We start from the raw sequence: 72089 nt of genomic DNA, 5'->3' as shown, positions 1-72089 counted from the left end.
TCAGAATTTCCAGACCAGCCTTGCCAACATGGTGAAACCCCATTTCAACTAAAAATACAAAAATTAGCCGGGCAACGTGGTAGGCACCTGTAGTCCCAGCTATTCAGGAGGCTGAGGCAGGAGAATCACTTGAACTTGGGAGGCGGAGGTTGCAGTGAGCCAAGATCATGCCACTGTACTCTAGCCTGGGTGACAGAGCAAGACCTTGTCTCAAAAAAAAAGAAAATGAAAGAAAAGAAAAGGAATCATACAATCTACAGTCTGTCCTCATTTGTGATTGACTTCTTTTACTCAACTTAACACTTGTGAGATGCATCCTTCTGATCTTTTTATCAGAATCTGTGCCTATCTATTACACTCCAGTGTATGGGTGGACCACTATTTGTCCTCTATCTTGTGAATGGGCATATGGTTTGTTTCCACTGTTTGGTTAGCATGAATAAAGCTGCTATGAACATCCATGTATAAAAGTTTTTGTGGGGGCCGGGCTCAGTGGCTCACACCTGTAATCCCAGCACTTTGGGAGGCTGAGGTGGGAGGATCACCTGAGGTCAGAAGTTCAAGACAAGCCAAGCCAACATGGTGAAACTCTGTCTCTACAAAAAATACAAAAATGAACCAGGCAGGGTAATGCATGCCTGTAATTCCAACTACTCAGGAGGCTGAGGTGGGAGAATCGCTTGAACCCGGGAGGTGAAGGTTGCAGTGTGCTGAGATTGCACCACTGCACTCCAGCCTGGGCTACAGAGTGAGACTCTGTCTCAAAAAAAACCAAACAAACAAAAACGTCTTTGTGGGGATCCTGGGTAAATACCAGAGAGCGGAATTGTTGAGTCACCTGGTGAGTGTCCGTTTAACCCCATAAGAAGCTACCAGACTGTCATCCACCAACAGTGTGTACATCACTCCACATCCTGGCCAGCACTTGGTATCGCCCGTCTTTTTGATTATAACTATTCTGGTGGATGTGTGGTGACATCTGCCTGGGGTTTTAATTTGCATTTCCCTAATGACTAATGATGTTGTGTGCATACGCATGCATGAGTAAGCTTCAAAGAGATGAAGGGAAAGCCCGGGGGTCAGAGAAGACATTGCTGAGAGTCAGGAGGTGAGCATGTGAGATGGCACTGCAGAGGTTTTTAGGGTGTGGGAGTGAGGGGGTGGATTGGAGGGGCATACTGGGCATACCACAGGGTGGGAGATGAGACCTCAGGTCTTTGCAAGACGGTGACTAGGAATTGGGGCTCCCTGTATAAAGCAGGGATCCTGGTAGGACCACATCTAGGGACAGGGTACTAGGAAGACTCTCCGCTAGCCCAAGGTGAGCACAGGGGAGCTCATATATATATATATATATATTTTTTTTTTTTTTTTTTTCCGAGACGGAGTCTCGCTCTGTCACCAAGCTGGAGTGTGGCAACAATCTGGGCTCACTGCAACTTCTGACTCTGGGTTCAAGCGATTCTCCTGCCTCAGCCTCCCGAGTAGCTGGGACTACAGACATGTGCCACCATGCCCGGCTCATTTTTTTGTATTTTTAGTAGAAAGGGGTTTCACCATATTGGCCAGGATGGTCTCAAACTCCAGACCTCGTGATTCGCCCGCCTCAGCCTCCCAAAGTGCTGGGATTACAGGTGTGCACCACTGTACCCAGCCATCTCTTTTCTGAACATTGAAAACACATACATATACGTAATAGCCAGCTTGCTCCAGGACGTGGGAAACAGACATTAATTTACACTGTTGGGCCAGGTGCAGTGGCTCACGTCTACAATCCCAACACTTTAGGAGGCCAAGGCAGGCAGATCACTCGAGCCCAGCAGTTCAAGACCAGCCTGGGCAACTTGGCAAAACCCCATTTCTGCCGGGCGTGGTGGCTCACTCCTGTAATCCCAGCACTTTGGGAGGTCGAGGCAGGTGGATCACTTGAGGTCAGGAGTTTGAGACCAGCCTGGGCAACATGGTAAAATCCCACCTCTGCTAAAAGTACAAAAATTAGCTGGGAGGCTGAGGCAGGAGGATCGCTTGAACCTGAGAGGCAGAAGTTGCAGTGAGCTGAGATCATGCCACTGCAGTCCAGCCTGGGTGACAGAGTGAGACTCTGTCTCAAAAAAAAAAAAAAAAAATCTGTCAAAAATACAAATATTAGCCAAGTGTGGTGGCAGGTGCCAATAGTCACAGCTACTCGGGAGGCTGAGACAGGTTGGAGGATCATTTGAGCCTGGAAGGTTGAGGCTGCAGTGAGCTATGATTGCACCACTGCACTCCAGCCTGGGTGATAGAGCAAGATCCTGCCTCAAAAAAACCCAAAATTTACTCTGTTGTGGGTATACACATTGTTAAAAAATGTGGGGAGGCCAAAATTATATGAATATTTTAATATTATCATTTTAATATTATATACTAATACTTTAATATATGCCATTATTTATATATTAATTAGTAATGTAGTATTAATATGAAATCTAATATGCACTTGTTAAATCATATTTAGTATTACTAATATTCATATTTATTTTTATTTTTATTTTATATTTTGTAGAGACGGGATCTCCCTATGCAGCCCAGGCTGGTCTTGAGCTCTTGGCCTCAAGCAATCCTCCTGCCTCAGCCTCCCAAATGGCTATGATTAAATATTAATATTATTAATTTTGTTAAAATAAATAAAAAATAAAATAAAAGTATTAGTTTTATTATTTCACATTAGTAATAAAATAATTCATTTTATTTTAAATTTAAATTTATTTAAAATAAAATTCATTTACTTTTTTGTTGTTGTTGCTTTTTAGAGACGGGGTCTCACGTTGTAGCTTAGGCTGGTCTTGAACTCCTGAGCTCAAGTGATCTCCCTCAGCCTCCCAAAGTGCTAGGATTATAGGCATGAGCCACTATGCCCTGCCTAAAATTATTTTAAAATCAACATGCATACTTATATTTATTTGGATTTTTTTGGAAGTATGTAGCAGGAACTAAAGGTAGTCTATGCAAAATGATGCTGATGTTGATGGTAAGAAGGAAAGAATGGGCCGCAGCTCTGATGATACAAGGTCAAGCATCAAATGGGTCTCTCATCAGAAAACCAGGCATCATAAAAGCATTTGAGGCCGGGCGCGGTGGCTCAAGCCTGTAATCCCAGCACTTTGGGAGGCCGAGACAGGCGGATCACGAAGTCAGGAGATCGAGACCATCCTGGCGAATACAGTGAAACCCCGTCTCTACTAAAACACTACAAAAAAAACTAGCCGGGTGAGGTGGCGGGCGCCTGTAGTCCCAGCTACTCAGGAGGCTGAGGCAGGAGAATGGCGTAAACCCGGGAGGTGGAGCTTGCAGTGAGCTGAGATCCGGCCACTGCACTCCAGCCTGGGCGACAGAGCGAGACTCCATCTCAAAAAAAAAAAAAAAAAAAAAAAAAAAAAAAAGCATTTGAATGCAGTAGCTCCTCCATGTCTATGTGTCGATCTCTAATCCTCTCATTCTGCATCCATCCCTTGGTTCATCCTCAAATATTCATTGAGCTCCTACCACGTGATGGCAGAATATATAGCACTGTGGTTAACCATGTGAGAGGCAGACCTGGGTTCAAGTCTCGTTTCTGCTTCTTCCTGACTCCGTGCTCTTGTACAAGGTCTTTATTTATATTATTATTGTTATTATTTGCAAGGTCTAGCTCTGCTGCCCAGCCTGGAGTGCAGTGGCATGATCACAGCTTACTGCAGCCTCGAACTCCTGCGTTCAAGTATTCCCCCTATGTCAGCCCCCGCAAGTAACTGGGAGTACAGGCCTGCGCTGGCATACCTGACTAATGTTTAAAATTTTCTGACCGGGCGCAGTGGCTCACGCCTGTAATCCCAGCACTTTGGGAGGCTGAGGCAGGTGGATCACCTGAGGTCAGGAGTTTGAGACCAGCCTGGCCAACATGGTGAAACCCCCATCTCTACTAAAAATACAAAAATGTAGCCGGGTGTGGTGGCGGGTGCCTGTAATCCCAGCTGCTCGGGAGGCTGAGACAGGAGAATCACTTGAACCCGGGAGGCGGAGGTTGCAGTGAGCCCAGATCGCACCACTGCACTCCAGCCTGACAGAGCAAGACTCTGTCTCAAAAAAAAAAAAAAAAAAAAAAATTCTTAGATATGGCATCTCACCCCGTTGCTGAGGCTGGAGTTTGTTGGCATGGTCAGAGCTCACGTGCAGCTGGGGTCCAGTGATCCTCCCACCTCAGTCTCCGGAGTAGCTGGGACTATAGAAGCATGCCACCACACCTGGTCCTGTACAAGGTCTTTAATCTCTCTGAGTCCCAGTTTTCTTATCTGTAAAATGAGGATAATCATGGCACTTGAATTCTAGGGCTGGTGTAAGGAAATGAGATAATACATGCCTAGTGCCTGGCACAGCTAAACACTCAATATGTGTTTGTTATTATTTTCTTGAACAGTGCCGGGCACTCAGTATGTTGGGAATGAAATGAAAACAATCCCTGCTGTGGTGCTTTCAATCAAGAAACCAATCTGGGAGAAACCAAAGAAGCTTTTAGTGCCAATTCCAAAAGAAAGTAAAGGTTCTGAAATAGCTGGTTTGGGTGAGATGCCCTCCCCAGTCCAATCAATTCTGCTGGGAAGAGGGTGAGAGGAGGGGAGGAGTGATGGCATGGTACCAACACAGCTTCCATAACCTTTCCTTTGGATGGAGAATAATTCCCAAGGAGAGGGGTGAAGGTAATTGTGAGTTCAGTTAGATAGGGTGGTCATATCCTCCCTTAAAGGGAAACAAACTTGCTAAATATAGGAAGAGCAAACTACCCGACAGTGCACAAAACTCATCCCGGGCTCGTGGTTAGAGCATCCTGCAACAAGGAGATAGAAAAGCAGAAGGGGCCGGGTGTGGTGGTTCACGCCTGTAATCCCAGCATTCTGGGAGGCTGAGGTGGTCACATCACCTGAGGTCAGGAGTTCGAGACCAGCCTGGCTAACATGGCGAAACCCCGTCTCTAACAAAGATACAAAAATTAGCCGGGCGTGGTGGTGCACACCTGTAATCCCAGCTACTCGGGAGGCTGAGGGGAGAGAATGGCTTGAACCCAGGAGGCGGAGGTTGTAGTGAGCTGAGAACGCATCACTGCACTCCAGCCTGGGTGACAGCAAGACTCCCTCTCAAGAGAGAAGGGAAGGGAAGAGAAGGGAAGTGGAAGGGAAGGGGAAGGGAAGGGGAAAGGAGCGGGGGGAGAGAGAAAGCGAGGGGAAGGCGGGGAGGGGAGGGGAGGGGAGGGACAAGTTGCCAAATTCGCACAAGCTCAGAAACCCATAATTAGTACCCTTGGACTGACCTATGCTCATTATGATAATAAAAGAAAATCACTCCTGGGTAGAGATTTAAGATGCTAATGAGACATGCAATATACATATTAGCATGTGTGACAATAGTGCCTAAAACACACTTAACACCAACACCCCTTCCCACTCTTTCATGAATAATCATGTAAGGCTCCCATAAAGGGAGATTCCCCAGTGTCAGTCATCTCTGTCTCACTTTTGAGCAGCACATCCTAATCAGCTGTCAGAATGTACATTCACGCTGCAATAAACTTTCTTTTTTTTTTTTTGAGACGGAGTCTCGCTCTGTCGCCCAGGCTAGAGTGCAGTGGCCGGATCTCAGCTCACTGCAAGCTCCGCCTCCCGGGTTCACGCCATTCTCCTGCCTCAGCCTCCTGAGCAGCTGGGACTACAGGCGCCCGCCACCTCGCCCGGCTAGTTTTTTTGTATTTTTTAGTAGAGACGGGGTTTCACCGTGTTAGCCAGGATGGTCTCGATCTCCTGACCTCGTGATCCGCCCGTCTCGGCCTCCCAAAGTGCTGGGATTGCAGGCTTGAGCCACCACGCCCGGCTGCAATAAACTTTCTTGCTAACTTTTTTTTTTTTTTCAAGATGGGGTCTCACTCTATCACCCAGGCTGGAGTGCAGTGGTGCCATCTCAGTTCACTGCAGCTCAGACCTCTCCAGGCTCAGGTGATCCTCTCACCTCAGCTTCCCAAGTAGCTGAGACCGCAGGCGTGCACCACCACACCTGACTAATTTTTGCATTTTTTTGTAGAGACAGGGATCTCGCTATGTTGCCCAGGCTGTTCTCAAATTCCTGGGCTAAAGTGATCTACCCGACTCAGCCTCCCAAAGTGCTGGCATTACAGGCATGAGCCACCAGGCCTGGCCTCTTGCTTACATTTACTTTGGACTTGCTCTCAGATTCTTTTGTGTGGCAAAGTGTAAAACCTGGACTGGCTTACCAGCCACAATTGGATTTTAGACAAGTAAACACTCCAAAAGATGGTCACTACAATAACAATTATCTCAGCACTTTGTTTCTAACCTTAACTCTAACCTAGACAGACAATTGCACAAATGTTCAGAACAGCCTGTATCAGTTACCTAATGCCATGGTAATGCTGCCTAACAAATGGATACAAAAAACATCAGTGGCATGCAACATTAAGTGTATTGCTCATATATCTGGGGCACCCTCACCAATGGGGTGGAAAGGAGGTGATGAAAACATTCAGCCAGAACATCTGCTTCTCTTCCTCCTCCTTCCCTTTCCGTTCTTCCTTTATCAACTCTAGCATTTACTGAACAATTCTTATGTTCCGGACACTGCTCAAAAAGCTTCACAGGTAACGAGATAAGTATCACTAACATATCCACTTAGCAAATGAGAAAACTGAGGCACACAGAAGTTAAATAACTGGCCTGAAAGCCCATAGCTAGTAAGGGGTAGAATCAAAGAGTCCTTGCTTCTAAACCCTGAGTCCAGAGGGCAACAAACTTTTTACATAAAGGATCAGAAAATAAATATTTTAGGCTCTGTGGGCCGTGTGGATTTGGCCCATGGGCTGTAGTTTGCTGACCCTTGCCTTAATCCAACAGCCTGAGAACTTTCAAAGGAAAGCTGACCGAGCTTTACCTTTCCATGAGATTTCCAACAAACCCCTAAATCCAGTAAATTAGTAATTCACCGTGAATGAATTAGGCTGATCGCTGCATAATTCATGATTATCAAAATGATGTTTTAATGTCAGTCATCGTCTTAAGGTATTTTTTAAGACTCCTAGGCACTGTCCTATTGCAGAGTAAAATTTTTTTATACCTTTATTTATTTATTTATTTTTGAGACAGGGTCTCCCTCTGTCACCCAGGCTGGAGTGCAGTGGCACAATCACAGTTCACTGCAACCTCAACCTCCCAAGCTCTTCCAATCCTCCCACCTCAGCCTCCCTAGTAGCTGGGACTACAGGAGTGCACCACTGTGCTTGGCTAATTTTTTATTTAATTTTGTATTTATTTTTTGTCTCACCATGTTGCTCAGGCAGGTCTTATACGCCTGGGCTAAAGTGATCCTCCTGCCTTGGCCTCCCAAAGTGCTAGGATTAGAGGCATGAGCCACCACACCTGGCTACAGGAAAAATTCTGCTTCGGTGGAAATTAGACAGTGTCTAGAGCAGGGATTGGCAAATCACAGCCCAGAAAACCAAATCCAACCACTCCTATTTGCTTATATTTTCTACAGCTGTTTTCATGCTACAACGGAAGAGTGGGGTAGTTGCCACGTAGACCATATGTCTAGCAAAGTCGAAGATATTTACTACCTGGCCCTTTACAGAAAAAGCCTGGCAACCCATAGGGTAAAGAATACTCTTCTGAGTTATCTGATTCTAGCCTTTCCTTGCCTTTGACCTATTTTACAATTCTGTAAGTTCTCGATAACTGATAGCCATGCAAAATAATCCTCGTTTTGTAGACTAGAAAAAGCTGTAATGTCCACCGGAAGTTCAACCTACTTCCCTCCACCGCTATGGAAGAGCTCAATTTGCACAATCATTTCCATGTTTCTGATCCATAACTGTGTCTTTCATTTGAATGCTCCTTTGAATGAGTTGTAACATTGGTTCCGTCATTCACGAGGAAGATAAAATCTTTAACACATACTCACTTCACACATGTATGAAAGTCATGATTTTTCTTCTTTCTTTAATTATTCTTGAACAATATGGTTTCATAAGAGTTCAGAGAGCTGCTCTCCAATGGACGTAACAAAATAGCTACATCATTCTACTAGATCTTGTAATAGTAGCCCTGAGCTATAGATTTTGTCCCAGAAACTTTAGAAAAAGTTTGGCTGACTTAATGGCATTTTGGGAAGCTGAAAAATCAACTGTTGCATATTAAACTGGAAATCCAAAACCAGGTGTGGTGGTTCACACCTGTAATCCCAGTGTTTTGGGAGGCCAAGGCAGGAGGATCTCTTAAGGCCAGGAGTTCAAGACCAACCTGAGCAACATAGCAAGACCCCATCTCTACAAAAACAAATTAAAAATTAGTCAGTCATGGTGGTGTACGCCTATAGTTCTAGCTACTTGGGAGGATCTCTTGAGCCCAGTAATTCGAGGCTGCAGTGAGTGAAGATCATGCCTCTTCACACTAGCCTGGGTGACAGGGTCACACCTTCTCTCTAAAAAATAAAGTAAACTGGAAATCCAAATAACTACATAATGAGGAGATAAAACATAAAACACTCTTAGAAGTTATGAGTATATGATATGGCTTGAATGTGTCCCCAAATTTTATGTATTTGAAACTTAATCCCCAAATGTATATGTTAATTCAAAACAGGGCTTTGGGAAGGTATTTAGGATCAGATAAGGCCATCAGGGTGAAGCCCTCATGATGGGACTGGTGGCTTTACAAGAAAAGGAAAAGAGATCTGAGCTTACATGAACTCTCTTGCCCCCTCACTACAGGATGCCCTCTGCCATGTTATGACACAGCAAGAAGGCCCTCACCAGATGTCAGTTCTTCAGTCTCGGCCTTCCCGGCCTCCAGAACTGTAAGAAATACATTTCTTTTCTTTCTTTATTTTATTTTCTTTTTTGGCAGAGTCTTGCTGTGTTGCCCAGGCTGGAGTGCAATGGCACAATCTCAACTCACTGCAGCTTCTACTTCCTGAGTTTAAGTGATTCTCATGTCTCGGCCTCCCACGTAACTGGGCTTACAAGCATGTGCCAACATGTCCAGCTATTTTTTTTTTTTTTTGTATTTTAAGTAGAGGCAGGTTTTGCCATGTTGGCCAGGCCGGTCTCAAACTCCTGGCCTCAAGCGATTCACCTGCCTCAGCCTCCCAAAGTGCTGGGATTACAGGCATGAGTCACTGTGCCTGACAACATTTATTTTCTTTATAAACTACCCAGTTTGTGATATTTGCTTATAGTAATGCAAAATAGACTAAGTATATAAGTGATCGTTGATGCCAAAAGGATGGTTGAGATCCCCCAGGAAGTGTGGGGGGAAATATGAGAAGAGGAAAGGGCGGATAAATGGGGAGGGACAGGATAGAGGAGCAACTGAGGACAGCTAAAGTTAGACTGGACAGAGCAGCATTGTGGGCTGCAACAGCCTGGGCCAAAGGAACTCCAAGGCAGATGTATCAACACCACCAAGTTGCTCATAAAAGTCAAGGAAGAGCTGAAAAGTGGCCATTGGCTTGAACAAATAACAGGTCATTAGTGGCCTTGGCAAGAACAATTTGATAGGAATGGTGGATTGAAAGGCAAACAACAGTGGGTTTGGAGTGAATGGAGAGAAGGAAGTGGAATTACAGTTGGCTGAATAAATGAAGAATAATGCCTGATTGCTGCAGAGTTGTTATGACAACCAAATAAGATAATGATGGTGAATGCTCTTTAAGGAATTTTTTATTGAGGTATAATTTATATACAGTAAAATCTACTTTTTATTAGTATACAGTTCTGTAGGTTCAGACAAACCTACACAGTCGTGTAGCCACGCAAAAATCAAGATATAGTACAGTTCCATCACCCACAGACAGTTCTCTTTTGGTCCTTTGTAATTAATCTCTTCCTGCAGCCTTAGCCCATAGCAATCATTGATCCATTTTCTGTCCCTATAGACTTGCCTTCTCTACAAGGTCACATAAATGAAAGTGTACACTACATAGACACTTGAGTCTGGCTTCTTTTACTCAGAGTAATACACTTGATATTCACCTACTGGCATTTTTTTATTGCTGAATAATATTCCATTGTATGTGAATATTCCATCACTTTTTTTTTATAAAAGTGAAATGTTGTATAAAATTGTAAGGATTTATTATTCTTGGAAAAGATATATACATGCAGGAAGGAAAGACTGCCTTAGTTTGGGCTCCCTCAGAAGCTGACCTTGAGACATGATTCAAGTGAAAATTGTTTATTTTAGAGTCAGTTCCAGGAGACCCAGTATGGGAAAAGAAAGTGACACAGGGAAGGAAAACAACAAGCGTCAAGCAAGTTACCACTGTGGGCAAGTGATGCTCAATCTGCTGGGGACTTTTAGGAGACAACATAGAATACAGATCTCAGAATTGCCCAGTTGAGGAGTGAGGGAGCTGGGATATTTATCCTCCACCTTCCTACCAGTCACTGATTGACAGCCACTCATGGAGGACATTAAATCTCTACCATTTCTGACCCAACTGTGTAGATCATAATGTGTACCCCAAAGACCAGAGACGGTCCTCAAACAAAGGAATGCAGGTGCTGGCCACTGGAAATTAGGCCAGGGTGTGCTGACCGAGGATGAGTGGGGAAGGCCAAGGGCTGACCATTCCTTCTATAGAGTGGATACATAATCAGATCATAAACTATCTCCTAATTTTCATCTCTTTCTTAAGCTGTAAACATCAAGTATTTTTACAGCTCTTCAAGATGCACTGCATGGAGACCTTCTAAATCATCTCTATGTCCTCTAATTGGGCTTGTCACTCACAGCTAATATTGCTCTATTTATAGTTAATCTCTCCATATAGCGCCTTATGACTTATTTTTGGATTTGTGAGTCAGGCATGCATACTCCAATATGCATGCTCACGCTGCTGTTTATCTGTCTCTACAGAAAAACAGGATGTTGTGTTCCTTTTTTCCCTGCCTCACCATACCCACTCCTGATCCTTGTCTGACAGCCTTTGGCATATATTAACTTTCATAAATACCTTCTGTTGACTTCATAGTTTTCCAAATATTCAAAAATACTTTATTTCACTTAATCTGCAGGATAACACTAGGAGGCAAGCAGAGATCTCTTGCCTCTAACGCATTTTACACATGAGAAAACTGAGGCTTATGTCAATTAAAAATTAATTTAAGCTATTTCATTTAAGTTAAAAATTAGTTTCCACTGCATCACATGGGATGCTTCTAATTGTGAATAACTAAAATCCCAAACGGAATTAAACATTAAAGAAAATTACTGGCTCACATGAAAAATATAATAAATAAAAAGTAGCATGTGCTTCCAAAAGAGGTTTGATGCGTTGGCTCGCAAGATGGCTGCCATGAGGCACTCCTACAACTTCACGCCCCATGTTCACAACCGGAGATGGATATAGATTACCTCCATTCTGAGATTCACTCCGATTGGCCCAATCCATATCACATGACCATCTCTGAGCCAATTACTATAGCCAGGTAGATGGGGTATGCTGATTGGCTAAACTGGGTCACGTGGTCTACCCAGAAGCTAAGGAAAAACTCACTTCCCTAGAAATAGATGGAGTCCCAAGTGAAAAGCAGCAAGAAAGGGAAAATATTGGAAGACATGCATGGAAAGTGGGTTATTTAGGAATGTTGTCATCTGCAGGTTACCAATAAACTGAGTAAGAGTGGCTTAAATAGGACTTTATTTTTCTCACAAAGCAAAAGTATGGAGGTAGATGATAGCCATTTGTTTAAAAGCCATTCTCAGGCCTCTGTCTGTGGCTTGCCTGTAATCCCAGCACTTTGGGAGGCCAAGGCCGTTGGATCACTTGAGGTCAGGAGTTCGAAGCCAGCCTGGCCAACATGGTGAAACCCTGTCTCCACCAAAAATACACAAATTAGCCAGGCGTGGTGGCGGGTGCCTGTAATCCCAGCTCCTCAGGAGGCTGAGGCAGGAGAATCACTTGAACCTGGGAGGCGAAGGGTGCAGTGAGCCAAGATCATGCCACTGTACTCCAGCCTGGGCGACAGAGCCAGACTGTCTCAAAAAAATAAATAAATGAATTAAAAAGCCATTCTTCTCTCCTTTCACCCACCATCCTCACTATATTGCGTTTCCTCCTTAAATTTAATCACTTCATAGTCTGAAAGGTGGCTGCTACAGCTGGATAGGAGGAGTAAGTTCTAGTGTTCTATACCACCGTAGGATGACTATAGCTAACAATAATATACAGTTTCCAATAGCTAGAAGGAGGATAGTGACCGTTCCCAACACAAAGAAATGATAAATATTTGAAATGATCAGTATACTGATTATCCCTGATCTAATCACTATACATTGTATGTATCATGTACAACTATTTGTCAATTAAAAATAAAATTTTAAAAAAAATTTTTGTTATTTTTATTTATTTATTTTATTTTATTTTATTTTTTTTTTTTTTGAGACGGAGTCTCACTGTGTCGCCCAGGCTGGAGTGCAGTGGCCGGATCTCAGCCCACTGCAAGCTCCGCCTCCCGGGTTTACGCCATTCTCCTGCCTCAGCCTCCCGAGTAGCTGGGACTACAGGCGCCCGCCACCTCGCCCAGCTAGTTTTTTGTATTTTTTAGTAGAGACGGGGTTTCACTGGGTTAGCCAGGATGGTCTCAATCTCCTGACCTCGTGATCCGCCCATGTCAGCCTCCCAAAGTGCTGGGATTACAGGCTTGAGCCACCGCGCCCGGCCATTATTTTTACTTTTTGAGACACAGTCTCACTCTGTCACCCAGACTGGAGTGCAGTGGCGCAATCTCGGCTCACTGCAACCTCCGCCTCCTGGGTTCATGTGATCCTCCTGCCTCAGACTCCTGAGTAGCTGGGATTACAGGTGTGCACCACCACACCCACCTAATTTTTTGTATTTTTAGTAGAGACAGGGTTTTACCATGTTGGCCAGACTGGTCTCGAGCTCCTGACCTCAAGTGATCTGCCCACCTCCGCCTCCCAAAGTGCTGGGATTACAGGCGGGCTGCCCGGTCAATTTTGTATTATTTATTTACTTTTTTTCTTCTTCTTTTTTTTTAATGAGACAGTGTCTCACTCCGTCACCTAGGCTGGAGTGAAGTGGCATGATCTCAGCTCACTGCAGCCTCGACCTCCTCGGCTCAAGTGATTCTCCCACCTCAGGCTCCTAAGTAGCTGGCACTACAAGTACCCCCCATCAGGCCTGGGTAATTTTTTTTTTTTTTGGTAGAGATGGGGGTTTCACCGTATTGGCCAGGCTGGTACCGAACTCCTGGCCTCAAGCAATCCACCAGCCTTGGCATCCCAAAATGCTGGGATTACAGGCCTGAGCCACTGCATCCAGCCTGCTTTTGCCTTTTAACAAGGAATAAATCTGCGTCTTCAAGAACCCTCTAGAAGACTTCCTTATCACAGGCCAAGTTCTCCCAGTGTAGAGTCTGAAATAAGCATCCTGATGCAAAGGGTTTATTGAGAAGGTTTGCTCCAGGAGAAACCAGGAAGGGAATAAAAGAAGCAGAACAAGGAAAGGGAAGAAGCCAAGACATGGAGGGGACGTCCCAGCCGATCCCCTCCCCCACAGAGAGCTCCAGAGCTTAAATTCCATCTTGGAGACTGTCCCATTGTGTCTCGCAATCAGAGAAGTAGAGCCACTGTGAGTGTGATCTAGAACAGGGAATTTATTATGGGATTTGACCTTGTGTAGTAGTGAGTTAGTGGAGCAGACTGTGGCCCTTTGTCTGGTACTGGGTCTGCAATCACTCTAGGTCAGCCAGCCCATCGTTCAGGAGAGAACACTAGCTGTGCACAAGAGCAGGGAGGAGCAGAACCCACGAGGGACTTGCGTCTGTCTCGCACCACCTGCAACCTCAATGTCATGAATGACCTGCAAGTGAAGCTGTCATCCTTCACCTTGGAACTGTGTGTTCACTTGGCCCAGTTCTCAGGGAAGATGAAAGAGATTTGGCAAGAGCTGGAGAAGAGCCAACAGACCTGCAGCAATGTATGTGTGTGTTGCCGCCATGCCTGACACCTCTAGGGAGACAAAAATTAGGGTCATTGCTTTACATCCATCTTTCAAATCTTATGCAGGTTATTCTTCTAGCCAACTCTAACCCAGAACTTTACAAAGAAGAGAGTAGGGGGAAATGTTCTTCCAGCTTAGCTAAATTGACATTATCCAAAGCCAAATATCCCACCTGGAGAAAAAGGAGTTAGCTACTGGCTATAGGTGCCGCCAGGGAAGATGCAAATACATAGACATTCCCCAGTCTCTGTGCAGGCAAGAAGGTCCTCGTGTCCAAAGGCAACCCTGTGATGGCCACAGAAGCTGGACATCAGCAGCAAAACACATAGAACTGGTAAAGGGATCAGAGGGGATCTGGGCAGGGCATGACAATGGCCGCTACATTTACTCTACATCTCAATGGCCAGAGTCCATATCACGTCCCTGCCCTGACTCATACAGGTCAAGGTTCCAGTCTACCCCAGAGGGTAACCAACCCACATCCACCAGTAGCATGAGAGCCAGGGCAAGGACAAAGTCATGTAATCCCCTTCCAGGGTCCTTACCACTGTTTTCAGTATTGACTGTTTTCAGAACATAATTTATCAAGATTAGATGTCTAGAAAATCTTGTTTAAAATGTGTTGGCCAGGCACAGTGGCTCACACCTGTAATCCCAGCACTTTGGGAGGCCAAGGCGGGCTAGTCACCTGAGGTCGGGAGTTCGAGACCAGCCTGGCCAACATAGTGAAACCCCATCTCTACTAAAAATACAAAAATTAGCCAGGTGTGGTGTTGCTCGCCTGTAATCTCAGCTGCTTGGGAAGCTGAGGCAGGGGAATCACTTGAACCCGGGAGGCGGAGGTAGCAGTGAGTGGAGATTGCGTCACTGCACTCGAGCCTGGTGATAGAGCGAGACTCCATCTCAAAAAAAAAAAATGTATATACACACACACACACACGTGTATATGTGTATATACGTGTGTATATATACGTATATACACATACACACACACACATATGTGTATATACGTATATATACACATATACATGTGTGTATATATACATATACGTATATATACACACATGTATATACACATATACGTGTGTGTATATATACGTGTATATATATATAGAGAGAGAGAGAGATTCATTGTGTTAACATGCAATGGGTTTTCATTATTTTAAGCGAATTAAAAACAAATATTTTAAATTCTCTCAAATGTTAATTTTTTTTTATTGTGTTTTAGAGACAGAGTCTTGCCCTGGCACCCAGGCTGGAGTGCAGTGGTGCCATCATAGTTCACTGAGGCCACGAACTCCCAGGCTCAAGCGATCCTTCTGCTTCAGCCTCCTGAGTAGCTAGGACTACAGGCGAGTACCACCATACACGGTAGCTTTTTTTTTTTTGTAGAGATGGGGCCTTGTATTGCCCAACCTGGTCTCAAACTCCTGACCTCAAGCAATCTTCCTGCCTCAGCCTCCCAAAGTGCTGGGATTACAAGTATGAACCACTGCACTTGGCTACGTGTTAATTTTTAAAACAAGAAATATTGATAGTTATAACCCACATAGACAGAAACTCTGTAGGGGCCTCAGTAATTTTAAGAGTACAAAGGGGTTCTGAGACCAAAGAGCTCGAGAACCACTGCTCTAAATAATTATGTTTTTTTAAGTCTTAAAGCTTGGCCCTTTCCTCTTCAAAGACGTAACAAGAACAAAGACATATTTTGACCTGTCTGTGTATGCTACCCAGGATCATTCATACCTCAAATCCCCCTCAAACACGATACAATTAATGAATTGGGGCCAGGCACAGTGGCTCGCACCTGTAATCCTAGCACTTTGGGAGGCCAAGGCAGGCGGATCACTTGAGGTCAGGAGTTCAAAACCAGCCTGGCCAACATGGAGAAACCCCGTCTTTACTAAAAATATATTTAAAAAGTTAGCTGGGCATGGTGGTGGGTGTCTGTAATCCCAGCTACTTGGGAGGCTGAGGCAGGAGAATTGCTAGGACCCAGGAGGCGGAGGTTGCAGTGAGCCAAGATTGCACCATTGCACTCCAGCCTGGGCAAAAAGAGCAAAACTTCATCTCAAAAATAATAATGAGCTGAATACAAACCACAGAGTGGCTTTGTCCGCAAGGCCAGTTGTTAAGAACTATTCAGCTGTTACTTGCATAATTGATTGTTAGAAGCAACTGAACCTATGAGAGAGGTCCTATCTTAACCAGAATAGCTGGCTTGGTCTCTACTCTTTCAAAAATACTTACCACTGGGAAAGTTGGACCCCGTCATCTCACTGTAGGATATCCCGCTTGAAATTCTTGCTGGGTCAAAATAATAGCTTTCCTGTGTAAACTGGGCCCATCCAAGTTCCCTGTTGGCTAACACCATAAGCCATGACCTTCAGCCAATGGTTGGTAATGTCAGGAAGTTAAAGCACAGTCCAATGAGTCCAAGAGATCTTTGTGTAGACTCAAAATTTCATTCATATAAACTCATGAGCTCTTCTTCTAGGAGGAACAGAAAGGATTCTAAATGAATTTAGGCTCCAAAGATCTGCTCTCCAATTCCAAGTATCATCAACTAGCAGCAGGACACGATCATGTAATCTCATCAAAAAAGGGGTCCCTATGGTTCCCTGAAACTGTAGAATTCACTGAATGTACGATTCTAGGACCTGTGATCCACATGTATTCATTTGTTGGGGCCTCCAAAATACCATAAATTGGGTGGCTTACACAACAAGAATTAATTTTCCCACAGTGTTGGAGGCTGGAAGTTCAAGATCAACGTATCAGCAAGATTGGTTCCTTCTCAGACCTCTCTCCTCGAATTGCATAAATAATTTGTTTTGTTTTAAGTTTTAAAACTTGACTTTTTTCCCTTCAAGGGCCTAGAAAACACATAGACATATTGTGACTTGTGTGTGTGTGCTAGGTAGGATCATTCATACTCCAAATCTCTCTCACATTACAGATTAATATGTTGGATGCGAATGGTATGTATTGACCAACAGCCCCAGCCGAGGTCCAGTTGACAGTCAACACCAACCACCAGACATGGGAATGAGCAATCTTTAGATGATTTCAGCCTCCAGTTGTTGAGTCACCTCAACCTCCACCTTGAGTGTTGAGTCACCTCAACCTTGAATGTTCCCAGTAAAGACCCAGGCATTACACAGCAAAATGAAGGCATCTTTTTCTGCATCCATTCTGAATTCCTGACCCATAGAATCTGATAGCACATAAACTGGTTTCTATTTTATGCCCTAACTTGGGGCATGGTTGGGTTTTGTTTTTTGGGTTTGGGGTTGGTTTTTCTTTTGTTTTGTTTCATTTGAGACATGGTATTGCTCTGTCAACCAGGCTGGAGTGCAGCGGCATGAGGGTAGCTCACTTGAGCCTCAGACTCCTGGGCTCAAGCAATCCTCCCACCTCAGCCTCCCGAGTAGCTGGGACCACAGGCACACACCACCATGCCTGCCCCCAAAAATGTTCTCATATCGTTGCCCTTCCCTGTATCCCCACCTTTGGCTATACAACTTTGCAATACTCTTATTATGAGCAGAACATATGGTCTCACCTCTTGACTTTGGATTTCGTTATAAGACTTGCTTTGGACAATAATTTTAAAAACCACAAAACTGACAGTGTGTCATTTTTGAGCCTAGGTATATTAGTCAGAGAAACAGAACCAGTAGTATAGTAGTATATGAGACAGAGACAGGGAGAGAGCCAGAGGGAAAGATAGATTTATTAGGAGGTATTGGCTCACATGATTACGGAGGCTGAGAAGTCCTACAATCTGCTATCTCCAAGCTGGAGATCCAGAAAAGTCAGTGGTGTCATTCAGTTTGAGTCTCAAAGGCCTGAGAACCAGTGTAACCCATGATATAAATTCTAGTCTAGGGGCCAGAGAAGATGAGATGAGATGTCCCAGCTCAAGCAGTAAAGCAGTAAAAGAGGCAAAATTCTCCTTCTTCCATCATTTGTTCTACTCAGGCCCTCAACAGATTGGATGATGTCCACTCAATTGGGAATGATGGCAGCCTGCTTTACTGAGTCCAGTGATTCAAAGGCTAATGATACAGGAGTTAAAAAGAAATTATTTAGGCAGACAGTGAGGGTAAGAGAGTCCTCGGCAGAATTTCCCTTTTAACAAAAAGCCCCCAAATAATTTCTTTTCTAACAAAGAGCAGCCTGAAAAATTGAGCTGCAAACATAGATAACCAAGCTGGAAGCTTGCACAGGTGAATGCCAGCAGCTGTGCCAATAGAAAAGGACTGCCTGGAAGCCAGGTATGTTCAACATGGAGGCTCCATCTTCCCTTTTCTTTGTCACTACATGTGCAGTAGAAAAACAGTCAACATGGTGCCGGTCAGGTAGAGAACCCATCTGCATAATAAAAGATTAGGGTGGGGAGGCCAGCTTCTTTGTGCACTATGCAAACGGCACCCCTAGTCCTAACCAGTTCTTCATGTGCTATGCAAATGGCATACATGGTCTGACCAATCCTTCATGCCCTATGTAAATCAGACATGACTTCCTCAAGCTCATCTATTAAACAGCCTGTACTTTGCCACAAACAGGAAGCCCTGATTGGGAGCCCCTCTCTCTCTACAGGAGAGAGAGCTTTTCTCTTTCTTTCACCTATTAAACCTCTGCTATTAACCTCACTCCTTGTGTGTCCACATCCTTGATTTCCTTGGTGTGAGGCAATGAACCTTGGGTATTACCCCAGACGAACAATGCCACTTCACTAATACTCTCAATCAGGCCAGGCATAGTGGCCCATGCCTGTAATCCCAACACTTTGGGAGGCTGAGGCATGAAGATCACTTGAACCAAAAAGTTTAAGACGAGACTGGGCAACATGGCAAGACCCCATCCCTACAAAAAATAAACACAAATTAGCCAGGCACAGTAGCACACACCTGTGGTCCCAGTTATTTGGGAGACTGAGGTGGGAGGATCGTTTAAACCCAGAAGGTCAAGGCTATAGTGAGTTATGATTATACAATTGCACTCCAGCCTGGGCAACAGAGTGAGACCCTGTCTCAAAAGAAAACAAAGGATAATGGCATTTTTTTTTTCTTGAGACAGAGTGTCTCTCTTATTGCCCAGGCTGGAGTGCAATGGCACAATCTCAGCTCACTGCAACCTCCGCCTCCCGGGTTCAAGCAATTCTCCCACCTCAGCCCCCTGAGTAGCTGGGATTACAGGCATGCACAACCACGCCCATCTAATTTTGTATTTTTAGTAGAGATGAGGTTTCTCCATCTTGGTCAGGCTGGTCTTGAACTCCCAACCTCAGGTGATCCACCCACCTCGGCCTCCCAAAGTGCTGGTATTACAGGCGTGAACCACCACACCCAGCAGACTAATCCTATTAATCAGAAGCATTGTCACAGACACACTCAGAAATAATGTTTAATCTGGGTACCCCTTTGCCCAGTTAAGTTGACATAAAATTAACCATCACCCTGGGATTCGAGAAGCCTTGAATGTTACCACTTGCCCCTGCCATCATCATGAGGAGGACATGCCCAGACTAGCCCATTGGTCCTAGGAGGAGAATGAGACACATGTAGAACAAAACTCAGTTGCCCCAGCTGAGATCAGACAACACATAGAAGTAAATGAAAGTACATGATTGTTGTTTTAAGCCCCTGAGTTTGGGGATGGTTTGTTACACAGCGTTTTTGTGGCAATAACTAACTGATACAGCAAGTAAGGCAGTGTTGGGACTCACAAACAATACCCCAAAATAATGGCCTCAGAAGCAAATGTTTTTCTCTGGTCTTCTCCTGACCACCTGTCTCTCAGTCCCATGTTCCCATGTTCCCTGAGGCTAGCCATAGAAACTAGAATCCCCCTTCCCCAAGGTGGGTCTTAGAACCACAACCCCTTTTTCCCCAAAGCTAACCGTAAGACCTAAAAATATGACTCTTTTTCTCTGCCTTTTTGTGTAAAAACTGGCCATAAAGAAATTATGCAACCCACCCTGTTTGACTGTAGGTCATAAGACACCCATTCCAGAGAGGGTCCTACCCCATAGCCAGGATGCTGGGCAGGAAAGCCCCAAAACTAGGGCTTAGCCTGGGAGGGTTCTTGGATTCAGCCTGGAAAGGATACAGGGATGAGCCAGAGGTGTTAGTCACTTTTACTGAAGCAGCAGTGCACAGCAGCTGTGGAGAGCTCCTTGTGGAAGAGGGTCACCCCATAGGCAGTGTGCCCAAAGTAGCAGCATAGAGGCAGTGCTGCAGGCATATTTATAACCCACTTTTAATTATGTGCAAATTAAGGAGTGGATGATGCAAAAATTTCTAGAAAAGTGATGGTAAATTCCAGATCATCGGATCATTGCTAAGGATAGGGATGGTAACGTCTAGGTGTTACCATGGCAATGGTAAGTTGACACGGCCCACTAGTGGGCGTGTCTCATGGAGAGGTGCTTTTGCCTCTTCCCTGTTTTAGCTAGTCTTCAATCTGGTCCAGCGTTCAAGTCCCACCTCCAGAGTTGAGTCGTGCCTCCTACCTTACCCAGAAGGAAGTCATGCTGCACAGAAAAGCCAAGAAGAATCTAGATAGACAGACCTTGCCAGATTTCTCCACTCAGTCTATTACCATTAGATCAAACCCTGTATGTCCAATCATTATTTCTGCACAGCTGTCCATACTCTGTGGAACCTCAGCATAAAAATAGACAGTTTCCATTGTATCTCTGGGTTTTCATTCTGAAGGCACCCGTGTCATGTAAAACTATGATCAAAGAAATGTGTATGCCTTTTCTCCTATTAACCTGCCTTCGGTGAGTTGATTTTTCAGTGAAACTTCAAAGGGTGAAGGGGAAGTTTTCCTTGGCCCCTGTAGCAGACATCACATGCATTGCTTCTGAACACATTCCAGTGGTGATAATCGTGGACTCACACCTTGTAACCATAATAAGCCCATTGCCTCATGAACACAGCAAGTGAATATGCCAAGACACTGGATTGCAGCATGGAAAGAGGTTTAACTCCAGGGCAGTTGAATGAGGAGTTGGGAGGGAACCTCAAATCCATCTCCCCAAGGAGTTTGGGGCTAGGGCTTTTTTTGGTTTTGTTTTGTTTGTTTTATTTTTTGTTTTTTTGCTTTTGTTTTTGTTTTTTGTTTTTTGTTTTTTTGTGATGGAGTCTCGCTCTGTCACCCAGGCTGGAGTGCAATGGCACGATCTCGGCTCACTACAGCCTCCACCTCCCAGGTTCAAGCAATTCTCCTGCCTCAGCCTCCCGAGTAGCTGGGATTACAGGCACGCGCCACTATGCCTGGCTAACTTTTGTATTTTTAGTAGAGACAGGGTTTCGCCATGTTGGCCAGGCTGGTCTCAAACTCCTAACCTCAGGTGATCCACCCACCTCGGCCTCCCAAAGTGCTGGGATTACAGGCGTGACCCACCGCGCCCAACCAGGGCTAGAGTTTTTATGCATGTTGGAGGGGGCCTGAAGTGTGGAAATCATTCATTGGTTGAAGAATGCAGCATGAAGTCATGTGACTGGAAGATGAAGACACTGTTGTCTTCTGCTGATCCTATTCCTTTGTGAGGGTCTTCAAACGGGTTGGCATCAGCTGTTTTGCTGGAAATCTCAATGAACAATGGAAGCCAGCGTGGTGGCTCACACCTATAATCCTAGCACTTTGGGAGACTGAGGCGAGTGGGTCACTTGAGGTCAGGAGTTCAAGAGTAGGCTGGCCAACATGGTGAAACCCCATCTCTACTAAAAATACAAAAATTAGTCAGGTGTGGTGGCGGCTGCCTGTAATCCCAGCTACTCGAGAGACTGAGGCAGGAGAATCACTTGAACCCAGGAGATGGAGGTTGCAATGGGCCAAGATGCGCCACTGCACTCCAGCCTGGGCGACAGAGCGAGACTCCATCTCAACAAATAAATAAATAAATAAAAATAAAAGAACAATGGAGACGCAAATGGTCAGTGTCTAGTTTAGCAACAAGGAAGTGGGCCAAAATGCAGCCTGATTCATATTTTATTACAACTATATTTCCATCCAGAACCTGGCATGCAATCCTTATCAACCCTAAAGAGAGGCGCATGGTTTCATTCTGGCCCCAAAGGGCTGGAAAATATAGTTGAGTAACCAGATGCCCAGTTTAACTATATTCTAGGGGAAAGGAAGATGGGATTTTGGAAGACAGCAATTGGTGCCAAGGGTAACTACAATACTTTTAACAGCCCATGATTCCCTCAAAAACAAAACATCTTAGACATTGTGTCAATGTCTAATGTAATTAAAAACATTAATAGTTTTTGTTGCAAGTAGCAACTCTGGTTGCAAAAGTGGAATTTATTGGAAGGATATTGGAGGTCCAAGAATTGACAAGAGTGGAAAACCAGTCTGGGGATGCAGGCAGAAGTGAAAAGTACTCCCACAATGCCAACAAGGAGACACACTACTGTCTTTTTAAAATTTTGTATAAATTGGCCATGCGTGGTGGCTCACGCCTATAATCCCAGCACTTTGGGAGGCCAAGGAAGGCGGATCATGAGGTCAGGAGTTCAAGACCATCCTAGCCAATATGGTGAAACCCTGTCTCTACTAAAAATACAAAAATTAGCTGGGCAAAGTGGCGGGCGCCTGTAATCCCAGCTACTGGGAGGTTGAGGCAGGAGAATCACTTGAACCTGGGAGGCGGAGGTTGCAGTGAGCTGAGATCGCACCACTGCACTCCAGCCTGGGAGATAGAGCGAGATTCCTTGAACCCGGGAGGCAGAAGTTGCAGTGAGCCAAGATCAAGCCACTGCACTCTAGCCTGGCAAATAGAGTGAGATGCCGTCTCAAAATAATAAATAAATAAATAAATAAATAAATAAATAAATAAATAAATAGGCCGGGCATAGTGGCTCATGCCTGTAATCCCAGCACTTTGGGAGGCCAAGGCAGGTGGATCATGAGGTCAAGAGATCAAGACCATCCTGGCCAACATGGTGAAACCCTGTCTTTACTAAAAATACAAAAATTAGCCGGGCGTGGTAGCAGGCGCCTATAGTCCCAGCTACTCAGGAGGCTGAGGCAACCCGGGAGGCAAAGGTTGTGGTGAGCCGAGATCACGCCATTGCACTCCAGCCTGGGCAACAAAAGCGAAACTGCATCTCAAAATGAAATAAAATAAAATAAAATAAAATAAAATAAAATAAAAATAAATAAATTTATGGGGTACAAGTGCAATTTTGTTACATGCATAGATTGCATAGCAGTGGAGAGCTTTTAGGGTAACCATCACCTCAATAACATACTTTGCACCCATTGATTTTTCATCATCCACCACCCTCCCACCCCTTCTGAGTCTCCCTTGCCCGTCATTCCACTCTCTAAGTCCATATGTTGGCATTATTTAGCACCTACTTATGAGTGAGAATGTGTGGTATTTGTGTTTCTGTGTCTGACTTGTTTCACTTAACATCATGGCCTCTGGTTCCATCTATGTTCCTGCAAAAGACATGATTCCATTATTTTTTTTAATCATCATATAGTATTCTATGGTATATATGTGCCATATTTTCATTATCGAATTATCCATCGATGGATACTTATGTTGATTCCTCATCTTTGCTATTGTGAATAGTGCTTCAATAAACATACGGGTGCAGGTACCCTTTTAATATAATGATTTATTTTCCTTTGGGTAGATACTCAGTAGTGAGATTGCGGGATCAAATGGTAGTTCTATTTTTAGTTCTTTGAGAAATCTCCATATTGTTTTCCATATGGATCTATCTATATGTGCCTTTAGTTTTGTTATTTATTTAAAAGGAACTGTCATAAGCAACAGAGAGATCAACTCTCCTTAAGAAATAATTTTTTTTTTTCTCTGAGATGGAGTCTTGCTCTGTCGCCCATGCTGGAGTGCAGTGGCGCGATCTCGGCTCACTGCAACCTCCGCCTCCCGGGTTCAAGTGATTCTCCTGCCTTAGTCTCCCTAGTAGCTGGGACTACAGGCGTGCGCCACCATGCCCAGCTAATTTTTGTATTTTTAGTAGAGACGGGGTTTCGCTATGTTGGTCAGGCTGGTCTCGAACTCCTGACCTCGTGATCTACCCACCTCAGCCTCCCAAAGTGCTGGGATTATAGGCATCAGCCACCACTGCTGGACAACAAATAATTTATTCAGGAATAGCAGGGGATTACAATCTGAGATCCGCATGCTATGACCCACCGTAGGAGCATCCAAAGAGGTTAGGGCAGGGGAAAGCTTTCGAAAGAAAAAAAGAGCCAAGTGCGGTAGCTCAGGCCTTCAATCACAACGACTAGGGAGGCTGAGGTGGGAGGATCGCTTAAGCCCAGGAGGTCGAGGCTGCAGAGAGCTATGATCACGCCATGCACTCCAGTCAAGGTGACAGAAACCCTGTCTCTTTAAAAAATAAAAATTAAAATAAAATTTAATTTAATTTAAAAGAAAGAAAAATAGGAAAGGCCCGCATAAGCTGTTTTGAAACAAAGACCATTGGTTACGGGAGCTTGTTGCGGGAGTTTGTTAGTTCATTGGTGGACACGGAAACACTTGTCACTCAGGCAGGTGTCCTTGCACAAGTAGCTTATCTGGGCTGGGCACGGTAGCTCACGCCTGTAATCCCAGCACTTTGGGAGGTCGAGGCGGGCAGATCACGAGGTCAGGAGATCGAGACCATCCTGGCTAACACTGTGAAACCCCGTCTCTACTAAAAATACAAAAATTAGCTGGGTGTGGTGGCGGGCACCTGTAGTTCCAGCTACTCGGGAGGCTGAGGCAGGAGAATTGCTTGAACCTAGGAGGCGGCAGTTGCAGTGAGCCGAAATTGTACCTCTGCTCTCCAACCTGGGTGACAGAGTGAGACTCCATCTCAAAATTTTATTTATTTATTTATTTATTTATTTATTTATTTATTTATTTAGAAATGCAAGTAGCTTATCTGGAATACCACAGCTCTGAAAAATTCTTTGGATAATCCTTAGCCTGGGCATACGTGCTCCAGGCTGCCTCTTCATGGACTCCTGGCTCCATTGTATTAGGATTTGATGTAAGTAACTCCATTTTGATGCTGATCACTTCTGCAAAACCACACTCAGCCAAGCGTTCTGCAACTTGTACATTTTCACATAGTAATATATAGTGGGGATCTTTCCAGAATATGGAAAGATATTCTATGTAGATACTCTATGCAGGTCTATGTCTTTCTTCTTCTTCTTTTTTTTTTTTTTTTTTTTTGAGATGGAGTCTCGCTCTGTCGCCCAGGCTGGAGTGCAGTGGCCAGGATGGAGTGCAAGCTCTGCCTCCCGGGTTCACGCCATTCTCCTGCCTCAGCCTCACGAGTAGCTGGGACTACAGGCGCCCGCCACCTCGCCCGGCTAGTTTTTTGTATTTTTTAGTAGAGACGGGGTTTCACCGTGTTAGCCAGGATGGTCTCGATCTCCTGACCTCGTGATCTACCCGTCTTGGCCTCCTGAAGTGCTGGGATTACAGGCTTGAGCCACCGCGCCCGACCGTTTCTTCTTAATAACTGCATTAGTGTTGCAATACTAACACTGTGCGTTAATTTGTTCAAATCAAACCCCAAATAAGGAACAGTTTCCAGTTTTGGGCTATTTCCAATAAGGCTACAGAAAATATCTTCAACCTGGCCAGGTGTGGTAGCACATGCCTGTAATCCTAGCACTTTGGGAGGCCGGGGCAGATGATCACCTGAGGTCAGGAGTTCGAGACCATCCTGGCCAACATTACGAAAACCTGTCTCTACTAAAAAGACAAAAATTAGCCGGGCACATTGGCACACACCAGTAATCCCAGCTACTCGGGAGGCTGAGGCAGGAGGACTGCTTGAACCCAGGAAGTGGAGGTTGCAGTGAGCCAAGACTGTGCCAATGCACTCCAGCCTGGGTGACAGAGCAAGACTCCATCTCAAAAAAAAGAACAGAAGAGAAAAAAGAAAATATCTTCAACTCTATATCTTGGCAAACTCTATCTGGAGAGTAAATAACCTAGCAATAAGATTTCCAGGCCAAAGCCTATTAGTAGCTATCTCCAATTTGTCTCCAGGAAGATTGCATTAATTTATACTATGATGAATAATGTAGGAGCACATATATTTCTATATATGCTCAGTGAAGTAAGTCACAAAAAGACAAATGTTGTATTATTCCATGAGGTCTTAAAGTAGTCAAATTCATTGAGACAGAAAATGGGATAGTGGTTGCCAGGGGCTGGGAATAAGACGGATGCAGGCATGAGTATTTAATGGGGACAGAATTTCAGTTTTGCAAGAAGAAATGAGTTGTTTCAGTTTGTTGTTTGTTCGGTTTTTTTTTTTTTTCTTTGTTTTCTTTTTCTCCCTTTTTTCTTTTTTTTCTTTTTGAGATGGAGTCTCTCTCTGTCGCCAGGTTGGAGTGCAGTGTCACAATCACAGCTCACTGCAACCTCCACCTCCCGGGTTCAAGCCATTCTCCTGCCTCAGCCTCCCGAGTAGCAGGGACTACAGGCGCCCGCCACCACGCCCGGCTAATTTTTGTATTTTCAGTAGAGACAGGGTTTCATCATGTTGGCCAGGCTGGTCTCGAACTCCTGACCTCAGGTGATCCACTCGCCTCAGCCTCCCAAAGTGCTGGGATTACAGGTGTGAGCCACCGCACCTGGTGAGTTGTTTCAGTTTTACAAGAAGAAAAGAGCTCTAGAGACAGATGGCGTTGATGATCGCACAACAATGAGAATGTACTTAATGCCACTGAACTGTCCACTTTAAAATGCTGAGGGTGGTAAATTTTATTTATGTGTATTTTTAGCATAGTTTTGTTTGTTTTGTTTGTTTTTGTTTGTTTTTTGGTTTTTTTAATCCTAAATGGGTAGGCCGGGCATGGTGGCTTGTACCTGTAGTCTCAGGCTACTCAGGAGGACGAGGTCAGGAGCTGAAGACCAGCCTGGGCAACATAGTGAGACACTATCTTTATAAATTAATTTAAAAACAAAAATCAGCCAGGCATGGTGGTTTGTGTCTGTAGTCTCAGCTACTCGGGAAGCTGTAGCGGGAGGATCCCTTGAGACCAGGGGTGTGAGGCTGCAGTGAGCTATGATCGCACCACCGCATCCAGCCTGGATGAAAGAGCAAGACCCTGTCTCTAACACAATATTAAACAAAATTAAAATTATTTTTAATTGGGCAAAAAAGGCCGGGTGCCTGTAATCCCAGCACTTTGGGAGGCCGAGGCAAGTGGATCACCTAAGGTTGGGAGTTGGAGAGCAGCCAGGCCAACAGAGTGAAGCCCCATCTCTACAAAAATACAAAAATTAGCCAGCATGGTGGGGGGCACCTGTAATCTCAGCTACTCGGGAGGCTGAGGTGGGAGAATCGCTTGAACCCGGGAGGCAGAGGTTGCAGTGAGCCGAGATCGCGCCACTGCACTCCAGCCTAGGCAACAGAGCAAGATTCCATCTCAAAAAATAATAATAATAAAATAAATAAATACGGCAAAAAAAAAAAACAATTCAAGCATCTCTAACAACTACCTCTGTAGAGCCCTTTGCTCTAAACATATTGCTTTCTTAATGTTTCCTGGGTAATTTCAGCATGTTATTCCAAATAACATTCAGAAAGTTATTAATAGACTCCGTCCTGATGCCCTGCACTCCCTCCTAACTCCATCAGGACAGTCGTCTCCTAATTCTAGTGCCTAGTAGTCTATTCTGCCTGGAGAGGTCCCACAGCACCCACAGGGCATCACTGAGAATCACAGAGTTAGGTATCTTTCCAGCGGCAGATCACCACAGAATTTTGGCATCATACATATTAAGAAATTAAAGAGCAAAAGTGCCTGGTTTAGAAACCTGTGATCCGCACAGAAATGCATGTTTCCTCTAAAAGGCCCTTAATTCAGCCAGGCACAGTGGCTCACACCTGTAATCCCAGCACTTTGGGAGGCCGAGGCGGGTGGATCACCTGAGGTCAGGAGTTCGAGACCAGCTCGGCCAACATGGTGAAACCCCGTCTGCATTAAAAATACAAAAATTAGCCAGGTGTGGTGGCACATGCCTGTTATCCTAGCTACTCAGGAGGCTGAGGTAGGAGGATCGCTTGAACCTGGGAAGCAGAGGTTGCAGTGAACCGAGATGGCGCCACTGTACTCCAGCTTGGGCAAAAGAGTGCGACTGTGTCTCAAAAAACAAAAACAACAAAAGGCCCACAATTCAAACATCTGGCGTCCATTTAGGAAGCCAGTTGGTCATAGCCGGGAAGGTTTTCTCCCATTCGATTGTAGGGTCTCGCCAAGTGCACATCCCCCACAAGGACACAGCCATAAAGAATACACGAACAAAGTAAAAGAGAATCCTGGGAAAACCTTTCATTTTTAACAATATTTATTTCATTATAGAAGTAACACATACTCATCGGTTAAAAACTTGAAGATGGGCAGGGCTTGGTGGCTCACGCCTGTAATCCCAGCACTTCAGGGGGCCGAGGCAGGTGGAACACATGAGGTCAGGAGTTCAAGACCAGTCTGGCCAACAGTGAAACCCCGTGTCTACTAAAAATACAGATATTAGCCCAGTGTGGTGGCACACACCTGTAGTCCCAGCTACTCAGGAGGGTGAGGTGGGAGAATCGCTTGAACCCAGGAGGCAGAGGTTGCAGTGAGCCGAGATCGAGTCATTGCTCTCCAACCTGGGCAACAGAACGAGACTCCATCTCAAAACAAGGAACAACTTGAAGACGTAGACAAATAAAATCACCCATTGCGGTAAATAGATAGTTTGGGGGTTTTTTTGGTTTTGTTGTTGTTGTTGTTGTTGTTGTTTCAGAGACAGGGTCTTGCTCTGTCACCCAGGCTGGAGTGCGATGGCTCACTCTTGGCTCACTGCAACCCCCACCTCCTGGGCTCAAGAAATCGTCCCACTTCAGCCCCCCAAGTAGCTGGGATTACAGGTGCACGCTACCATGCCTGGCTAATTTTTTTTTTTTTTTTTGAGGTGGAGTCTCGCTCTGTCACCCAGGCTGGAGTGCAGCAGCACGATCTCGGCTCACTGCAAGCTCCGCCTCCCGGGTTCACACCATTCTCCTGCCTCAGCCTCCTGAGTAGCTGGGACTACAGGCGCCCGCCACCACGCCTGGCTAATTTTTTGTATTTTTAGTAGAGACGAGGTTTCACCGTGTTAACCAGGATGGTCTTGATCTCCTGACCTCGTGATCCACCCGCCTCGGCCTCCCAAAGTGCTGGGATTACAGGCTTGAGCCACCGCGCCCGGACTTTTTTTTTTTTTTCTTTTCTTGTCCTACGGAACTAAACTCCAAACAAAGTGAAATAAAGTTGGAGAGAACTTTAACCTCGCTGCCATGGAAACCACATTTCTCACTCATGGGGCAAGGAGGCTTTATGTGAGGATTTCCTGAATTGATAAGGTATCTGGACATTGGCAATTCCAGGTATGTGATTGACAAGCAGGAAATCATAAGGATTGACTAGCCGAGGAAGGGAAGCTTGGGATAAAAAAATTGCTTCTTTGAGGACAGGCATTTTCTACCCCTTCATTCTAAACCAGGGTTCCTGGCTGGGCCCAGTGGCTCACGCCTGTAGTCCCAGCACTTTGGGAGGCTGAGGCAGGTGGACCACCTGGGGTCAGGAGTTCAAGACCACCCTGGCCAACATGGCAAAACCCTGTCTCTACTGAAAATACAAAAAATTAGCCAGGCGTGGTGGCAGGTGCCTATAATTTCAGCTACTTGGGAGGCTGAGGCAGGAGAATTGCTTGAACCCAGGAGGCGGAGGTTGTAGTGTGCCAAGATCGAGTCATTGCACTCCAGCCTGGGCAACAGAGCGAGACTCCATCTCAAAAAATGAAGAAACAAACAAACAAAAAAAGATTCTCATGAGGAGCACGCATCCTAGATCCCTCGCATGTGAAGTTCACAACAGGATTCATGCTCCTATGAGAATCTAATGCTGCCGCTGATCTGACAGGAGGCAGAGCTCAGGAGGCTTAATAAAGGCATAAATACAGATGAAGCTTCGCTCATTGGCCTGCCCCTCACCTCCTGCTGTGTGGCCCGGTTTCCAACAGGCCACTGGTACTGGATTGGGAACCCCTGGTGTACCGGTGGCAGTGACCACCTCTCAGCCATAGTGTGACCCCACAGAATTTGTGCTGTTTCCTCTAAATACAACAATTAGAACTCCCCAGGGGAAACGTTCTTGGGTAATGTCCTGAACCCCAATAAGGGCCTTGGCCTCCCGGTCCCCCCGCCTCACACTTCCCCATCTTCTGGTTGATCTCACGTGTCCCAAATGGCTCCCCTCTTCGGATTGCCCTGCAAGGCACTCTGTCCTCCTCTCCCTGGGATTTGTGAGTAATAAAACTGCTTCTGTTATCTGTTATTTCACATGTTTTGTTGAGTTGCCTTTTTTTTTTTTTTTGGAGACTGAGTCTCACTCCATCATCCAGGCTGGAGTGCAGTGGCGCGACCTCGGCTCACGGCAACCTCCGCCTCCTGGCTTCAAGCGATTCTCGTGCTTCAGCCTCCTGAGTAGCTGAGATTATAGGTGCGCACCACCACGACGCCTGGGGGGCAAGATCATTCGAGAAACTTTACATCTTGTAGGACTGGCCATGACTGCAGGAGGGTTTCCTTCCGCCAGTTTAGTTACACAGCAGGAGGTGCTTGGTGTGTCTCCCCAATGCAGTCTTACCCTGTGTCATCTGAGCCCCAAAGCAATGTGCCCTGGGCCTTTAGTCTCTCCAAGTCTTAAGAAAGCAGCTTTCTCGGCCGGGCGTGGTGGCTCACGCCTGTAATCCCAGCACTTTGGGAGACTGAGGCGGGTGGATCATTTGAGGTCAGGAGTTTGAGACCACCCTGGCCAACATGGTGAAATCTCTGTCTCAATAAAAATACAAAACTTAGCAGGGATGATAATCCCAGCTACTCAGGAGGCTGAGGTGTGAGGATCGCTTGAGTCTAGGAGGTTGAGGCTGCCATGAGCCAGACCACACCACTGCACTCCAGCCTGGGAAACAGAGGGAGACACTGTTCAAGGCCTATCTTTTTTTTTTTTTTTTTTTGAGATGGAGTCTTGCTCTATCACCCAGGCTGGAGTTCAGTGGCAACCTCTGCCTCCCAGGTTCAAGCCATCCTCCCATCTCAGTCTCCCAAGTAGCTGGGACTACAGGTGACACCACCACGCCCCACTAATTTTTTTTTTCTTTTAATTTGTAGAGACAAGGTCTCACTATGTTACCCAGGCTGGTCTCATGCTCCTGGATTCAAGTGATTCAGCCTGCCTTGGCCTCCCAAAGTGCTGGATTGCAGGCGTGAGCCAGCACACCCTCCCCTGCTTTAGTTCTTAAAAGAGACTCTCACACATTGGCTTCAGGCTCAGCTGGATCCAGGTCCTTGAACAGTCTCAGGAATCTAGAACCTGTCTCTTTCATTTATATATTTATTAGAGACAGGGTCTCACTCTGTCACCCAGGCTGGAGTGCAGTGGCACAATCATGGTTCACTGCAACCTCGGTCTCCTGGGCTCAAGTGATCCTCCTACTTCAGCCTCCCAAGTAGCTGGAACCACAGGTGTGTGCCACCATGCCTGGCTTAATTTTTTATTTACTTATTTATTTACTTATTGTGAGACAGTCTCGCTCTGTTGTTGCCCAGGCTGGAATGCAGTGGCGTGATCTCGGCTGACTGCAACCTCCGCCTCCCGGATGCAAGGGATTCTCCAGCCTCAGCCTCCCAAGTAGCTGGAATTACAGGTGCGCACCACCACACCCGGCTAATTTTTGTATATTTTTAGTAGAGACGGGGTTTCACCATGTTGGCCAGGCTGGTCTTGAACTCCTGACCTCAGGTGATCCACCCACCTCAGCCTCAAAAAGTGCTGGGATTACAGGTAGCAGCCATCACGCCCAGCCTATTTTTTAATTTTTCAGACAGTCTCACTCTGTCACCCAGGCTGGAGTGCAGTGGAACAATCTTGTCTCACTGCAACCTCCACCTCCCAGGTTCAAGTGATTGTCCTGCCTCAGGCTCCTAAGTAGCTAAGACTACAGGCATATGCCACCATGCCCAGCTAATTTTTTTACATTTTTAGGGAGACACGGTTTCACCATATTGATTAGGCTGGTCTCAAACTCCTGACCTCAAATGATCCACCCACCTCAGTCCCCCAAAGTGCTGGGATTACAGGCATGAACCACTGTGTCTGGCCAATTTTTTATTTTTTGGAGACACAGTCTCACTATGTTGCCCATTAATCTCGAACTCCTGGCCTCAGGCGATCCTCCCGCCTTGGCTTCCCAAAGTGCTGGGATTACAGGCATAAAACACTCCGCCCAACCCCGGTGGTGGTTGTTTTTTTTTTTTTTTTTTTTTTTTGAGACCTCTGTCGCCCAGGTTGAAGTGCAGTGGTGCAACCTCAGCTCACTGCAACCTCATCTCCCGGGTTCAAGCGATTCTCCAACCTCAGCCTCCCGAGTAGCTGAGACTACAGGCACGCACCACCACACCTAGCTAATTTTTGTATTTTTAGTAGAGACAGGGTTTCACCATGTTGGCCAGGATGGTATCGATCTATTGACATCATGATCCGCCTGCCTCGGCCTCAAGTGCTGGGATTACAGGCTTGAGCCACTGCACCCAGCCCATGCCCAGCTAATTTTTGTATTTTTGGTAGAGACAGGGTTTCACCACGTTGCCCAGGCTGGCCTCGAACTCCTGACCTCAGGTGATCTGCCCACCTCAGCCTTCCAAAATGCTGGGATTCAGGTGTGAGCCACCGCGCCCGGCCCTACGTGCCCCATTCTAAAGCTGGCCCCTTTCCAAGCACAGGGATGCAAATGGAACCATAGCTCCCCCAGGGAAAATCAGAAGAAAGAGGCATGGATGCTGCATCCGCAAATGCAGCTGATACCCAATCCACCTACTCTAAGCAAGTCATTAAGGCTTACTGAAACATAGTGTTCATACATTAAGAATAGAAAGTTACTGTAATTTATTGAGCACTCTATTTTGGTATTCCACCTAGAAGCCTGGCAGACACACAATACCTCACAGCATTGCACACAAGTGTACACTGATAGTATAAATTTCCATAATTTCCTGGAGGAACATTTTGTCTTTGTGTTATCTTGAATTGGCCACGGTTTTCAACCGCTGTTCTTTTTGCCTAGCTAATGATAAATCACTGTTTAGCTTGTTATTAGCAATTTAATTTGTTGTGGGTTGTTTGGCAAATTCTACAGTGTTTAATAATACTCATTTTCATCAGCAGTATTTTTGGCCTATAATTGTTCAATAAATAGACTTTAAGTCATGTATGCATTGAGCAGAAATAGAAATCATCTGTACTCTTATTGCTTAAGCAGATGTACCCACAATTCCTCAACTTTTAGAAAGCCTTTAGGATGACATTCCATTTTTATCACCTACTTGTTTTTCTGCTGGAAAGTGGGAATGGGGATGAAACCTTAATTCCCTCCTAACTGGGCTGTGGGAAAAAATTTAGAGCTGATCACTTAGAGAACTTGGCATACACTGGTTTTAGTACCTTGGAAAGTTTATGTGGTAGAATGGCAGAGTATATGTTTTAAAAACTAGTCTGAGGCCGGGTGCGGCGGTTCATGTCTGGCACTTTGGGAGGCCGAGGCAGGTGGATCACGAGGTCAGGAGTTTGAGACCAGTCTGGCCAACATGGTGAAACCCCATTTCTACTAAAAATATAAAAAATTAGCCAGATGTGGTGGTGTGTACCTGCAATCCCAGCTACTCAGGAGGCTGAGGCAGGAGAATTGCTTGAACCTGGGAGGCGGAGGTTGCAGTGAGCCGAGGTCGTGCCATTGCACTCCAGCCTGGACAGCAAGAGCAAGACTCCGTCTCAAAAAAAAAAAAAAAAAAAAAAAAAGGGTCTTACATTGTGGACAGTCTTGAAAACTTGATCTAGGACAAAGGTTGGCAAATTTCTTCTAAAATGGACCAGATAATAAATCTTTTTGGTTTTGCAGGCTCTACTGTCTCTGTGACAATAACTCAACCCTGATACTGTAGTACAAAAATAGCCAGAGGCAATACATACGCAAGTGGGCACGGCAGTGTTCCAAAACATCTTTAATAACCAAAACAGGCAGCCAGCCAAATGTGGCCCGTGGGCCATAATTTGTCCAACCCTGGTCAAGGAGTTTGGACTTCCTTCCATTGGATCATTGAAGATGTTGCAGATATCAATTTCAGTTGCCAATTTAGAGACTTAAGAGATGGAATCTTATTTTTGTTTTGTGTGGGTGTTTTTTTTTTTTTTTTTTTTTTTGAGAGCCTCGTACTCTGGCCCAGACTCGAGTGCAGTGGCGCAATCTCGGCTCACTGCAACCTCCGCCTCCTGGGTTCAAGCGGTTCTCCTGCCTCAGCCTCCCGAGCAACTGGGATTACAGGCGCTCGCCACCATGCCCAGCTAATTTTTTTTGTATTTTTTACTAGAGACGGGGTTTCACCATGTTGGCCAGGCTGGTCTCAAACTCCTGACCTCGTGATCCACCCACCTCAGTCTCCCAAAGTGCTGGGAGTATAGGCGTGAGCCACCTCGCCTGGCCACCTTATTTTTCAAGAACTGAAAGTGATCACTAGTTCAAGTCCTCATTCTTCAAGGGTGGTGAAAAGTTCATCTCAGGTCAACTCGGAGTGCTTTTACCATTTTCCTTGGTACCTTGGTGCTGCATCTTATTTCCCTGGGGCTTGGATGGTATCTAGATGTGGGAGACAGAAGGGTGCAGTAAATTGCCAAGTCATTGCCTCCTTACAATGGCCTCATGGAGGGGTTCCTCAGAATTGTGATGCTTGATTATTGTCTGCCATGAGTTGAACTGCATCCCCCAAAAAGGTATGTTTCACTCTTAACCCCTAGTACCTCAGAATATGACCTGATTAGGGTTATTACAGATGGAATTAGTTAAGATGAGGTTATATCAGAGTATGGCAGGCCCTTAATCCAATATAACTAATGTCCTTTTAAGAAAAGGAGGCTGGGTGCAGTGGCTCACGCCTGTAATCCCAGCACTTTGGGAGGCCAAGGAGGGTGGATCACCTGAGGTCAGGAGTTCAAGACTAGCCTGGCTAACATGGTGAAACCCCGTCTCTACTAAAATAAAAACATTAGTTGGGCTCGGTGCCATGCACCTATAGTCCCAGCTACTAGGGGCTGAGGCAGGAGAATCGCTTGAACTAGGGAGGCAGAAGTTGGCAGTAAGCTGAGATCACATCACTACACTCCAGCTTGGGTGATAGCACGAGACTCTGTCTCAGAAAAAAGGAAAAGAGAAGAGACATAGAGACACAAGGGAGGAACACCATGTAACAAGGCAGAGATCCATGTGCTGCAGCTGAAAGCCAAGGAATGCCAAGGTGAACTGGTGGCAAACCACCAGAAACCAGGAAGTGGCAAAGAAGCTATCTCCCCTGCAGGTTTTAGAGAATGTAGCCCTACAACACCTTGATGTCAGACTTCTAGCCTCCAGAAGTGTGAGGTGACATATTTTGTTGTTTTAAGCACCCAGTTTGTGCTACTTAGTTACAGCAGTCCTTGGAAATGAACACATTGCCCAGTGGTATTCACGGCTAGATCCACTCTTGTTCTCACCACTTCAGATCTCCTAGATGTCTGAGCCACATCCCTCATCCTAAGTCCATTTTCTTCTTTCAAAGTGATAGAATGGTGACTGGGAACATGGCTGCCTAGATTGACATTTCCCAGCCTTCTCTGTAGTCATATGGAGTCACATGACTGAGTTCTCACCAATGGGGTGTGAGAAGAAGTAACACGTTCCACTTCCTGGTTTGAGTCTTAGGACATTATAAGCACTTTCTTCATAGGCTCTTCCTCCTTCCTGTTGGCTGGAATTGAGACTTAATGGGGATCCAGCATTGACCGGGCAGACAAAGCAATGCCACACGACAGGGGATTGTAAACATGGCTACACATTAGAATCTCCTGGGAACTTTTTTTAAAAAAAGAAAAGAAAAAAGATAAAAACCATGTCCAGGTCCTACCCCAGACAAAATAAATCAAAATCTCTGAAGGTGGGGCCCAGGTATCAGTGTTTTTTTACAGCTTCCAGAGTGATTCCAAAATGTAGCTACATTGAAAACAATTGCCTTAGAGAAGCATAAATTGAGAACAGGAGACTGGAAACCTGAGTGACTTCCAGGAGCTGACTTGCTAACACGGACCGTCTGTACCAGGTGAGGAACTCTGGCTTCCCGAGAAAACAGACCACTCACATTTATAACATTAACTTCCAAAACAAAAGCAACTTTGATAAACTCAAAAACTGCATATTAGTTTATCTACAACTAAGATGGGGAAGATTTCTTTCTTTTTTTTTCTTTTTGAAACAGAGTCTTGCTCTGTGGCATGGGCTGGAGTGCAGTGGCACAATCTCGGCTCACTGCAACCTGCACCTCCCGGATTCAAGTGATTCTCCTGTCTCAGCCTCCCGAGTAGCTGGGATTACAGGCACACACCACCACGCCTGGTTAATTTTTCCATTTTTAGCAGAGACAGGGTTTTACCATGTTGACCAGGGTGGTCTCGAACTCCTGACTTCAGGTGATCCACCTGCCTCTGCCTCCCAAAGTGCTGAGATGGGGAAGATTTCTGATGGAGCAGGGTTTTATTTCAGGGACTTGGAAGAACTTTTTTTGAGACAGTTTCGCTCTTGTTGCCCAGGCCAGAGTGCAATGGCGCGATCTCGGATCACCGCAACCTCCGTCTTCCGGGTTCAAATGATTCTCCTGCCTCAGCCTCCTGAGTGGCTGAGATTACAGGCATCCGCCACCACGCCCGCCTAATTTTTTGTATTTTTAATAAGTTGGCCAGGCTGATGTCCAACTGCTGACCTTAGGTGATTCACTTGCCTCAGCCTCCCAAAGTGCTGGGATTACAGGCGTGAGCCATTGCACCCAACTAGAAGAATTCTTAATCCCACCCCCGACCATTCCATTCCTCTTACAGTTCATAGAATCTCAGCTCCTCTGTCCTATCTACTTCCATTGCATTTCCAAACAAGTCATTCAATTTTCATTCTTTCTTTTTTTGTTTTTGTTTTGTTTTGTTTTGAGACAGAGTTTCACTCTGTTGCCCAGGCTGGAGTGCAGTGGTGGGATCTTGGCTCACTACAACCTCCGCCTCCTGGGTTCAAGTGATTCTCCTGCCTCAGCCTCCCGAGTAGCTGGGATTACAGGCGTGCGCCACCACACCCGGCTAATTTTTTGTATCTGTAGTAGAGATGGGGTTTCACCATGTTGGCCAGGCTGGTCTCGAACTCCTGACTTCGTGATTCGTCCACCTTAGCCTCCCAAAGTGCTGGGATTATAGGCATGAGCCACCACGCCCAGCCTCAATTTTCATTATTTCAAATAACATGTATTGAATGCTTACTGTGTACCAGGCATTGTACTGAGCATTTTCTTTGTAATAGTGGATTTAATCCTCACATACTGAGGTGCAGTGGGCATTGTCATTACTACATTCTACAGATAAGAAACTGTGGTACAGAGGCACAATTTACCAAGTTCTATCTAGGTCATGGTCTATGCTTTTTAATGAAGTATATTGTCCTATATTCCTTCTGAATGTTATTAACAAATTTTGTTAATAAAATGTCACATTTTTTTCCTTAGAGGCAAGGTCTCGATCTGTTACCCAGGCTGGAGTGCAGTGGTGTGATCATAGCTCACTGCTACCTCAAACTCCCAGGATCCCTCCCACTTCGGCATCCCAAATAGCTGAGATTACAGGCATGCACCACCATGCCAAGCTAATTTTTAAATTTTCTGTAGAGATGGGGTCTCACTGTCTTGCCCAGGTTGGTCTTAAACTCCTGGGCTCAAGCAATCCTCCAGCCTCAGCCTCCCAAGTGCCGGGATTACTGGCATGAACCACCACACCCAGCCAAAATGTCATGTCACATTTTATGTCCCCAATATACTTTCAGAAATGTTAGCTGCAGGACACATTAAGTATGGAAATCAATTAATTTAAGACTTTAAAAGACTGTATAGATAATTTTTAATTTGGCTCCTTTTTTTTTTTTTTTTTTTCTTTTTTGAGACAGAGTCTGGCTCTGTCACCTAGGCTGGAATACAGTAGCATGGTCTCAACTCACTGCAACCTACGCCTCCTGGGTTCAAGCGATTCTCTTGCCTTGGCCTCCTGAGTAGCTGGGATTACAGGCATGTGCCACCACGCCTGGCTAATTTTTGTATTTTTAGTACAGACGGGGTTTTACTATGTTGGCGAGGCTGGTCTCGAACTCCTGACCTTGTGATCTTCCCGTCTTGGCCTCCCAAAGTGCTGGGGTTACAGGCGTGGGCTACTGCACCTGGCCAATTTGTCTCCTTTCTTAAAGGTGAGAAAACTGAGACTGCATTCACCTATTTGTCATTCATTCAACAAATGCTTACTGGATGTTGACAAGGGCTCGCCGTTATTAAGAGCTAACGATGTGCCAGGCACTGTTCTGGACCGTTTTTCAGATATTTATTCTTGAAACCCTCAAACACCCTTATGACGGTAGCCAACTAATGGGTAATGTCACTTGTTACGCTATTTCACGGATGAAGAATCCAAGATACAGAAAAGTAAAATCCACACTAATAGTGGGTGGCAGATAAAGAATTCAAACACAGGAATCTGATACCACAGGCACAATGCTAGATTAGCTCATAACTTAAAAGTCACCAAACATATGAGAAGCTGCTTTGACTGAAAGACAGAAGAAATAATCAAAAGATGTAAATCCTCTTCCAGTGTCTGCAGATACTGGGATTTTCAGATACAGATGAAGAGTAGCCACAGGAGAAATGACTAGAGAAATGAAAGGTAGCTGGGCGTGGTGGCTCATGCCTGTAATCCCAGCAGGTGGGTCACCTGAGGTCAGGAGTTCGAGACCAGCCTGGCCAACATGATGAAACCTTGTCCCTACTAAAATTACAAACATTAGCCAGGTGTGGTGGTGCACACCTGTAATCCCAGCTACTCAGGAAGCTGAGGCAGGAGAATTGCTTGAACGTGGAGGCAGAGGTTGCAGCAAGCCGAGATCATGCCACTGCACTTCAGCCTGGGCAACAGAGCGAGACTCTGTCTCAAAAAAGAAAAAGGAAAAAAAAAGGAAAGAAAGAAAGAAATGAAAGATGCGGTCGTAAAGGTGATCAAACAACAAGACACTTTGGGGAACAAATAGATGCTTTTCAATATAACTTATAAAAATGAAAAATATAATCACTGAAATAAAAACTCGACTGACAAAAATCAGCTTAAACACAACCCAAGAGGAAATGAATGAACTCAAAGATGTAGCTGAAGAAATAACCTCGAATGTAACACAAAGAGACAAGAGATATAAAATATGAAACAGGCTGGGCGCAGTGGCCCACGCCTATAATCTCAGCACTTTGGGAGGCTGAGGCAGGAGGATTGCTTGAGCCCAGGAGTTTGAGACCAGCCTGGGCAAAAAAGTAAGACCTCATTTCTACAAAAAACTAAAAAAAAAAAAAAAAGGTTGGGCATGGTTGCATGCACCTATGGTCTCAGCTACACAGGAGGCTGAGGCAGGAGGATTGCTTGAGCCCAGGAGGTCAAGTCTGCAGTAGGCCAAGATCGCACCACTGCCCTCCAGCCTGGGTAACAGGACGAGACCCTGTCTCAAAAAAAAAAAAATAAGTAAATAAAAATAAAAAATAAAATAAAATATGAAACAGTAAGAGAGATGAAGGATAAGAGTATTAAATTTGGGTGGTATGGTGGCTCACACCTGTAATGCCAGCACTCTGGAAAGCAGGCCAAGGTGGGTAGATCATGTGAGGCCAGGAGTTAGAGACCAGCCTGGCCAACATGGCGAAACCCCTGTCTCTACTAAAAATACAAAAATTAACTGGGCATGGTGGCACATGCCCATAATCTCAGCTACTAAGGAGGCTGAAGCAGGAGAATCACTTAAGCCCAGGAGGCAGAGATTGCAGTGAGCCTAGAGCTTGCCGCTGCGCTCCAGCCTGGGTAACAGAGAGAGACTCTATAAAAAAAAAAAAAAATTAAATTCAAGATGCACCTAATCAAACATCCCAAAGGATCAAATAGAGAAAATGGAGGCGAGACAAGATTTAAAGAGATAAGACCTGCAAATTTTCTAAAATTGATGACAAACTGAAGTCCACAGACTGAAGATGAACAGATTGAAGATCCAACCAGGATAAATAAAAAGAAATATATGCCTGGGCCCATCTTGGTGAAACGAAACACCAAAGATAGAGAGAAGATCTTAACGGCAGCCAGAAAGAAAGTTTACATCATCTACAAAGCCTGGCCATTTCAACCTAGCTGACTTTCCATCAGTAATAGTGGAAGATGGAAGGCATTGGAATGATACCTTGACATAATTGGAACAAAAGCCATTCTCCCTTCAAGACCCTTGACAGCTTTGGTGCCATGAGGGATGAGGAAGGTCACCAATGAGGACCACTGGGCTCTGGCATCCAAAAAACCAGGTCACTCATGGAAAGCACTAGAAGCAGAGACAATAGCAAGGAGACTGCTGTTGGGACTTTATTTATTTTTTTATGTATTTATTTTTTGAGACAGGATCTCACTGTGTCACCCAGGCTGGAGTGCAGTGGCATAATCTCGGCTCACTGCAATCTCCACCTCCCAGGTTCAAGCGATTCTCCTGCCTCAGCCTCCCCAGTAGTGGGATTACAGGTGCCTGCCACCATGCTGGGTTAATTTCTGGTTTTTTGGGTTTTGTTTGTTTGTTTGTTTGTTTGTTTTTGTTTGTTTGTTGAGATGGAGTCTTGCTTTGTCACCCAGGTTGGACTACAATGGCACGATCTCAGCTCACTGCAGCCTCTGCCTCACAGGTTCAAGTGATTCTCCCCACTCAGCCTCCCGAGTAACTGGGATTACAGGCACCTGCAATCAGGCCTGGCTAATTTTTGTATTTTTAGTAGAGACAGGGTTTCACCATGTTGGCCGGGCTGATCTCCAACTCCTGACCTCAAGTGATCTGCCCGCCTCAGCCTCCCAGTGTGCTGGGATTACAGGCGTGAGTCACCGTGCCCAGTCTTGCCACTGGGACTTTAAGAGCAACAAATCTGTTATGAGCAAAGTTTTTTCCTGGACACAAATGAAATATCCCCCTGAGAATCCTGCAACCTAGTGTGAGAAGCTTGTAGAGAGGAGATGCTGAGGTCCTCCATGTGGAAAATAATGAGTTATTGAAATTCAGGCATTAATGTTAATGTGACCCCATTTGTATTCAGCCTAATTGGGACTGGACTTTTTTGCTTTTAGGGTCGACTAACTGACCAATAAATTCTAAATTTTGTTTACAAACTTTGGCTCAGGTTAAGCACTGAATCCATTTGTCTCAGATACACTCTATTGCCCAGATAGTAAGTGAATGTATTAGCATATAAATGAGATTCTGAAACAAAGACATCAAGATATTGAAGAAGCTGGGTGCAGTGGTGCATTCCTGTAGTTTCAGCTACTCAGACGGCTGAGGTGGGAGGATCACTTGAGCTCAAGAGGTGGACGCTACAGTGGGCCGTGACTGCACCACTGCACTTCAGCCTGGGGAACAGAGCCAGACCGTCTCAAAAAAAAAAAAAAAAAAAAAAAAAACTAAACAAAGAGATTCAAAAAAACAATGGCTGAAACAAGAAACAAGTTTAATAATCTCTCTCACCTAAGAATCCAGAAGGAGGCAGATGCTCTGACACAAGCAGGGGGCTCCACTGCACAAAGTCACCCAGAAACCCAGTTCTTTCTATCTCGCTGATCCATTATCTCCAGGATATGTCTTCATCTGTATGCCAACCTGGCTCACCACAGTGTCCTTATTCGAGTCATCATGAAATGGGTAAAGAGAAAAAGTAGACAGCAAGCATTTCTTTTTAAGGAAGCAACACAGAAGTTACATTGTTTTTCCACTCATACTCTATTGCTGGGACCTTGTTCACATGGCCTTATATAGCTGCAAGAGAAACTGGGAAATGTAGTCTCTAACTGGGCAACCATGGGCCCTGCTGATACTCAAGGGAGTTCTATTCCCAAAATTAGGAAGCGGAGAGGGATTTCTGGGACAGATGACAATATCTGCCATGAAGGGACAGGAGATCAAAAAGAGGATGCTACAGTTAACGCACAATTATTTTTAAGAAATAGTAATAATAGCTACCACTTATGTACAATGTACCGGGCAGTATTCTAAGCATTTGTATCAACTCCTTTAATCTTCAACTCTCTGAGGTAGTTACTATTATTAATCCCATTTTGTAAATGAGAAAAATACATAGACTAAATAATGTGACACATGTCTAGTAAGTGGTACAACTAGAATGTTAAAACTCTTTAGTCAAAACCTTAAGAAAATTCATTTTCAAACAGTGATTTTGAAAATGGTCAGTGCAGTGTCTTGCACCTGTAATCCCGGCTGTTCAGGAGGCTGAGGTGGGAGGATCACTTGAGGCCAGGAGTTTAAAACCATCCTGGGCAACTTAGCAAGACCCCATCTCTAAAAATAATCTTAAAAATTAGCTGGGCATGGTGACTTGCACCTGTTAGTCCTAGCTACTCAGTAGGCTGAGGCAGGAGGATCACTTTAGTGTAGGAGTTGGATGCTGCAATGAGTTATGATCATGTCACTGCACTCCAGCCTGGGCAACGGACCAAGACCTCATCTCTTAAAAGAAAAAAAGAAAAAGTGACTTTGCATTCACCTATGAAGTAATTATTTGAGGAAATGCAAAGAACATTTCTAGGACTATGAAAAAGAAAGCTAGCAAAGCGACTGGTTTCTAGTTTAGTGCAAGGAAGGCAAACCATTTACCAAATAGAAAAAATATATATATTCTCTCTAGTTTATCTCTAAAAGTAAATGCTTTGAGAACATAATTGCCGTTAGGTTGAAGTCAGAGCAATTTCAATCTCAGGATCCAATCTTTCTGCCAAATATAGTCTCTATTACTAACTCCTTTGGCTAGAAATCTTTGGGAGCCAAAGAATATTCCTTTCCTTTCCCTAATATACAGATGCTGAGAGCAAACATTTGTCTCCTGGGAATCTTGGCAGGAAAAGAAATCTAAGATTTTTTTCTTTTCTTCTTTTTTTTTTTTTTTTTTTTTTTTGCCACCAAGCTACTTTGGGAATTAAGGTCATTAAAGACTAATAACAGCTGCTACTTACTTAGCAAATGGAGCTAATCAGCCTTCCACACATGGAAAGTATCTAAATACACCACTGCTGCTAAATCCCAGTCTTGACTGTGTTGATATCCATTCCCCTCCTGACCAGGTAATTAGAAAGAACTGGATAAACACTTTAGCCAAATAGCAGATGCAGTGATATATCACACCTGTCCACAAGCTGGGTAGCAGGATAAAAGGTGGAAAGTGCCTCTGGCTGAGAAATCTCACGGTAAAAATGATACATCATAGAAGCTGAAATTCACAGAGCCAGCCCCTGTGAGAAGTACCTGATACAGGAGCAGTGGAGACTCACAGAGTGGGCATGTTACAGACCCACCAGGTTTGTATGCCTGCTGTGCAGTAACATACAAATCCACCGAGACAACAGGGTTTGCAGCAGAGAAAAGAGTTTAATGATCACAGGGCAGCTGAGTGAGGAGAGAGGAGGAATCCCCAAAGCTGTCTCCCCAAGGAGTTCTGAGCTGGGGTTTTAAGAGGATCATGGAGGGCAAGGACTGGAAAATTGGAGTCTAATTGGTTGGGGTAAGGAGGATGAAATCATCAAGATGTGGAAACTCCATTCTTTGGTAAGTCAGCTCTTTGTGGGGTCCTTCAGACCAGTTGACATCAGTAGTTTCACTGGCCAGGCGTGGTGGCTCACACCTGTAATCCCAGCACTTTGGGAGGCCAAGGCAGGTGGATCACCTGAGGTCAGGAGTTCGAGACCAGCCTGACCAACATGGAGAAACCTCATCTCTACTAAAAATACAAAATTAGCCAGGTGTGGTGGTGCGTACCTGTAGTCTCAGCTACTCAGGAGGCTGAGGCAGGAGAATCGCTTGAATCCAGGAGGCGGAGGCTGTGATGAGCCGAGATCATTGCACTCCATTGCACTCCAACCAGGGCAACAAGAGCAAAACTCCATCTCAAAAAAATAAGAGGTAGTAGTTTCACCAATATGCAGGGTCTGAAAGAACATCTCAAATGGAAAATTTAATACCTCACAATGCTTAGGATGACATCTGTAGAGCAGTTAAGGGAAACTATAATCTTATAACAGGGTCTACATGATTCTGATGCAATAGGAAGCAAACAGCTATAAGGAAGCAGGCCAGGGAGCAAGGTGACTTAATGGTTAACACTGAATGTGCTACAAGCTTGGCTTATTTTCACTTCTCCCCCTCCCTTTCTCCCTGATTAATTTTATAAAGTTGATAGGACGATTTCAGGTACAGGGATGCCTGGTTGGAAACTACGTCTCCCAGCCTCTCTTGGGGCTGGGTGTAACCAGATGAGTAAGGTCTTGCTGACGCAGGGCAGGTTCTTGGCTTTGCTCAAGAAGGAATTCAAGATTGAGCTGGTGGTTGGAGAAAGCAGCTTTACTGAGGTAGCAGCAATGTTGCAGCTCTGTGACTACTCCTGCTTCCCATAGGCATTGCACCAAGAGTAGTAATGATTTGTGGTCATACATATACCCACTTTTAACACATGCTAGTTAAGAGCCAGATTATTCAGAAATAGCTAGGAAATGGACGGTAACTTTGGGTGTTGCCATGGCAAGCGGCGGTAGTTTGGGGTGTTGCCATGGCAATGGTAAACTCTCATGGTGCTGATGGAGGTGTCTTATGGTGATGGGCAACAAAGAGGTGCTTTTGGTGCCTTTAATCTGGTCCAGAGATGAGTCCTGCCTGTCTCCTTTCTTATTGCCAATGAAATGTGAGCCAAAGTGATGAGTTGCTTGCCCAAGTACTGGGACATAGATGTGCCTGAGACCCAGCATCTGTTAGATGAGGACAATGCCCTAAGTAACGACCTAGCAACAAGATGAGAGGAAGCAGGATCCCCAAATGACTGTGTGTAGAACAGCTCCTCCCTGCCAACCTGGACTGCTCATGGCCAAATACTGTGTGAAAGAGAGGTAATCATCTGTCCTCCATAAGCCACTGTATCCGGGAGTCCTTTTTGGGTTTTTTTGTTTGTTTGTTTGCTTGGGGTTTTTTTGTTTGTTTGTTTTTGAGACAGAGTCTCGCTCTCTTGCCCAGGCTGGAGTGCAGCGGCGCGATCTCAGCTCACTGCAATCTCTGGGCTCAAGCAATTCTCCTGCCTCAGTCTCCCAGGTAGCTGAGATTACAGGCCTGCGCCACCATACTCAGCTAATTGTTGTATTTTTAGTAGAGACAAGGGTTCACCATGTTGGCCAGGCTGGTCTCAAACTCCTGACCTCAGGTGATCCACCCGCCTCAGCCTCCCAAAGTGCTGGGATTACAGGCCTGAGCCACTGTGCCCGGGCTTGGTATAGCTTCTTAACCTTTGCCCTAACACAGTAGACTAGTTCATTTAATCTTCACAACAATCCAGTGAGCTGGTTACTATTATTATTCCCGTTTCACAAATAAGGTAACTGAGACTCAGAGGAAGTTAAATATTTCACCCCCCACCCCCATCCCCCATCCCAAAACCAACAAAGAATGCAGACAGAATTGGAAGCCAAGTTTCAAGCCCATGGAGAAGGTTCTGATTCAGTAGGTCCTAGACAGAGGCTGAAATTCTCCATTTCTGGAAAGCTCCCAGCTGAGGCTGATGCTATTGGGCCATGGATTTGAGGAGCAAGGATTTAAATCACTCCACTCCCTTGTCTCCCCTAAGAGTTAGAAACTGACTGTCCAACCCTGAGCAACATAGTGAGACCCCATCTCAACAAATTTTTTTTTTAATTAGTTGTACATGATAGTGCACTCCTGTAATCTCAGCTACTTAGGAGGCTGAGGTGGGAGGATCACTTGAGCCCAGGAAGTCGAGGCTACAGTGAGCCATGATCATACCACTGCACTCCAGCCTAGCTAACAGTGAGACCCTACCTCAAAACAAAATATAAAGAAAAAGAAAGAAACTGGCGGGACACAGTAGCTCATGCCTGTAATTCCAGCACTTTGGGAGACCAAGGTGAGTGGATCACCTGAGGTCAGGAGTTCGAGACCAGCCTGACCAACATGGCGAAACCCTATCTCTACTAAAAATTCAACAATTAGCTGGGCGTGGTGGTACACGCCTGTAGTCCCAGCTACTCGGGAGGCTAAGGCAGGAGTACTGCTTGAACCTGGGAGGCAGCAGTTGCAGTGAGCCAAGATCGTGCCATTGCACTCCAGCCTGGGTGACAGAGCAAGACTCTGTCTCAGAAAAAAAAGAAACTGTCCAGATTCCCAAGTTCTAATCTCAGATATCTAAATGACAACCAGTAATAGCTTCCTAAAAGTGTTTTGCCCTTTCTGTACTGTTCCCTTCTGGAAATCAGTTGGATTCATATATTCAGTTTTCTTAATAGGCAAATTCTCTTTCAAGCTTTGAATTTCTCCTAGGCAGGTGTCACGCTTCCAAGGAGCAGTTACCATGAAATTGTGAAATATGATGCCACTTTCTGGAGACCTTGTGACAGCTGTGTCACCCTCTGTCTTTTCTTACTCTGGCTCTGTAACCCAAAATAACATTCAATGAGGCTGCTTGGGAAAGGCAACATGTCATTCTGTGCTGTTTCAACAGGAAACGTCGACTACAATAAGACAGAAGCACCCTGAGCCTGGAGGGATATTATAATCAACAGCAAAAAACCATGTCAGCACCCAAAACACTTGGGAAATGGATCCTTGTTGCAAACCCAACTTCAGCCTGAAAAATCATCACATTCTAAAAGTAAACCAAAGGCTGGTTCCGGTGGTTCATGCCTGTAATCCCAGCAGTTTGGGAGGCCAAGGCAGAAAGATCACTTGAGGCCAGGAGTTTGAGACAACCCTAGGCAACACAGGAAGACCCCGTCTCTGCAAAACAAAAAAAAAATTAAGGCCGGGCGCGGTGGCCCATGCCTGTAATCTGAGCACTTGGGAGGCTGAGGCAGGCAGACCACTTGAGGCCAGGAATTCGAGACCAGCCTGGCCAACATGGGGAAACCCTGTCTCTACTAAAAATACAAAAATTAGTCGGCATGGTAGTGCGCACCTGTAGCCTCAGCTACTCCGGAGGCTGAGGCAGAAGAATCGCTTGAGCCTGAGAAGCAGAGGTTGCAGTGAGTTGAGATTGTGCCACTGCACTCCGGCCTGGGTGACCAAAAAAAAAAAAAAAATCAAAACAATTAGCCTGGCATGGTGGCATGTGCCCGTAGTCCTAACTATTCAAGGCAAGAGGATTGCTGGAGCCCAGGAGTTCAAAGTTACAGCAGGCTATGATCAAGCCACTGCACTCCAGCCTGGGTTGCAGAACAAGACCCTGTCTCAAAAATAAAAAAAAGAAAAGTGCCAGGGGAGCTTATTGGTGACTCTGGGATGTCCAAGGATAAATCTGGCTTCCAACATGGCTAGATCCAGGGCTGCCAAAGATAATATTAGGAGTCACACTCTCTCTCCATCTGTCAGTTCTGCCACCCACAGGATCTCCCCCTCTCCCGTAACCACCATGAGAGCTATGGTGGATAGGATTGCATTTTTATTTATGTATTTATGAGACAGAGACAGAGTCTCACTCTGTCGCCCAGGCTGGAGTGCAGTGGCACTCTCTCGACTCACTGTAAACTCCACCTCCCGAATTTAAGCGATTCTCCTGCCTCAGCCTCCCGGATAGCTGGGATTACAGATGCCCGCCACCATTCCTGGCTAATTTTTGTATTTTTAGTAGAGACGGGGTTTCACCATGTTGGCCAGGCTGGTCTTGAACTCCTAACCTCAAGTGATCCCCACCCGCCTTGGCCTCCCAAAGTGCTGAGATTACACGTGTGAGCCACCAACCTGGCCGGATTGCATTTTCAGAACTGCTGTACCTCTGCACTCTGCATGTGACTGTGCCCTCCCACTGTGGGTAAAGTATATTTCCTCACCACACTGATACTGGGCTTGGTCACGTGACTTCTCTGGCATATGGGATGTCAGCAGATGTGAACAACAGATGTAAACGTGCCCGCAGGACTTAGCTGAGCTCTTTCGATCAAGTATTCTGCCAGGAGAAGAGCATGCCCCAGGGAATTGCTTACCCTTATCCTGAGTATTATCAAATGTGGAGCAGAGTAAACGCAGCCTTGGACTTGGCACCGACAGAACCCAACCAATCCAACAGCCTGAAGCAGAGTCATTTATCCAAGTCTTGAATGGAGGATCGGCTAAGCCAAACTGGACCTTTAGACCCATGAGCATAAGAATAAAGGCTTATTGTGAGTAAGCAAGCCTCTGAGTTTTGGGTGGTTTGTTACATGGCATTATTATAGTAACAACTGTAATTCCAGCATTCTGGGAGGCCAAGGCAGGAAGATCACTTGAGGCCAGGAATTTGAGACAAGCCTAGGCAACACAGGAAGACCCCATCTCTGAAAAAAAAAAAAAAAAAAAAATTAAGGCCGGGTGGCCCATGCCTGTAATCCCAGCACTTGGGAGGCTGAGGCAGGCGGGTCACTTGAGGCCAGGAATTCCAGACCAGCCTGATCAACATGGGGAAACCCCGTCTTTACTAAAAATACAAAAATTAGCCGGCACGGTAGTGTGCATCTATCGTCTCAGCTACTCCGGAGGCTGAGGCAGAAGAATCGAGATTGTGCCACTGCACTCCAGCCTCAGTGACAGAGCAAGACTGACTCAAAAAAAAAAAAAAATTAAAGCAATTAGCTTGGCATGGTGGCATGTGCCTGTACTCCTGAGTCATTATCCACACACCACTCAACATTCACGTGCAAGAGTGTCATTCATCACCTGCACCCAGAACCAACACCAGCAAAAGATATAAAATCTCATACAAAAATGCACCTAAAGGGCCGGGCATGGTGGCTCATGTCTATAATCCCAGCACTTGGGGAGGCCGAGGTGGGGGGATCACCTGAGGTTGGGAGTTTGAGACCAGCCTGACCAACATGGAGAAAATACAAAATTAGTCTAAAGTACTAAAAATACAAAATTAGTCGGGTGTGGTGGTGCATGCCTGTAATCCCAGCTACTTGGGAGGCTGAGGCAGAATTGCTTGAACCCAGGGGGCAGAGGTTGCAGTGAGCCGAGATCGTGCCATTGCACTCCAGCCCGGGCAACAAGAGTGAAACTCTGTCTCAAAAAAAATAAAAATAAAGAAATAAATAAATAAATAAAAGAAAAAGAAAAAGAAAATGCACCTAAAAGCCGGGTGTGGTGGCACATGCCTGTGGTCCCGGCTACTCGGGAGGCTGAGGCAGGAGGATTGCTTGAGCCCAGGAGGTTGAGGCTGCAGTGAGCCATGTTCATGCCACTGCACTCCAGCCTGGGGAACAGAGCGAGACCCCGTTTCCAAAAATAATTATTATCCTACTATTGATAGATATTTGAGTTTCAAGTTTTGGCTAAAAAGGCTGCCATAAACATTCTTCTCCATGACTTTTGGTGCATATAACTACCCATTTCTATTGACATACATCTAGCTGTAGAATTGCTAGATTGTAAGATAAATGTATATTTAGCTTTAGTGGATCCTTCCAGTTTTCCAAAGTGGCTGTCCTAATTTGCACTCCTATCAGTAATGCATGAGCCTTCCTTCCCGTCACTCCACAGCTTCACCCACACTTAGTATTTATTGTCAGTCCTTTTATTTATTTATTTATTTACTTATTTATTTATTTGTTTGTTTTGAGACAGAGTCTCACTCTTGTCACCCAGGCTGGAGTGCAATGGTGCAGTCTCAGCTCACTGCAACCTCCACCTCCCGGATTCAAGCAATTCTCCTGCCTCAGCCTCCCCAGTAGCTGGGATTACAGGTGCGAGTCACCACGGCCGGCTAATTTTTGTATTTTTAGTAGAGACGGGGTTTCACCATGTTGGTCAGGCTGGTCTCGAACTCCTGACCTCAGGTGATCCTCCCATCTCGGCCTCCCAAAGTGCTGGGACTATAGGCATGAGCCACCGGGCCTGGCCTGGTCAGTCCTTTAAATATTAGCCATTTGGATGGAGATATAGTTAATTTGTATTTCTCTACTCTGCAAGGGTGTTGAGTACTTTATTGTATATTGGCCACTTTTCTTTTTTCTTTTTTTTTTTTTGAGGTGGACTCTTGCTTTGTCACCTAGGCTGGACTGCAGTGGCACGATCTCAGCTCACTAAAACCTCTGTCTCCTGGGTTCACATGATTCTTGTGCCTGAGCCTCCCAAGTAACTGGGATTACAGGCATGCGCCACCATGCCCAGCTAAATTTTGTATTTTTCATAGAGACCGTTTTGACATGTTGGCCACACTGGTCTAGAACTCCTGACCTCAAGTGATCCACCTTGACCTCCCAAAGTGCTAGGATTACAGGTGTGAGCCACCGTGCCCAGCCTCACTTTTTCATCTTTGTTTTGTGAAGTGCCTGTTTAAGTCTTCACCCACTTTCTTATTCACTCACCTGACTTACTGATTTGTGGGAGTTCTTTATATATTCGAATATGAGTCCTTTGAGATAAGACATAATGCAAATGTCTTCTCCCAGTTTGTGACTTGACTTTTCACTCTCTTCATGGGATCTCCGATGAATAAAAGTTCTTAATTTTAATGAAGTCTAATTAATCAGTATTTTACTTTATGATTAGTGCTTTTTGGGATCTGATTCAGCTAATCCAAGCCAAATAATATACCTTCTCCTTGAAATTCACAAAAGTCCACTCAAATGTTAGGTGTTTTTATTAGCAAAATTTCAAAAATGTTTAAGTATTTATTACTTTTTACTCAAAAAAAGAGGAAGATATTTTTCTGTTATTATTTCTCTGTAATAAAAGATGATATAAGAGTCTACAATTCTTATTGTTTGTCTGTTTGCTTGCTTGTTTGTTTGTTTTTGAGACAGAGTTTTGCTCTATTACCCAGGCTGCAGTGCAATGGCATGATCTCGGCTCACTGCAACCTCTGCCTCTTGGGTTCAAGCAATTCTCCTGCCTCAGCCTCTTGAGTAGCTGGGATTACAGGTACATGCCACCACATCCAGCTAATTTTTTATATTTTTAGTAGAGACAGGGTTTCTCCACGTTGACCAGGCTGGTCTCGAACTCCTGATCTCAAGTGATCCACCCGCCTCACCCTCACAAAGTGCTGGGATTACAGGTGTGAGCCACCATGCCCCACCTGTTTGTTTGTTTGTTTGTTTTGAAATGATCTCACTCTGTCACCAAGGCTGGAGGGGAGTGGTGCCATCATAGTTCACTGCAGCCTCAACCTCCCAGTCTCAAGCAATCCTCCCAACTCAGCCTCCCGAGCTGCTGGGACTACAGACAGACACTACTATGCCTGGCTATTTTGTTTTTATTTTTTGAAATGATCTCACTCTGTCACCAAGGCTGAAGGGGAGTGGTGCCATCATAGCTCACTGCAGCCTCAACCTCCCACACTCAAACAATCCTCCCAACTCAGCCTCCCGAGCAGCTGGGACTACAGACAGACACTACTATGCCTGGCTAATTTTTTTTATTTTTTTGTGCATACGGGGTCTCACTATGTTGCCTAGGCTGGCCCTGAACTTCTGGGCTCATGCAATTCTCCCACCTCAGCCACCCAAAGTGTTGGAATTACAGTCTTGAGCCATGGCACCCAGCCTACAACTCTTGTATTAATGTTGCCTTCAAAGACAGTTTGGGCCATGTGCAATTTTTGCCTCTGTCCCTGCCTTCTTAACCTACACCCTGTAGAAGGTGCAACTCCACTGTAAAAACAACTGCGGCTCCTCAAATATCCCATGTGCTGCCTACGTTTCCCAGTATCCCTTGTGCTTTGATTAGCATCATGTGATTAGTTTTGGCCAATGGGCTGTAAGCATAAATGATGCATGCCATTTCCAGACTGAGGCAGTGAAAAACTGGCATTCCTCCTCTCTCCCTCTTCCCCCTGCCCAATAACCTTGGAAACCATATGTTCTAGATGGGAGAAGAGGGCTGGCCAACCTGTCTCAGACTGTGCATGAGTGAGAAATAAGCCTTTGTTTTACTAAGCCACTAGATTTCAGGACTTAACTATTGCCGCAGCTGGCATTCCTTAGTCTAACTAATACCCAGAGAGAAGCAGAACAGCCATTAATAGGAACTACCAAGGCTCTGCAAGTTGCATGCATGTCCTGACAGTTCCTTTGTCCTCAGCTCAGTACTGAGGTTATCTTTGGCAAAGTTCTCCATCACTGACTTTCTTAGGTCAGATTCTCCCAAAAGCAGTCCTTCAGACAAGGATCTAGGTGCAAATAATTTATTAAGAAGTGTTCCCGGCCGGGCACGGTGGCTCACGCCTGTAATCCTAGCACTTTGAGAGGCCAAGACGGGTGGATCACCTGCGGTCAGGAGTTTGAGACCAGCCTGGCCAACATGGTGAAACCTCGTATGTACTAAAAATACAAAAATTAGCCCGGTGTGGTGGTGGGTGCCTGTAATCCCAGCTACTTAGAAGGCTGAGGCAGGAGAATCACCTGAACCCATAAGGTGGAGATTGCAGTTAGCCAAGATCACACCACTGCACTCCAGCCTGGGTTCTCCGCCTCCTGGGTTCCCACAGAGAGGCTCTCTGGTGCCCACAGAGAGGCTGTGACTCAGGAGGGCAGGTGGCACTCCACGATCCCCCAAAGCAGCCACTCCAGGTGGGATGCCAGAGTGAGACGTGGTCTCAAAAAAAAAAAAAAAGAAAAGAAAAAAGCAGTGTTCCCAGGGTAATCAATAAGGGGTTGGTGGGGAAAGCAGGAGGACAGGGAAAACAAAGAAGCAAAACAAATATTCAATGCCAGTTGAAGTCTCACACCCAGACCTTTCTAGCCAGGGACCCCTGGGGCACAAATTATACCTCAAAGCTGGTCCCACCTAGAGACCAAGGAGAAGGGCTTTGGACCCTGTATTCATCAGCTTGGGCTGCTACAACAAAATGCCACAGATTTAGTGACTTAAGAGAAATTTATCTTCTCACAGTTTTGGAGGCTGAGAAGTTCAAGTCCAAGGTGCCAGCAAAGTCAATGTCTGCAGAAGGCTCTCCCCTTGGGCTACAGACAACTAACTACCTTCTCATGTGTCCCTACGTGGCCTTTCTCTCATGCATGAAGACAGAGACAGAAACAGAAAGAACTCTCTGGTGTCTCTCTCTCTCTCTATTTTTGTTTGTTTGTTTGTTTGTTTTGAGACAGAGTCTCACTCTGTCGCCCAGGTTGGAGTACAATAGCACAATCTCAGTTCACTGCAACCTCTGCCTCCCAAGTTCAAGAGATTCTCCTGCCTCAGCCTCCCAAGTAGCTGGGATTACAAGCATGCACCACCGCGCCTGGCTAATTCTTCTATTTTTAGTGGAGATGGGGTTTCACCATCTTGGCCAGGCTGGTCTCAAACGCCTGACCTCAAGTGATCCACCCCCCTCAGCCCCTCAAAGTGCTGGGATTACAGGCATGAGCCACTGCACCCGGCCTCTCTTTTTTTTTTAAGAGACAGGGTCTTGCTCTATTGCCCAAGCTGGAGTGCAGTGGCAGAATCATAGCTCACTGCAGCCTTTCATTCCTGGACTCAAGGAATTCTCCCACCTCAGCATCTCCAGTAGCTATGATTACAGATGTACACTACCACACCTGGAGAATGATTTTTTCATGTATTTTTGTGGAGATGGTCTTGCTATGTTGCCCAGGCTGGGTCTCAAACTCCTGGGCTCAAGCAATCCTTCCACCTCAGCCTCCCAAAGCACTGGGATTACATGTGCCAGCCACAGCACCTTGGCCTGCTGCCTCTTTTTATAAGGACGCTAATGCTATTGGGCCCCACCCTGAATACTTCATTTAACCTTCATTGCCTCCTAAAGGTCTTATCTCTGAATACAGTCACATCGCGGGGCACAGGGATTTGGAGGGCACACAAACATTTAGTCCATAACTGACCCCTAAACCTATTGATGACTGGCTGCCCAGGAAGGTTGAGCGAGGTAGCTCCAAGGCACTCTGGCCCTCCATATGGGCAGGGCAGCTCCAGGGCCCAAGAATAACGTCTGAAGGTCACAGGTGTGAGCAGGTAGCAGATAAGCATTAAGAAAGCAGGGGATGGGCCTGCCGAGGTGGGGTGAGGTCTGGGTGCGGCTGCCCACACTGCCTGCTACTCTAATGCTGTATCAGCAAAAAAAACAGCTTATAAATTCCTGTTGTAATGGGGGAAGCAAACTTTAATCACACATCTGCAGATTTCTCTCACTCTACGCCAGCCTGCAGATGTCTTCTGCTAGAGTTAAAAATTTCCACGGAATTATCTCCAGTCTCCTCTCACAGTCTGGTCATTTGGCCAAAAGAAATCCCAGATGTTTCAAAAAATCCCTAATAGTGACTGCAGGGCTTTGATTCCTCCTCATCCAGTTGGCCCCAGGGCAATGCCAAGCCCTGGTTGGTGTCCTTGTCAAATTGCTCCGAGAGTGAGCAAAAAAAAAAACGGAGAAACTTGTGCCCAAAGCCCAATCAAGCATTTGTCTTAAAAAGCGCACTTGCCTTGAAAGCCAGCCAACTTCTGTGAAATAGAAAAGATTCCATTTTCTGCTTCTATTTCTTGGCCCTTGAACAGGCAGTGACTCAAGACTCAAGTCAGTGGTTGGTGCAGCTGCAATGAGACATCCATCAGTGAGCTGGCATCTCTGACAATGGCGTGTGCCCACAGAGAGGCTGTGACTCAGGAGGGCAGGTGGCACTCCACGATCCCCCAAAGCAGCCAAGCCAGGTGGGGTGCCAACCATCCCAGGTGCTCCTGAGCTGGAAGACCGACAGTTTTCTACCAGTTGAAGTCGTGTTTGGCAAAGATACCATTCAGCCCTTTAACAGATATTGACAGCCTGCTAGTTTCCAAAATGGGGTCAAAAGATGGAGATTCTCCTTTGACGGTGTCAGCGGGTGCATAAGGGATGTGTGGATGTTCTTTGTGCTCAGAAACGTCTGCAGATCTATCCAGTTGCATGCTGAAGGGAGGTGGGGAGTTGCCAACTCCTCCACGACCCATTTCAAAATATTAAAAGAATTGTTAGCAATTCTAGGTTGCTGGCAAAAATGTCTGCTTGGTTTTCTTCCCCCCACTTCAAATCACAAACCAACCCAACCATTTCTAGGATACACAGCTCTGCTGGGATCCTATTCCATGTGCTATAGGAGACTGCAAAACAAAGTCTTTTCTTTTTTTCTTTTTTTTTTGAGTCAGGATCTCACTCTGTCCCCCAGACGGGAGTGCGACGGTGCAAACATGGCTCACTGCAGCCTTGACTTCCTGGGCTCAAGCAATCCTCCTACCTCAGCCTCTCCTGAGTAAGACAAAATTTTACTGGGGCAATTTGAACTTTGTAAGGTTTTACCTTTTCAACTTGTGCTTTCTTTCTTTTCTTTTCTTTTCTTTTTTTTTTTTTCTTTTTTTTTTTTTGTTTTGAGATGGAGTTTCACTCTTGTTGCCCAGGCTGGAGTGCAGTGGCACAATCTCGACTCACTGCAACCTCTGCCTCCCTGCTTCAAGCAATTCTCCTGCCTCAGCCTCCCGAGTAGCTGGGATTACAGGCAGCCACCACCAAGCCCGGCTAATTTTTGTATTTTTAGTAGAGACGGGGTTTCACCATGTTGGCCAGGCTGGTCTCGAACTCCTGACCTCAGATGATCCACCCGCCTCGACCTCCCAAAGTGCTGGGATACAGGTGTGAGCCACCATGCCCGGCCTTAAGCCACCGTGCCCAGCCTGCTTTCTTTTTTATTGTTGTTGTTATTATTATTATTATTATTTTTAGAGACAAGGTCCCACTCTGTTGCCCAGGCTAGAGTGCAGTGGCACAATCATAGCTCATTGTAACCTCAAACTCCTGGGCTCAAGTGATCCTCCCACCTTAGCCTCCAGAGGAGCTGGGACTACAAGCACACGCTACCTTACTGGCCTAATTTATTTCTTGTTTTTTAGAGATAGGGTCTTGCTATATTGCTCAGGCTGGTCTTGGACTCCTGACCTCAAGCAATCCTCCTGCCTTGACCTCTAAAAGTGCTGGGATTACAGGCATGAGCCACTGCACCCAGCTTAAATTATACTTTCTACACACACAAACACACACACACACACAAATAATCAAGTTCGAGTTGCATAGACTTAAGATTCTCAATCTACTTATCTACTTTGAGAATGTCTTAATTTGAATTCCCCCAGGAGCCAAGCCTGAGACAAGGATTTGAGGATAAGCAGACTATTTAGGAAATAGCCCCCAGGAAGCATTGGTAGAGAATAAGTAAGAAAGATGGGGAAGAGAAGGCAGCCAGCAAAGGATATATCCTTAGTGAGTTACTGCTGTGGGCAATAAGGGGTTAATCCCCTGGGAAATGGGAGGTGAAAATGCACTTGACGATTATCCCACTAGAGGGGCAAGGGAGCCGGGGAATGGATCTGTGACTCCTGTCAGTCATTAGCAGAAGATGGCTCCTGGGGGACTTAGATTCCCCAGCACTTCTGGCTGCCACAGCGAAGACAAAACAGACCCTGGCTGCAAGAGAAAGCCTCCAGGGAAAGACAGGCAGGTGCTCAGAGCAGGTCTTGGGGAGCTGGAAATGAAGCCACTGTCTGCTAAAGTGATGAGGGTGAGGGGATAGGTGTGACCTTGAGTTCCTGGGGAGCAGAATCTTGCTACATCAGCAGTACTAGGTTTTTGTGACACAACAATAGAGAAATAGAAACCAAAAGCCTCCATGGATCGGGTAGAGTTAACTTACAGAGAAAAAAAAAGCCTTTTTTTTTCTTTTTGAGACAGAGTTTCGCTCTTTTTTTTTTGCCCAGGCCGGAGTGCAATGGCGCGATCTTGGCTCACCGCAACCTCTGCCTCCTGGGTTCAAGCGATTCTCCTGCCTCAGCCTCCCGAGTAGCTGGAATTACAGGCATGCGCCACCACCCCAGCTAATTTTGTGTTTTTAGTAGAGACGGGGTTTCTCCATGTTGGTCAGGCTGGTCTTCAACTCCCGACCTCAGGTGATCCACCTGCCTCGGCCTCCCAAAGTGCTGGAATTACAGGCGTGAGTCACCGTGCCCAACTTTTTTTTTTTTTTAAATGAGACAGAGTTTCGCTCTTGTTGCCCAACCTGGAATGCAGCGTCGCGATCTCGACTCACTGCAAGCTCCGCCTCCCGGGTTCAAGAAACTCTCCTGCCTCAGCCTCCCAAGTAACTAGGATTACAGGTGCCCACCACCACGCCTGGTGATTTTTTGTATTTTTAGTAGAGATGGGGTTTCACTGTGTTGGCCAGGCTGGTCTCGAACTCCTGACCTCAGGTCATCCACCCACCTGGGCCTCCCAAAGTGCTGGGATTACAGACATAAGCCACCATGCCTGGCCTAAAAAAGCCTGTTTAAAAATGTTTTAGGCTGGGCACAGTGGCTCAGGCCTATAATCCCAGCACTTTGGGGGACTGAGGTGGGTGGATCACCTGAGGTCAGGAGTTTGAGACCAGCCTGGCTAACGTGGTAAAACCCCGTCTCTACTAAAAATACAAAAATTAGCTGGGCATGGGGGCAGGTGCCTGTAATCCCATCTACTCGGGAGGCTGAGACAGGAGAATCGCTTCGAACCCGGGAAGTGGAGGTTGCAGTGAGCTGAGATCGTGCCACTGTACTCCAGCCTGGGCAACAGAGTGAAACTCCATCTCAAAAATAAATAAATAAATAAAAATAAAAATGATTAGCCAGGTGTGGTGGCGCATGCCTGTAGTCCTTGCTACTTGGGAGACTGAGGTGGGAGGATTGCTTGAGCCCAGGAATTCAAGGCTGTAGCGAGCTACGATCGTGCCATTGCACTCCAGCCTTGGCAACAGAATGAGACTCTGTTTCTAAAAACAACAATAATACAATGAAAATAAAAAGGAACAGCCTGCAAGTGACCTTCAGGGTAGTCTAAGGGGGTAGGAGCAGGGACACTTACAGCATCTGCTATAGCAGGATACTTTTTTTTTTTCCCCCACCCTCTGGAAAATCTGTAAATGCAACAAAGAAATCATGAAGGTGACAAGCCCTCCTTCCCCTTGGGTAGCTGACATTGGCTATATTTCTGGCTATGCTGCACCTTCGCATTAGCACCCAGACTTCCCTTTTGAGGGGGAATTGTCTAGCTGAAAGTTGTCTTAACACAAGGACTGTTCCCAACACTAGGCTCCCAGGGCAAGCCTGTGACGCACACTTGGCCAACCTAAAGCTCATTATTTTGGCTCCTGGATGAGTGTCCCAGTGTCATTTGAGAATGTTTGTAGGAAAATGGCAGAGATGGCATGTAGCCAGAGCTGTTTGCCATGTGACCTTGGCTCTGAACTCTCTAGCTGGGCTCCAAGGAGGAAGATTTATCTAACACAGACATGCCAAGGATGAACTTCCTATGAACTTTTTATCCAGCGTGAACGCATGAATGTTTGGCAGTAACACACAAGTGACCAGGAGAAGGGATGTGCTGAGCTCTGTTGAAGGCTTCCACAATATCAAGGAAGGAAACTGAACAGAGCTGGCTTTCAGACCTAGAGACCTCCACCCTACCTGCCTCCTATCTTGGGAGAATACTGTCCCCAAGTGACTGGGAGAATTCTGAGGAACCTCTAGGTGCTAATATTGACACCTAAATTCATGGGTCTGCGGGCTTTTGCCATGAAATGCAATTGTCTTCATTTAGGTTCTCCTAGAAGTAGACAATGACCCAAGGACTCATGGGCAAGTAGTTTGTTTAAGAGAGACGCCAGGCGATACCAGTAGGGGAATAGGGGTGTGACACAGAGAAGAGAGGGCAGTCCATAAAGGTGCATGATGAGCAAGTTACCTCTGTGGGCAACAGGGGTTCAGTCCTGCAGGAAAATCCTGGGGACTGAGTGGAACACATACCTTAGAGTCATCCCACTTGAGGGAGAGGGAGCTGGGGTATTTATCCACCAGCTCCCAGAGAAGAGATGGCAGTCCACAAAGGTGTACGATGAACAAGTTACCTCTGTGGGCAACAGGGGTTCAGTCCTGCTGGAAAATGCTGGGGACTGAGTGGAACAGACACCTTAGAGTCATCCCACTTGAGGGGAGAGGGAGCTGGGGTATTTATCCACCAGCTCCCATTTGTCACCAATTAGGGGGGCTTATTAGGGGATGAAGAATGTGGCTGTTAATTCTCAGATACTTCCAGTCTGCTATTCAGTCTTTGGCAGCTTTAAAGAAAGCCCTTAGGGGCCAAGCGCAGTGACTCACACCTGTAATCCCAGCACTTTGAGAGACTGAGGCAGGAGGATCGCTTGAGCCCAGCAGTTTGAGACCAGCCTGGGCAACATAACAAGACCCCATCTCTACTAAAAATGAAAAAAAAAAAAAATAGCCAGGCATAGCCCAGGCATGGTGGCTCACACCTATAATCCCAGCACTTTGGGAGGCTGAGGTAGGCAGATAACCTGAGGTCAGGACTTCGAGACCAGCCTGGCCATCATGAAAGAAAGCTGCTGGGGGCCGAGTAGAGTGACTCACATCTATAATCCCAGCACTTTGGGAGGCTGAGGTGGGAGGATCGCTTGAGCCCAGGAGGTTGAGGCTGCAGTGAGCTCTGATCACACCACTGTACTGAGCCTGGATGACAGAGCAAGACCCTGTCTCTAAAAAAAAAGACCCTTGGGCAAGAAGATACAAATACTGGTAGCTGGTAGCATCTTCCCAGGGTTAGGGCAATTCAACATTAGTATCAGCTACAACAATTTATAACCTTCATAGTATTCGTTAGACCCCCAGAGCTCCCAGAATTTCTGCCCTTCCTCCAAACCTATTTTTGCAGCTTCTTGTCTATTCTGTGAACATCTGCACTTGTTTCCATAAAACCCATTCCTTAAATTGAAGATCCACAGAACCCATTCCTGTTGCATGCAAACAAAAACCTTGACTGATATACCCTGCCATCTGAAATTTGGAGTGAAATAATCTGTAAATAACATAACTGGGCGTTAACAAGGCTTTTCCAGGAGACAATTTTCAAGGTAGCCATTATGAATGTATTTATTTATTTATTATTTTATTTATTGAGACGGGGTCTTGATCTGTCACCCAGGCTGAAGTGCAGTGGTGCGATCTCAGCTCACTGTAACCTCCGCCTCCCAGGTTCAAGCGATTCTCCTGCCTCAGCCTCCCGAGTAGCTGGGACTACAGTCACGTGCCACTATACCTAGCTAATTGCACTTGGAGATCGCACCATTGCTCTCCAGCCTGGGCAACAAGAGCAAAACTCCATCTCAAAAAATAAAATAAAACCTAAGTTTTTTGAGGGCCAGGAGTGGTGGCTCACGCCTGTAATCCCAGCACTTTAGGAGGCCGAGGCAGGTGAATAGCTTGAGCTTAGGAGTTCAAGATCAGCCTGGGCAACATGGCGAAACCTCGTCTCTACCAAAAAAATACAAAAAATTAGCCAGGCATTGGTGGTGAAGCACCTGTGGTCCCAGCTACTCGGGAGGCTGAGGTGGGAGGATCACTGGAGTCCAGGAGGTGGAGGATTCAGTGAGCAGAGATCGCACCACTGCACTCTGGCCTGGGTGACAGAATGAGACCCTGCCTCAAAAAAAACAAAAAACAAAAAATAAGTTGTATTATTATTCATGTATGGTGAGGCCAACAGATCAGGATATGACTGCCACTAGAAAACACAAAAGTCTGTGTTTCCAAGAGGACAAGGCACCCCATGCCATACAGGGCCACATGGGGAAGCACCAGGGTTGATCAGGAGGCAGAGGTAGTGGGGAAAACAAAGGCAAAGGTCTTTATTGTGATTTCCAAAGAAAGAAGCAGGCAAGGGGTGGGCCTGGAGGCTCACACCTGTAATCCCAGCACTTTGGGAGGCCGAGGTGGGTGGATCATGAGGTCAGGAGTTCGAGATCAGCCTGGCTAACATGGTGAAACCCCATCTCTACTAAAAATACAAAAATTAGCAGGGTGTGGTGGCGGGCGCCTGTAGTCCCAGCTACTCAGGAGGCTGAGACAGGAGAATTGCTTGAGCCCAGGGGAGGTGGAGGTTGCAATGAGCCAAGATTGAGCCATGCACTCCAGCCTGGGCAACAGAATGACGCTCCATCTCAATAAAATAAAATATAATAAAATAAAAATAAAGTATACAGACGGAGGCCAGGCGCCGTGGCTCATGCCTGTAATCCCAGCACTTTGGGAGGCCAAAGTGGGTGGATCACCTGAGATCAGGAGTTCAAGACCAGCCTAGCCGACGTGGTGAAACCCTGTATCTACTAAAAATACAAAAAAATTAGCTGGACATGGTGGCGGACGCCTGTAATCCCAGCTACTCAGGAGGCTGAGGCAGGAGAATCACTTGAACTCGGGAGGCAGAAGTTGCAGTGAGCTGAGATCGCACGATTGCACTCCAGCCTGGGCGACAAGAGCAAAACTCCGTCTCAAAAAAAAAAAAAAAGTATATAGATAGATATGCATAGGTGATATGCAAATACTATGCTGTTTTATGTCACGGACTTGAGCATCCACAGATTTTGGTATCTGTAGGGGTCCTGGAACTAATCCTCCTTGGACACCAAGGGACAACTGTATTCCCTGAGTTATCCAATAACAACTGCTCAGCAGTTGGTAATAAAAGTTCAGAGTCTGCAGAGAATCTTCTTGGCTTCTCTGATTTGACTCTGCAATACTGTTTCCTTTCATCTCCAGCAGCGCATGCCAGCTGCCCAGCAGGCATTCAAAATCCAGAATTCAGGGATACCATATCATGTGATCATCTACTTCTTGGATTTGAGTCTTTCCCAGATGTGGCCATTTCTGGATGGTGGAAGGAGATGTTCCTCCCTGGCGGTGACCCTCAGTCACATTTATCCCTCATCCTTTCCTCTACCCTAAAAATAGCCAGGATGCTGGGAGCTGTCAAGGCTGCATTGAGGTATTTTTAGCCTTAGGATCCTGGAGTTGGGGCCCAGCTGGACTGAGCTGAAAAGAAGGGACATCGGGGGGCAGGTGGCACCTCAGAGAGTCTTTGGAGTGGCCCAGTAACATCCAAGTTCTGATTTCTGACTTAATCAATGATGAAAATTGAGTTATGGGGGAAGAAGCAGAGGAAGGCGTGAAATGCAAAAATTCATTCATTCATTCATTCATTCATTCATTCATTCATTTATTTATTCAGTGTCAGGCTCTGTTCTCAGCCCTGAGACTACAAGAATGACCAAAACAAAAATCTGTGCCCTGGAAATGAACAGGCAGAGTTCAGAATATCTACTTGTATCAGAAAGCAAGGAAAACGCCTTTAAAGCTTAAAGGAGTGTTTTTGTTAAATGAACATGGGAACGAACTGAAAGAGGCTCCCCCTGGTCAAAATGGGGACAATAACATTCTCCTCTGTTAGTCAAAAGCCTGTGTCATACAAACCTTGCTCACAGATGTTCAACAGTTTCTTACAGCTCCAATCAGGGCAATTAAATAAGCAGACCATCTAGGGGTTTCACATAACAAGAATAAATAGCCAAATGCCAGGGATGTTTGAAAAGCAAAATATGGTTCATTATTTCCCCCGGGAGAGTCATGATGAGCCACGGATTAATCAAAATACGGAGCATAGCGCACTGAAAAGTATTCCATTACCAGGAAGTGTAATTTCTGACTTATTCTACTTCAGAATAGTAAGTACTGCTAATTTCTGGGTCCTTTCTAGGTACTAGGCATTATTCCATGTGCCCCCAGACCATTGCCTTACTTGATCCTAGCCACAACCCAGCCAGGAGTATCCAGACCCTTTTTGTGTTTGTTTTTTATTTGTTTTGTTTTGTTTTGTTTTGAGACGGAATTTCACTCTTGTCACCTATGCTGGAGTACGTTGGCTCCATCTCGGCTGGCTCATTGCAACCTCTGCCTCCAAGGTTCAAGTAATTCTTCTGCCTCAGCCTCCCAAGCAGCTGGGATTACAAGATTACAAGCATGTGCCACCAGGCCTGGCTAATTTTTGGCTAATTTTTTGCATTTTTAGCAGAGATGGGGTTTCACCATGTGGGCCAGGCTGGTCTCGAACTCCTGGTCTCAAGTGATCCGCTCACCTCAGCCTCCCAAAGCGCTAGGATTACAGGCGTGAGCCGCCATGCCTGGCTGGAATATCCAGACCCCTTAAGCACATTTTAGCAAAGAAAAAAGAGGAGGAGGGGCCGGGCACAGTGGCCCAAACCTGTAATCCCAGCACTTTGGGAAGCCCAGACAGGCAGATCACGAGGTCAGGAGATCGAGACCATCCTGGCTAACCCGGTGAAACCCCATCTCTACTAAGAAAACACAAAAAACTAGCCGGGCGAGGTGGCAGGTGCCTGTAGTCCCAGCTACTCGGAAGGCTGAGGCAGCAGAATGGCGTAAACCCGGGAGGCGGAGCTTGCAGTGAGCTGAGATCCGGCCACTGCACTCCAGCCTGGGCGGCAGGGCGAGACTCCGTCTCAAAAAAAAAAAGGGCCGGGCGCAGTGGCTCACGCCTGTAATCCCAGCACTTTGGGAGGCCGAGGCAGGCAAATCACGAGGTCAGGAGATTGAGACCATCCTGGCTAACATGGTGAAACCCCGTCTCTACTAAAAAAAAATGCAAAAAATTAGCCGGGCGTGGCAGCGGGCGCCTGTAGTCCCAGCTACTCGGGAGGCTGAGGCAGGAGAATGGAGGGAACCCGGGAGGCGGAGCTTGCAGTGAGCCGAGATTGCGCCACTGCACTCCAGCCTGGACGACTGAGCAAGACTCTGTCTCAAAAAAAAAAAAAGAAAGAGGAAGAGGAAAAGAATAGAAGGAGGAGGAGAGAAAAGGAGGGAAGAGTAAGTATTTTAATAATAGTCATTTTTTTCCCTTTCGGTATGTGAATATATGTATCAGTTAGAATTCGATTCTGCTGCATAGAAGAAAAAATTAACAGTGGCTTAAACAGAGCAGAGGTATATTTTTCTCCCATGTAGGTGTACCACAGTAGGCAGTTCATAGCTGGCAAGGCAGCTCCACAATTATCAAGGACCTAAAGGCCTTCTAACTTTCTGCTGTCATCCTTGGCTTCCATGCGCAAGGTTGCCTCATGACCACAAAATGGCTGCAAGAGCACCAGGCATCATGTCCATGTTCCAGGCAATATTAAGAGGAAAGGGGTTAGGGCTAAAGGGTACACTTCTCAACTGAGCCATCATCATTAAAGAGTTTACTAAAAGCCTCATTCAATAACTTCCACTTACAGCTCATTAGGCCACTGCTATCTGCATTAAGTTAGGAAATGTAGTCTTTTAGCTGAGCACATTGTTACTCCCAACAAATATGAGGGGAGGGGTTCTGTTAAAAAGAAGTATAGAGCCAGGCACAGTGGCTCACACCTGTAATCCCAACACTTTGGGAGGCTGAGGCAGGACAATCACTTAAGCCCAGGAGTTTGAGACCAGCCTGGGCACCATAGTAAGACCCCTTCTTTACAAAAAATAAAAACCAGCAGGGCATAGTGGTGCATACCTGTGATCCCAGCTACTCAGGAGGTTCAGGTGGGAGGATCACTGGAGCTGGGGAGGTGAAAGCTACAGTGAGCCAAGATCACGCCACTGCACTCCAGCCTGGGTAACAAAGTGAGGCCCTGTCTCAAAACAAAAGAGAAAAAAAGGAAGGAAGGGAGGGAGGGAAGGAGGGAGGGAAGGAAGGAAGGAAGGAGAAAAAGAATGAAAAATGAATACTGAGACTGCAATTAGCAGTCTCTGCCACAATAACCATGCTGCAGTTTCCATCTGGTTTTTACTAATTGCACAGGAATTCTAGCCATGCCCCCTTGCCCTTAGCTCTTCACAGTCTGCAAACCAGACTGCTTCCCAAGTGCCAAAACTGGGGCCTTTTGTTTGCTATTGAGACCTGCCTTGCCACATGTAGGCCACAGAATGAATGCCCCTGAGAGCAGCTTTCAACTAGCAACTGACAAAAGTTGGTGGATAAATACCCCAGCTCTCTCACCTTCCAATGAGGAACTTCAGCCTACAACACATGGAACAGAACTGCCGAGCTGAGCTCAGCCAATCATAGAGTCAGGAGAAATCATCATCATTGTTCTCAGCCTCTGAGTTCTGGGACAGTTTGTTACTCAGCAATAGATAACTGAAATGGGTGGAATGGGTTAGAAATAAATCCTTGTTGTTTTAACACCGCTAAAATTTAGCCTATCCCGACTGACTCACCCTCATCGTATTCACCCTCTGCTGAAAGCCAGGGATTTAAATCTCTGAGCAGGACGTCACCCTCAAACAAATATAGTTTACTTGGTCTTGTGGAAGACACAGGATTTGCCAGCTATGTATAGTCAAGACCAATAGCATGTCTAAATGGCTGTGTCTAAGGGGAAACATGTTCTGTGGCTGGGTGTGGTGGCTCAAGCCTGCAATACCAACACTTTGGGAGGCCAAGGCAGGAGGATTGCTTGAACCCAGGAGTTCCAGACCAGCCTGGGCAACATGATGAAACCCTGTCTGTACAAAAAAAAAAAAAAAAATTATTAGCCAGGGGTAGTGGTGCTTATCTGTAATCCCAACTCCTCAGGAGGCTGAGGCGGGAGGATTGCTTGAGCCCAGAAGTTCGAGGCTGCAGTGAGCCAGGATTGTGCCACTGCATTCCAACCTGGGTGACAGAGTGAGACCCTGCTCAAAGGAAAAAAAGAAAAGTGTTTTGCCCTTTTATTATGCTGGTGATATTCAAACGTAATTATCTTGCCATATTCTAGGTCCTAAAAGGCAAGTCTCTCTCTATTTTCCAATAGAAATAATAAGCCATGTGTTGGTGCTCACCTATATGTTCCCCTACATTTCCCAGAATCCCTTGCAGATGAGACAGACCCATGTGACTCATTCCAGCCAATGGATTATCGCCACTGGGATGAGGCAGTTAAGAGCTGATACATTCATTCCTCTGTCCTTCTCTTTCCCCCGAGGTGGCTTTGGAAGCCATGTGAGAGATGGTGCTGTCTCAAAATGGAGGAAGATTGGATCGGATCTCTGCATCACTGCTTGGAGGCGAGCCCTGATAGCTAGCTTACAGGAATAAGAAACAAACTTGTGCTGTATAAAGCCACTGAAGTTTCTGATTTGTTTGTTATTGCTACTGAATATAGCCTTATGCTGTCTAGCAAGCATCATTTCTGGAAAAATGATGAATTCTCAGGGAATCTTGCAAACATTACATGTCATTATCCCCAGCTACAATATACATAATTCATTTGCTGAGAGGAACTCACAGAACTTAGCAAAGAACTACCAAAGATAGGTAGGCAGCACTTTGCTGATCCCATTTGTTTGAGAAGAAAAAAATTTGAGACAAAGTCTCACTCTGTTGCCCAGGCTGGAGTGCAGTGGTGTAATCACAGCTCACTGCAGCCCCGACCTCCTGGGCTCAAGCAATCCTCCCCGCTCAGCCTCCTGAGTAGCTGGGACTACAGGAACACGCCACCACACCCAGCTAATTTTTTTTGAATTTTTGTAGAGACAGGGTTTCACCATGTTGCCCAGGCTGGTCTTGAACTCCTGGGCTCAAGTGATCCACTCACCTCAGCCTCCCAAAATGCTGGGATTACAGGAGTAAGCCACCTTGCCAAGTGGAAAATTTATTTATTATGTGATGAATATCAAGCTTCTTTGTAAAGAGGATATAGCTAAGAGCCTCTCCTAGCAGTGATGTACATCAGTCACTTCGCTCATGTGAACCTCAGTTCCCTCATTTGGAAGGCTGGATGGAAAGGTCTCTGCAATCTATCTCCTCATCAAAAAAAATTTTTGGCCAGGCAAGGTGGCTCATGCCTATAATCCCAGCACTTTGGGAAGCCAAGGTGAGAGGATCGCTTGGGGCCAGGAGTTCAAGACCAGCCTAGGCAATATAGTGAGACACCCATCTCTACTAAAAAGAATGTTTTTCATTGGCCCAGTGTGACAGAGCATGCCTGTAGTCCCAGCTACTCAGGAGGCTGAGGCGAGAGGATCCCTTGAGTGCAGGAGTTCAAGGCTGCAGTGAGCTATGATCACACCAAGGCACTCTAGTGTGGGCAACAGAATGAGACCCTCTCTTTAAAAAAAAAAAAAAAAAAAACGGGCCAGGTGCAGTGACTCATGACCGTAATCCCAGCACTTTGGAAGGCTGAGGCTGGTGGATCACCTGAGGTCAGGAGTTTGAGACCAGCCTGGCCAGCATGGTGAAACCCCGTCTCTACTAAAAATAGAAAAATTAGCCGGGCATGGTGGCAGACACCTGTAATCCCAGCTACTTGGGAGACTGAGGCAGGAGAATCACTTGAACCCGGGAGGCCGAGGTTGCAGTGAGCCAAGATCACGCCAATGCACTCCAGCCTGGGCGACAGAGCAAGACTCTGTCTCAAAAATAAATAAATAAATAATTTTTTTAAAAAAAACACGCTAATTCTAGTTTCAGGCTGGATGATAATTTGGGGAAGAGAAGCAGAGAGGGAAATTTGGAATTAATTCGTTCCATGTGGCAACCCTGAAGATCACAAAAAAGTTAAGAGTGAGAATGGGAGCAAGGATTCTAAAACTTCCCCACTCCTGGGGAACCTGCTGTCCTAAATTTAAACTGGAAAGAGATTTTGGCAACACCCTCCTGCCTCTTTCTGCCAACAAACTCACTGAAATTAACAAATGGCCTGTTTGCTTATGTTTGGTCTGGTCCTTAGCACGGAAACAGTTCTCTGCGCCCACAACTGATTATATCCAAATTTACTTCCAGTTTTTCCTCTCCTCTCCCCTGTTGTGTTGTGTCCTCAGTTTGAAAGGTCACATTCATCAAATTAGAACATGAAAGGTTGGCACACAGACATTTCGTGTGAATGCCTAAATGCCTGGAGCCGGATAAGAAGTTAAAAGAAAAAAAAAAAAAAAAACTTTTGCAAAAGAAAAATAATTATCATAACAGCTCAGGCAGTCCTAGAAGTTTACATATATTAAATTTAGCAACATTGGACTTTTTTAACAGCCTAATTTTCTCTGCTGTGCATGATTTCCTTTGCCCAAACCATTGCAACAAATTTGTAATGCATAGAAATGCAGCTATTGGCCAGACACAGTGGCTTATGCCTATAATCCCAGCACTTTGGGAGACCGAGGCGAGCAGATCACCTGAGGTCAGGAGTTCAAGACCAGCCTGACCAGCATGGCGAAACTCCATCTCTACTAAAAATACAAAAAATTAGCCGGGCATGGTGGTGGGCGCCTGTAGTCCCAGCTACTCAGGAGGCTGAGGCAGGAGAATCACTTGAACCCGGGAGGCGGAGGCTGCAGTGAGCGGAGATCTCGCCATTGCACTCCAGTCTGGGTGACAAGAGCAAAAATCCATCTCATAAAAAAAATAATAATAATAATTTTAAAAATAAAATAAAATAAAAATGCAGCTATCATCCTAAAAGGTAAAATGTGCGAAGTGGTTATCAAACATAACAAAAACAAGCCAGATGCAGTGGTTCATACCTGTAATCCCGGCACTTTGGGAGGCCGAGGTGAGGAGTTCAAGACCACCCTGGGCAACATAAGGAGGCCTCATCTCTACAAAAAATTTAAAAATTAGCCAGGCATGATGGCACACACCTGTGGTCCCAGCTACTTGGGAGACTGAGGTGGAAGGATCATTTGAGCCCCGGGGCTGCAGTGAGCCGTGATTGTACCATTGCACTGCCACCCAGGCAACAGAGCAAGACCCCCGCCACTTGTTTTGGAATATCAAACTTTTAGAACTTTTGTAGGATCTGACTTTGAAATACCTTAGTTTGACCTTGGGGGTAGGTTTTCATTTCTTTCTTCCTTTCTGAGATATCCTAGTTGGGTTCAAATTCCATTCCTCAGCCTCTAGAATTCTCTCCATCCACAGATCTTAAAGTCTCCATGCCCCAATCTTCTGGATGTTGACATCAATTTCATGGAACGCACCAGTCCCCCCACCACCACCTTATCTGCACTTTCACTTTTGTAGCTTCAGCTACCTGCGGTTAACTGCAGTCTGAAAATAGGTGAATACCGTACAATAAGATATTTTGAGAGAGAGAGAGAGAGACCACGTAACTGTAATTATTTGCTACAATGGTTCTATTGTATTTTCAATCATCACTGTTGATTTTCTTACAGGGCCTAATTTATAAGTTAAACTTTATCCTAAGTATGTATGCTAGGAAAGAACACAGTATATATAGGGTCTGGTATTATCTGTGGTTTCAGGCACCCACTGGAGCTCTTGGAATAAATATATTGTCCCTCAGATAACGAGGAGCCACTCCAGTCCTAATACCAGGGCTTTGCTGAGGGGCTGTGTAGGTTTGGTTTGTTTGGGTTTTTTTGTTTGTTTCTTTGTTTGTTTTGAGACGGAGCCTCACTCTGTCACTGCTGGAATGCAGTGGTGTGATCTCAGCTCACTGCAACCTCCACCTTCCAGGTTCAAGCAATTCTCCCACCTCAGCCTCCCAAGTAGCTGGGATTACAGGCACCTGCAACCATGCCCAGCTAATTTTTTAATTTTTAGTAGAGTCAGAGTTTCACCATGTTGGCCAGGCTGGTCTCGAACTCCTAACCTCAAGTGATCCAACCACCTCGGCCTCCCAAAGTGCTGGGATTACAGGCGTGAGTCACCGTGCCCAGCCAGAGAATGTTCTGATTCTTAAGAGATGCACACTAAAGTATTTGAGAGTGAAGGATCAGTATGTCTGCAACTAACTCTCACAATATTCAGGAAAATAATAATAATGTATGTGTATGTATATATCCGTGTATGTATCTGTAGAGACAGAAACAGATGAACCTACATGGCAAACGTTACCAACTAAGGAGTCTAGATGAAGGGTTTATGGGTGTTCATTGTATTGTAATTTTTCTACAGATTTGAACATCTTCAAAATAAAATATTGAAAAAATAAGTCACAGCTGGGCGTGGTGGCTCATGCCTGTAATCCCATCACTTTGGGAGACCGAGGCAGGTGGCTCGCCTGAGGTCAGGAGTTTGAGACCAGCCTGGCCAACACAGCAAAACCCTGTTTCTACTAAAAACACAAAAATTAGCTGGGCATAGTGGCAGGCGCCTGTAATCCCAGCTGCTTGGGAGGCTGAGGCAGGAGAATTGCTTGAACCCGGGAGGTGAAGGTTGCGGTGATCCAAGCTCGCACCACTGCACTCCAGCCTGGGTGACAGAGCAAGACCCTGTCAAAAAAAAAAAAAATGGGCCAGGCACAGGGGCTCACACGGGTAATCATAGCACTTTCGGAGGCCGAGGTGGGCAGATCACCTGAGGTCAGGAGTTCAAGACCAGCCTGACCAACCTAGTGAAATCCTGTCTCTACAAAATACAAAAAATTAGCCAGGCGTGGTGGCCCATGCCTGTAATCTCAGCTACTTGGAGGCTGAGGCAGGAGAATTGCTTGAACCGGGGAGGCAGAGGTTGCAGTGAGCCAAGATCGCACCAGTGCACTCCAGCCTGGGCGACAGAGCAAGACCCTATCTCGAAAAAAAGGAAAGAAAAGAAGCCACCTAGTCTATCGCCAGTGTTTTGATTATTTCAAGCATGGACTCTGGGTATCCAAACATCCTCCTCGTGAGAGCCTAATGAAGGAAACAGAGGAAGATTTGAGAATCTCAGAAACAGCTTGGTTGCCGCTTAGACGTTAACCCCAGATGCTGCTCCCCATTTCCAACTCTACCTGCAAGCGTGTTTTCAACAACATCGTGGAGTCCAGATTAAAGAGCCGTTTTCCTCCTCAGAAAGTACAGACTCCTTCAAGATTTGCATAAGCCATTTAGGAGCCAGGGAACCTTGGGATAGATGTGAATCTTGGAATGTGGGTTGTTAGAATATTTTAAAGCTGGTGAGAAAAAAATTGAAGTAAAACAAGGATGTCCAGGCAGAGGCATCTGCAAGACAAATTAGCACCATCGCCACCACCCCACCCCCCTCCCCAACCCAGTCAACAAACAGGACAAGTAACACTTCTCTGCCCTCGTGGGAACAGATTGAGTGGAAGGAGTTGATGGGTGGGGAGGTGACGTTGCCAAAATCCCGAAATAGAGCTGTTCAAAACACCCTTTCACAGCATGTCAGACAAATGCCGGAGTGATTAAATGTTGAGTGGAGACTTTGAGAAGCTGAAAGAGGAGGGCAGAAACTAGGCATGAAAACATACTCCTTTCATCTCCTTCCAAATCTGGGTCAGCACTCAACTGCGGCATCAGGACACTTTCTCAGCATCTGAGAAGCAACATCACCTAATCCAAGTCTGTCAGGGCGCCAAAATACTCTGGCTTCCGGTGATTAACTGATTTGTGCAGTATGCATTCATGGAGTGCTTATGTTCCAAGCTCTGGAAAACACAGTAGCTTCTCACGTTCCTGCCATGGCGAGTTTGTCGTCCAGCGAGGGAAATGGAGAAGTAGTGACAATACGCTTGATTGAATTTTTTTTTTTTTTGAGACGGGGTCTTGCTGTGCTGCCCAGGCTGGAGTGCAGTGGTGCGGTCATCGTCCACAGCAGCCTCAAACTCCTGGGCTCAAGAGATCCTCCCACTTCAGCCTCCCAAGTAGCTGGGGTTACAGGCACTGCTTGAATTATTGTTCCAGTTTTTTCAGCCCTCTGTAGATCCACACGCTGTGTGCCATGGGACTTTGCTGTTATTCTCACCAAAGGCAGAACCCCTGCCTCTTGACTTTGGGCTCTTTGGGCTGTGGGACCAGCTTTCCTCAACAGGTAGCCAGTTCCAAGTATCCCTCAAGAAGCCTCCCATGTCTCCACTTGCCTTCTTATCACTGTCATCATCATGAGGGAAGCTTCCTCCCAGCAATGACTATTCCTTTGGCCAAAGTCTCAGAATGAATACGTGCCAGCCAGTCACGGTGGCTCACGCCTGTAAATTCAGCACTTTGC

At 45.8% G+C, this 72089-nt stretch overlaps 1 long non-coding RNA gene across 1 annotated transcript; it reads right to left on the bottom strand.

Moving 5' to 3' along the window:
- Positions 1–33364: 33364 nt before the first annotated feature.
- Positions 33365–65170, bottom strand: LOC140711975 (uncharacterized). The gene is made up of 4 exons (XR_012093310.1): positions 64674–65170; positions 44060–44187; positions 41762–41911; positions 33365–34768 (listed from the first exon to the last, which is right to left on the bottom strand). It is a non-coding gene; the product is annotated as an uncharacterized lncRNA (long non-coding RNA).
- Between the last annotated feature and the right edge of the window lie 6919 nt (positions 65171–72089).

This window comes from Chlorocebus sabaeus, chromosome 6, assembly GCF_047675955.1.
Source record: "Chlorocebus sabaeus isolate Y175 chromosome 6, mChlSab1.0.hap1, whole genome shotgun sequence".
In the NCBI taxonomy this organism is placed as follows: Eukaryota; Metazoa; Chordata; class Mammalia; order Primates; family Cercopithecidae; genus Chlorocebus; species Chlorocebus sabaeus.
The sequence above is the reverse complement of the archived record's forward strand: the minus strand, read 5'-3'. Positions and strand labels throughout refer to the sequence as shown.